General features: G+C 34.2%; 5 protein-coding genes and 1 long non-coding RNA gene across 10 annotated transcripts; all 6 read right to left on the reverse strand.

Annotated features, from left to right (window-relative positions):
- Nucleotides 1-585: 585 nt before the first annotated feature.
- On the reverse strand, nucleotides 586-4,249 carry LOC132284597 (uncharacterized). The gene is made up of 10 exons (XM_059786709.1): nucleotides 3,969-4,249; nucleotides 3,709-3,846; nucleotides 3,089-3,253; nucleotides 2,283-2,423; nucleotides 2,091-2,203; nucleotides 1,857-1,992; nucleotides 1,592-1,727; nucleotides 1,414-1,493; nucleotides 1,186-1,320; nucleotides 586-1,054 (listed from the first exon to the last, which is right to left on the reverse strand). The coding sequence occupies exons 1-10, from the start codon at nucleotides 4,218-4,220 to the stop codon at nucleotides 818-820; spliced, it is 1,533 nt and encodes a 510-aa protein (XP_059642692.1). The 5' UTR covers nucleotides 4,221-4,249; the 3' UTR covers nucleotides 586-817.
- Nucleotides 4,250-6,774: 2,525 nt separating this feature from the next.
- On the reverse strand, nucleotides 6,775-12,017 carry LOC132284495 (uncharacterized). Of its 3 annotated transcripts, none has more exons than XR_009472295.1 (5): nucleotides 11,740-12,017; nucleotides 11,082-11,249; nucleotides 8,919-9,264; nucleotides 8,349-8,462; nucleotides 6,775-7,041 (listed from the first exon to the last, which is right to left on the reverse strand). It is a non-coding gene; the product is annotated as an uncharacterized LOC132284495 (long non-coding RNA). The 3 variants fall into 3 exon arrangements; XR_009472293.1 differs by having other exon boundaries at nucleotides 11,082-11,252; XR_009472294.1 differs by lacking the exon at nucleotides 11,082-11,249 and having other exon boundaries at nucleotides 11,740-12,015.
- Nucleotides 12,018-15,301: 3,284 nt separating this feature from the next.
- Nucleotides 15,302-17,530, reverse strand: LOC132284730 (uncharacterized). The gene is made up of 8 exons (XM_059786859.1): nucleotides 17,495-17,530; nucleotides 16,858-16,998; nucleotides 16,665-16,777; nucleotides 16,431-16,566; nucleotides 16,166-16,301; nucleotides 15,988-16,067; nucleotides 15,760-15,894; nucleotides 15,302-15,627 (listed from the first exon to the last, which is right to left on the reverse strand). The coding sequence occupies exons 1-8, from the start codon at nucleotides 17,519-17,521 to the stop codon at nucleotides 15,424-15,426; spliced, it is 972 nt and encodes a 323-aa protein (XP_059642842.1). The 5' UTR covers nucleotides 17,522-17,530; the 3' UTR covers nucleotides 15,302-15,423.
- Nucleotides 17,531-19,726: 2,196 nt separating this feature from the next.
- Nucleotides 19,727-31,396, reverse strand: LOC132286800 (uncharacterized). 2 transcript variants are annotated; one of them, XM_059789187.1, is made up of 11 exons: nucleotides 31,088-31,396; nucleotides 30,499-30,573; nucleotides 22,607-22,744; nucleotides 22,062-22,247; nucleotides 21,191-21,328; nucleotides 20,996-21,108; nucleotides 20,771-20,903; nucleotides 20,543-20,672; nucleotides 20,352-20,431; nucleotides 20,129-20,263; nucleotides 19,727-20,040 (listed from the first exon to the last, which is right to left on the reverse strand). In XM_059789187.1, the coding sequence occupies exons 2-11, from the start codon at nucleotides 30,568-30,570 to the stop codon at nucleotides 19,855-19,857; spliced, it is 1,311 nt and encodes a 436-aa protein (XP_059645170.1). In that variant the 5' UTR covers nucleotides 30,571-30,573; nucleotides 31,088-31,396; the 3' UTR covers nucleotides 19,727-19,854. The 2 variants fall into 2 exon arrangements, with proteins under 2 accessions (XP_059645170.1, XP_059645169.1); XM_059789186.1 differs by lacking the exons at nucleotides 30,499-30,573; nucleotides 31,088-31,396 and adding an exon at nucleotides 22,884-23,458.
- Nucleotides 31,397-37,161: 5,765 nt separating this feature from the next.
- LOC132282584 (DELLA protein GAI-like) lies at nucleotides 37,162-39,822 on the reverse strand. The gene has a single exon (XM_059784311.1). The coding sequence runs from the start codon at nucleotides 39,315-39,317 to the stop codon at nucleotides 37,527-37,529; it is 1,791 nt and encodes a 596-aa protein (XP_059640294.1). The 5' UTR covers nucleotides 39,318-39,822; the 3' UTR covers nucleotides 37,162-37,526.
- A 24,256-nt stretch (nucleotides 39,823-64,078) lies between these two features.
- Nucleotides 64,079-67,314, reverse strand: LOC132286053 (uncharacterized protein At4g22758-like). Of its 2 annotated transcripts, XM_059788307.1 has the most exons (3): nucleotides 66,389-67,314; nucleotides 65,370-65,569; nucleotides 64,079-64,495 (listed from the first exon to the last, which is right to left on the reverse strand). In XM_059788307.1, the coding sequence occupies exons 1-2, from the start codon at nucleotides 66,654-66,656 to the stop codon at nucleotides 65,406-65,408; spliced, it is 432 nt and encodes a 143-aa protein (XP_059644290.1). In that variant the 5' UTR covers nucleotides 66,657-67,314; the 3' UTR covers nucleotides 64,079-64,495; nucleotides 65,370-65,405. The 2 variants fall into 2 exon arrangements, with proteins under 2 accessions (XP_059644290.1, XP_059644289.1); XM_059788306.1 differs by lacking the exon at nucleotides 64,079-64,495 and having other exon boundaries at nucleotides 64,555-65,569; nucleotides 66,389-67,310.
- Nucleotides 67,315-72,089: the final 4,775 nt, after the last annotated feature.

The following is a 72,089-nucleotide window of genomic DNA, read 5'->3' on the forward strand; positions in this document are numbered from 1 at the left end:
ACTTATAAAGACTAAATTAACAATTAAATAGTCATAAGAAGGGTCGAACACATATCCAAGATTTGAACTCAAAATTAAAACCAAAATTGAAGGAAAAAACTTTTAAAACAATTTAATGATTTTTTACTAATGAACTAAAAATAAAATAACTAAATAAGACTAAATAAATTCTTATAAAATAATAAGAAAAATCTCAAGGAAACCACAACTTATTATAAATAAATTTGTATATTTCTCTTTATGTAAATTTTCTTATTGTAAGCAAATCATTCTGCCAGTCCAATTATAACTTGGAAAGATGAAGAAAAATAATAGCGTAAAATTGTTATATCTTTGGTAAATAGAAATAGGCATTCTCCAAATTACCATTAATTGGCAAACGGAAGAATCCTCTTTATAATTTTTTTTATCAAAATAAGAACAAGAATAAAAGAGTAAAATAATGCTCTAAACAGAAAATTTCATAAAAGATTTAAACTAAATTTAATTATATTTCAGCCGCGGTGGTTTCATCGCTTCCTTAAATAGAAGAGTAAAATAATATAAGGTTTACTTATTTATTATACATAATCCCTCGTATATAAACCTCTCTTGTATGTCTCAATATCTCATACATTAATACTATAGAGTTCTATGGTCGGCCTTTATTTCTAACACATTCGATAAAATTCATCTTATAAAGAAGGCATAAAACTCACCTTAAAAAAAAAAAAAAGGGCATAAATGGCACCAGAAAAAATATAGAATTACAAGATCATCCATTTCCACCTCGGTTTACAAAAATATATAATATATATATATATATATAAAATATAACTCAAGTCATTGTAAAAAGCAATTGGATGTTCCGGTACATGATAGCAGCACCGCCAGCACCGGCGGCCAACAGAACAAATCCCAATGCCTCTGTATATCTTCTTGAAATACGTTCAAACCACTCTGTATATCTTCCTGAAATACGTTCAAACCATGACAATCTTTTTGAAATTAACTTGCAGTACGCCTCTGCATATGTGAGATACTCATTCTCTCTGATGGCCAATGCTTCACTATTCTATAGCGAAAGAAACACGAGAAGTTTAGTATTGATTTCATTTACAGCGGTGAAGAGTATAACTTAAATGCAATAGATATATAGCTTTTTGACAAATAAATATGAAAATGGTGTCAATTAGAAATGTTCACCGTCTGCCTGAAACTCTTTAAGCTGGTCTTTAAAGATTGAAGATTACAATGTTTAACAGAGTGCTCCTCCCATCCATTGTATAACTTATCCAGAATATAAACACTTGCTTCAATATTATCTAAATAAAGGTCCTCCTGTTTCAAAATGAAAGTTTTATGAAAAAAAATTAAACAAAAAATACCTTATATTGTGAGCAATTAATCAAAATTAATTATACACCCACGTACCCATTGCTTGTAACAGTCTTGGTTCTGAGTCAAACACCATATGAATATATTGGTTGCCTCGTCAGTTAAGCCATGTATACCTGCAAATAATCAAGCCACATATAAAGTTTGGTTCCCAAATTAAGGAAGAACACAACACAGCCACTAAAATATTGTAGTCTATCCTAATTAAGTTTACATTTATGTTCTCCAACAGCTTTGATGGCAAATTGCAATATTTCCCCAGTTATCTGCTTCATTTCTTTGCTACCAGGGGAGCAAGCAAGAGCAATCTTTTTTAAGGTGCGATACACGGCCTCAAACCTTTGAGTAGCCTGCACAAAATACATTGAAAATGCAGGCCTCAAAACCAAACTTCGGGATATAATCAGAGACCTCCGAGTCTCATGTGTTGAGCAGAGACTATTGCATAATGCATATGCTACCAAGCTAAGAATACACACCTTAACCTTATCCTTCAAATACACCGGGAAGGCGATTCTCATTAGAAGCTCAAGAGCCCATGGTGGCACTACGCGCTCCCCATTCCAGACTACTCCATTTAATAGAACGGAACGAGCTTTTGGGACAGATAGAATTCTGCAAATTAGGAACATATGAATTTAAAGGATGGGATTCATGTAGTTGAAAGGAGGTATATATATATTGTTGCTAAATTAATTGTAATGGTTTCCAACCTCTCCATAAGCTTTAAAATCAAGCATCTGTTCTGCCGATTACTATAGCTCAGCATTGGCAAGAGTAAGTGTACCCACATGAAAAGCCCCACAATCAAATTTCCTTCGAAGGCCTATACAAATTTAATTTTAGTTCAATAAATTATTTAGTAGGAAAACAATTATCTTGTAGTAACATTGTCCAATTTTTACCTGGGCAACCAACCATATTGTTATTTTTTGTTTATCTTGATGTACTTGATATTTTGGGTCCTTCGCCATTACAGGCAAGAGGCTGATCAACACATCAGGTTTCTGTCGTACCACCGTTGCTAAAACCACAAATATGGCAGCCTGCAGCTTGCAAGTGTATATTATTTAGTAAATAACTAGTTGCTAAGATGAGCAATAGAGACAATTTATGGCTATGAATAACGTTAGCAGAAATTGAAAGAAAACCACAGAGATCAAGGACGAAAAAAAGAATTAAAAAAGAAAAGAAAAAAAGATTAAGCTCGTTTGAGAAAGCTAGAAGGGCAAATATGAAAGAGTTTTCAAGAAAGAGTAGAGAAAAAGGAGGACATATATAATCAATCTTTCCTGCATTTAGTTTCATATATGTACCACAAAAAAAAACAAAACTACTTAATGCATGAATGGAATAATGCTACTGAGCCAAAAAAAAAAGTTATTTTTAAATTAAGGAAAATAATCAAATTAGGAAAAATCTTCGCAGATTTCTCAATCCATAATGGATTACAATTACAACCAATTCCTCCATTACTTTCAACAGCAATCAGCTCCATATACATGGTATTAGTGCACTTCTTACATGCAATACACTTTTTGACATGGAACAAGTATATATATCAATATCACAACGTGTGTGTAAAACACTAAAACCACTTTACTTTGGATTACTTGAGAGTGTAACATAATAGAGTAAACAGCATTTTGATTCTAAAAATAAATATGTTGATCATAACTGAAGATAATTTTATGAAAAAAGAAAATTTTACCCGAGACTTTTGAGGTTGCTGAACCACCTTTCTCGATTTATCCATGTCGGAGAAAATTTTATCCAATGACCGCAACACAAAGGGACCAAGTGCTTCACAAGATATCTGGTTAAGCCAGTCAACTGATGTCTTATAAACATCATTCGATATGTGAGAAATAGGGATCTGTTAAGAGAAAAATAATTGTCCAAATTTAGTAATCATATATGTACGAATTATACACAAAATACTCACACATGCATATATATGCATTCACAATTCTGTTCGAGAGTTGTCTTAAATTCTGCCAATTAAAGATGAAGAATTGGATTAGTTCAAGTATTGCGGACTGGTCCAACGTGCTTGATATCTGCCCGAATCAATTTTCTTTTTTGTTTGCTACTTTCTAAAGGGCCTAGAATTTTGGAGAATCAATGTGTTGGGTAATTTTATTATACGATGCTTCCTGCATTTAAAAGATGAAACAATTGTAGGTCTCCCTGTCATGTGTTGTCTCTCTCTAAAATTATTTTCTTGATTAATTTCAATTGCTTTAAAGGGTATCTTTCATTTATTACTTTTATCATATAAAATCAAATAAAAGAATAATAAAAAAGTTAAAAACAATGAGAGAAACTCACATCAACTATCTTCCCAAAAGAGGACTCCCCGAATATCTTCAACCATGGGAACTGAGTAGCACTAACTGAAGCAAACACGCGGTCAAAATAATCTGCAAATAGCTTGACCTGAATATGCTGCTTCGATTCATACGAAGCCTAAAAAATCCACAAATAATTTTTGTTAACACAACGAACACATAATTCAATCCAGTTCTAAACACAGTCCATTAAACCATATTGACATATAAAATAAAAATTAAAATAAAATAGAAACTCACGGATGTCTTAGCAAGGAAAGCTGCAAGATCGGAGGCATTGATCTTCGCCGCAGCTTCGGCCACAGTAACCTCTGGATTCTCTGGTTGGTTTGGTTTCAGCTCTGGTTGGTTTGGCTTGATGTGATCGTGGTCGTCACCGGAGCTCTGTGGAGGAGCCTCCGTGGTATTGCGGTTCAAGTACGTTACTATTACTATTTTCCCGCGATTGTAAGTTTCCACAGTCATGTCAACGTCTTTCAAATTGTCAGCCATTGTCAACGGCCTCTTTCCCTTCTTCTCTCAATCACCCTTTGTCTATTGATACGACAGAATTATTGAATTAATCACAGTTTCTTCTCTTATAGATACAATATATATATATATATATAGTGAAAGAGAGAGGCGAGGTTTACTTGCATTCAAAATCCTTTTAGGAAACCGTCTCCTTATTGGAAAGAGACACAGTTGCGGTGGGCCTTATAGTGTGAAAAAAAAAAGAAAAAAGAAGATAATTACATTTTTTTTTTTGCGGTAAAACACAAATAAATTCTATAATACAGAGTATATATATATTTAAAACTATTAAGTGTATTTTTGTCAAAAAAAAAAAAAAAAAATTTCTGCATTTAAGTTCTAAGCTACTGAATCTTCCATTTACACCTAGCTAAATTCAATGACGGCTCAATTTAATTTGAGGCAAAAAGTCACCTTCACCATTTTTATAATCTTCTAATTTTTTTTAGATGGTTTATTTGTGTTTTTATTGGATTTTCACCTCAATTTTGTTTACTATGTACTGATTATTAATTGTAACAATTTATCAATAGTTCTTTTTTAGATTGAAATAGTTAATCTATTCTTTTTTTCACTTTCTAATAGACATTCAATCATATAAATAAAAATGGTCACAATTTAGAAACAAAATATATAATTTTATGATAACAAAATTTAAAAAGACTATAAGATAATTTAAGATAAATAACAATAGATGTAGAAAAATTTGTGAGAGGAGGGAGAACGTTGTACGAGAGAGCAGAAAAAATACTTGAGAAATAATCGAGTTTAGACTCAAACTTTCGTTTTTACCATAAAAAAATTGGATATAAAATAAAAAAAAATTTAAAAGATAGGAGTAACATTTTATTGACTTCTTTATAGGCAACATTTAATTTTTATATATTAAAACTGTCGTGAATTCTACACAAGATTTTTTAAAATTGAATTAATTATCATTTAAACTCATAATGAAATATTTGTTTATTAATTAAAATTTAAAGGAATATATTAAATAAATTTTTGTAGAAAACTTTAAAAGGACTCTCATACAAGATAAAAGTTTATGATGTTTAATGCAATTTGTTTGATTTGAAATATAACTGTTAAAATTAACCTAGATACAAGATTTGAAGATGGCTTTCTGTTGCAGCTAAATGACTTTTTTTTTTTTAATAAGTAAAATGACTTCATTTAAAAGAAAAAAAATTAAGAAAAGAGGGGAAAAAAACTAGAAGAGGGCAAAATCCCCACAATTGGCCCAATGGATAAGAGGTTGTATGGGTGGTTCACAACTTAACTACTCCACGTGTACATAATAGGCATTCTACATGGACATTCTAAATTAATAAACATCATTTGAAACTAGTTTGTCGCATTAAGTAAAAGACCCCAATCGATAAACAAACGCTAGCGCTGTGTCACTATTATGAGATATTCAAAAAGCCTCGAATGGTTATGACCATCGAGCAAATCAAATCCTAGCAAAGCGTTGGGTCATTTAAAAGTCTCGAATGATTATCACCAACGAGCAAATCAAACCCTAGCAAAGCATTGGGTCATTTAAAAGTCTCAAATGATTATCACCAACGAGCAATTAAACCCTAACAATAAGCTAGGTCATTCAAAAACCTCAAAGGGTCATCACCAGTGAGCAAATCAAACTCTAGCAACACGCTAGGTTATTCAAAAGCCTCAAATGGTCATCACCAACGAGCAAATTTAACCTTAGTAGCGCGCTAGGTCATTTAAAAGCTTCGAATGGCTATCGCCATCGAGCAATCAAACCCTAGTAGCGTGCTAGGTCATTCAAAACCTTGAATGATTATCACCAACAAGCAATCAAGCCCTCGCGCTACGACATTCAAAAGAAGCTATGAACAACGCCTTTAACCCCTTTAGCCTTCAGCAAAAGCAATTGAACAACTATACCTTTCTACACTACAAGGAACTTCAAGACTTCTGGGCAAATGAAAACACCATGCCATACAGCCAAAGACAAATCATGGGCAAACATCTCGAGATACTGATAAGGGTGCTCTCGATCATAGGGTGCTCTCGATCATAGGGATCTATAAACACTACAAGAAAAATAATTTTATAAAATAATTTTTTACCATGGTAAAAAACGCTTTCTATCACGATTTTGAACCGTAGTGGTAACGGCCATGGTAATAAATATACTACTTTCTACCACGATGTAAAACCATGGTATAAAAAAAACTTTCTACCACAGTGTACAACCGTGGTAGATAAAAAATCTTCTACCATGGTCCAAAACCATGGTAGGAAAAAAAAATTTCACCATAGTGTTGGACCGTGGTAGTAAAATAACTTTTTACGACCATACTGGACTGTGGTGTATTAAAAACTTTCTACCATGGTTCTTATATGTTATTTATTTAATATTTTTTTTAAATAGTGTAGCCCCTATCTAATTAAGGAGGCCTCTTTTTTTTTTTTTTTTTTTTCTACTACTACAATATAGCCTTGCAAGTACCCAACACAACATAAACAAACCCTAAATAAATAAAAAATAACATCATAACCAAAATAAAATACAACCAGCTAATACCATCATATATATATAACCAATTCCAAATCATGATTTTATACAAAAATTAACCATATACAAATTTCAAAAATGTACATGATCCACACCTTATATCTTTACTTAACCAAAATAAAACAAAAGTTCTTCATATCTTCTTACTCTGTTTTAGTCTCTCTCTTCCATGCAACTTCTTCATGAGTCATACGAAAAATATAGCGGCAACAAAAAAAGTAATGGCAACCGTAATACCGCAATCCTAGCTATGACCTACAAAGATGTAATAGTTGAAGTAAGAGAATGTAAAACAAGTTGTAAAGTTGCCAAAATTAAACCAAGTTAGGAGCCTAAGTTGAATATATATGGTAGTTCTAAAAACTGATTAAGGTAACTTGATATTTGGATGCGAGGAAAGTGTAAGGTTAATTGTTGCAAACTTTCAAATTAAGAAATTCATCCTAAAAAAAAAATTTTTAATGCCATTTACACAACACGTAGCCTATGTAGACAAATGAATGCAGTGAGAGCATTGCCTTCATCCCACCATGTGACTTCGAATTAACTATTACATTGTCGAAGAATTTGGTATGTTCATATAAAATCAACCGGAATCTAGTACAGAACTTACCCTCTAATTGACCCAAATAAACACAACTTCAGACCTCCATAAAACTAACAAGACTTTCCTTGGCCACTGTTTACCGAACCAAAAAAATAAAAATGAAACTCTCCTTTTCAGGACTCTATTTTCAGTTAAAAAGATCAGTGGTCAAGGTTTCATATATATCAAATAAAAAAATAAGTAATATAAAAAAACTAGGGTCCTCGCTGTTGGGCAAGGTTGTATAATGTATATTATGTGATTGTTAAATTGATGGTATCCATTACCGTAATAGTTACATTAAATAGGAAGACTCAGGCTGGTATGACCGAGCTATTTCCGAGATAAAGGCATAACAAAATTAAATATAAAGAAATCAGTTTCCAACAACTTTTCATAAGATCATAATATAAAGAAAAAAGAGGAGGATTAATTTGCAACACTTTTTTGTCTTCATAACTGAAATCAGAACAGCAGCTAAACACCTGATGCTACACTAGAAAGACAAATTACATGGCTTCCGACTTCCATCATTTTGCACCAGAAATTAAGAGGTATATAACCTCTTTTTTTTTTTTTTTTAAAAAAAAAAAAAAAAAAAAAAAAAAACTAGCAACATTTTGCTAAATTAAATTTATATCTGATAAATATGCATATGATTAGGGGTTTTATGATAATTAAACTGACATACACATAATTCGTAACAAAATAACCCTCCCCCTCCACCTGAAAGAAATACAAATACTAAGTGAAAAATTAAATGGGTAGTGACTTTTTCACTTTTTCGGGTGAAAAAATTGAACTGCCCTTGGCCATCATTAAGCCATTTTATGCTGCCATTGTTTTAGTTTCTGAATTAAGAAACTAAATTCAACGAAATAGAAATATTGAATACATGACAAGTATTAAGCTAAGGCAAATTAAAAGTGCGCAAGATTAAATAACTAAAATGAGAAATTGAGCTAAGCTGAACTACCTGCCACTCTTGAAATCCTTGCAAGCTCTCAGAATTCAACTTCTTGATAGCTAGGTGTGGCCCTCTCATCTAGAATGGAGCAAAATTGTGGGCTCCAAAAGATACACATCCATCCTGAGACCATACATCAATGACGTAGTAGCTAGCTTCAAATAATATCCAAGAAAAAATATAACACAAGCCACTGGCTTTAATTTAAAGAAGACAACAACTACAAATAACCAGAACAACCATTCATTCTATCAGCATTAGGTCCATAGCTTCACAATGTAGCCTTTCAAAGACCACAAACCAGAAATCTTGGTTGGATATCAATAATAAAACATATGTGAATATATTTCTCTGTATATTTTATTTTTCCCATTTGTATCCAACCGCAAGTGCATGTTATTAAGCCATTCAAGAAACAAAAACAAAGTACAAGAAGCAAAACTTGTGTCAATGTGTCAACCACGTGAATTTTCAATAAGAAAATATCCAACACTATGAAAAATTTGCTTAAACACATACAAGCACAGGGGACAGAAAATAGGTTTAACCACAAAGTTCTGAAGAAATTTTAGGGCGTACCAGGAGAACCTCCTTTGCCTGAGAAAGGATGCCCTCATTTTTGTCCGGAGAGAGGCATCTCATGATTGAAATCAAATCCAACGCCTCCTCCTTCACCGCCCATCGTCGGGCGGAATCCTTTGCCTCCACCGCTGCCTCTGGGAAGGTAACGAGGAGGCTGTCAAAAGGACGGTGATTATGTCCGGCTCTGGAAATCCACCACGGAAATTGTTAGGGCTACGAGGTGGTGGTTGATGGGGCCATCGGAGGAGCGAGGGGGGGCCTCTGGAGCGCCTGTAGCGGTGTGAATCTTGGTTGTTGCCATATCGTTCTCCCGTGTCTTTCCATCTTCGAAAATCACCAAACCCTAACCCAAAAAACAGAGCACAGACATATTGAGATGAGTTTGAAATCTCACAGGAGAGAGAAAAGGGTAAAGGTCGCTGGAAGCTAGGAACGACGTGTCAATATATCAGCGGGAATTATAAGAGAAAAAAAAAAAATTCACTTTCTACCACGATTCTAAACCGTGGTAGAATATCATTTTTACCACGGTTCTATAGAATTGTGGTAAAAGATACTTTCTATCACGGTCCTTTAAAAATCGTGGTAAAAAATTCTTTCTACCACGGTTCATGTGAAACTACGGTAAAAAGTACGTGGTTAAAAATCATTTTTCTTGCAGTGAAAAAGATTTGGTTTGGTGGATGAGAAACTTGAGAATGTTTGGTAAACGGGCCTGGTTAGTGAGACGGTGGACACAGCTATGAAAAAGAAACTTCGCATCACATTCAATGCTCTGACACAGCTATGATCAACTTGGCTATTCCCAGGTGTAAAGTATGTCACAAATACACTTAATGCAATAAATAGAGTTAACAAGCAGGTTTCAAGACTTAATCAGAGGAAGTAACTTCTTAGAGTCCTAGAGTCATCATGACTACTTCAATAGCCATGACTAATGACGATTGCTTTTGGTTAAAATATCTAATGTGTATTAAGGCTATAAATAGGAGCCTCTACACATGTATTAAAGGGCAAGAAAAACATATCAGATAAAGATAAATTAAGTTGATCCTGATACCGCATCCCCTATCTCCACCAACGTACTCACTAACCAGTCTACTTTCTCCTCTCTCTCCACCCTTTTCTGGATCCTTCACATTTGTGTTTAAAGATATCACCATTTGTTTACTATTAACTTGTTTTAAAAAAAGACCCTCCTACAGAGGTTAACTCGAACAAAATATAATCTCATATTTTTAAGCGATAAATGTACTTTGTGAGTGCAAAATATGTTAACATGATTTGAATATGACATAAGATAAAATAAGTTGAATAATTGTATTCGGTTTGTAATTGTCTCGACTTGAATTGCCATCCAATGTAACTTATATTATTTTGCATTATGATAGTTATTAGTAAAAAAATATATTTTTTGGGTAATTAAATCACAGACACAACCAAGAGAATTCTTTCCACCAATATCAAAATAATAATAGTTATTAGAGCATTCAGTAAATAACTTTCAACCTTTACTTTTTATTAATATTTTAAAGCAAAATAGGCTAGCAATTTTTTTGATAAGAAAACATTGGTTACACAATACAACCAAAAACTTTGGCTACTACCTATCAAGCATCTTGGAATTCCCCTTATCTCTACGGGCCTCAATGTAGCTGACTGCAACATCTTGATTGATAAGATCACAGCAAGAGTCAACCATTGGGCATCCAAAAGCATTTCTTATGCAGGCAAATTGGTGCTCATCAAATCAGTCCTTATTTCAACACAAATGTTTTGGTCTAACATTTTCATTTTACCTAAGAAGGTGATTGATGACATCAACTCACTACTAAGAAGGTTTGTATGGTCTGGTCCTGACCTTAAGAAGACTGGAGCTAGAATCGCTTGGGGATCAATTTGTAAGCCTAAGGAGGAGAGTGGGCTTGGGATTCCAAACTTGGAATTGGTGAACAAGGCTGCTATGTATGGGAGCTAAAGACTGGCAGTAACCAGAGAATTTGGGTACTATGGTGCATAGCATATCTCTTCAATGATAATAATTTATGGTCCATGAATATTCCATAACAGTGCTCTTGGAGTTGGAGGAAAATCCTGCTGATGAGACCACTAGCAAGGAAGTTGATAATGCGTCAAGTGAAGAATGGTGAGAGTACATACCTTCTTCTGGACTGATTGTTGGCTCAATGGAGGACCCCTATTGATTTTTTCAATGAAAATACCATTCAAGCATTAGGATCATCACTAAACACCAAAGTAAGTTCCTACATCCGCTCCACAAATTGGGCATTTCCACATCAGCTAGTCACTATCATCCCTGAGCTTGCCCTGCTGCAACCACATGTGCCATATTTACTAGATAAAATAATCTGGAATGATAGTCCTACCGGGGAATACTCACTCAAACACATTCTGTGAACACTCTCCCCAGCCTAACCAGGTATTCACTGGGACTCAATTGCAATTCTAAGATAGAAGATGATACGGGCCAGTGGCCTAGCGGTATCATCCCAAAGGTTAGGGGTTCAAGTCTAAGAAGAGATAGTGTGCTTGAGTACTGACTAGGAACAAAAAAAAAAAAAAAAAAAAAAAAAACTCCCATCTATTCTTTGAATGCGATTTCATCCCACCAATTTGGCGTTTCATTCAAGATAGATGCAGATGTTACACAAAAGTGATAATTGGCCACAATTCATCAATTGGGCGAGTCAACATTGGGTCAATAAAAACCCTAGAATTTTGCTCTCTGAATTGGCCCTTGCAGTCATGGTATATACCATTTGTCAAGAAAGGAATAGCAGACTCTACAGGAACATACCTTCGACGCAAACAAAAGTGCTTAAACTGGTCGTAAACTCCCTCGCCGAAATACTCAAATCCTCCGAAAAAGAGACCATCTCAGCTCTTGCGAATGAATTGAGCTTGGTTTCTACTCGTCAACGGCCGCCTTCGAGACCCCCTGACTGAGGATATGGGGTGACCATCACACTGATTGATTGCCCCTGGATTCACCGGATTGCTTGTAGACGTCCTTTACTAACTGCAAGAGAGCAGTTATCAACGACTATCTCTTTGCTACTTATCATCATTGTTGGTTGAATTTGAGTTTCAATTTTGGGTTGTTACTTTGGGATCATGGATATTGCCTATTTGGGTTGGTCTGTGTTTTGGGCTGCCTGTGTGTTGGCTTGCTTGGGCCTACTGGCCTTGTAAATTTCTTTTACATTTATACAATTTGGTTAAACATTCAACAAAAAAAAAAAAAAAAACTTATATATACAAATTGAATGTTTTTTCCGAAAAATAAAAAGTAAAAAATTGCTACGTCCTTAATTGCAATTAATTTCAATAAAAATAAAAAAGAAAAGAAAATTAGTTCGATAAATTTCAATTTGATTGAGGAAGATCCAAATTGTAATCGGGAATGTGTTTGTTTGTCAGATAAATTGAGCTTTGAGCTTGGCCCTGGTTTAAATGCATTATTTATGTCTATATTGTAGTAGTATTAGTTTAAGATGTCTCTTTTGTTTCAAACGTCGGGCTTGGGCTCGAAGACTGTTTGATTGCATTCAGCCCATTCCTCCCAATCAACTTGAATTTTTCGGGAAAACAATAATAATAAAAATAGGGTTAATTTATATACTAGTGGGGACACGTGAGGATTTACCAATATTTGTGTGTGCCACATCAGACTCATTTTTTGTGAAATAATTCTTTGTCATCTATTTTTTTTTGTCTCCCCACTTTTCCTTTCTCTCTCTGTCTCTTTGTTTCTTTCTCCTCTCTCCATCTGGATCAGTTCATCTGTTTCATCAATTCTTCTCATATTTCCTCTTTCTTTCAAAATCTGGTTGTAAATCACAAAAGTTTTCATTACAAGAGACATTTATTCTCTTATTACATAATGAAAGTATACTTGAAAAGAAAACTAATTTGTTTATTTTTTTAAAAAAAAAACTAACCAAGAGAAGAAAAACAAATAAATCTTATTAAAGTTTTTCTTTGATTTGCATAGGGACAAAATCCAACGGAAAGAAACAACAGCCAATATTTTTTCCCTTTTTATTTTTTTTTTGTGCATTGTTTTGGAAGAAATTTTAATGCTTTTAAATTTTTACCTTCAATTTTGAGAAATCAAAACGTAATAGAAAGAGAATCGAGAGAGGAAGAACCCAGAAGGGAAGCCAGAAAAGAGGTGAGAGAAATGAAGAATAATAGAAGAGAGAGAAAGGAAGAGGCAGCAGTATCTCACGCTACATATTTGAAAATGACTTGATGTGAATAAGCACATTAAATTCGGCCTAAGGTGTTTGATTCGGTTCTCGTATTATTTTTCATATATAAATTTTAGGGTTAATTACAGTGACGTCTTTGAAGTTTACTCCATTGATAATCAGATAAAAGTTAACCTCTTTTTGAACAATGACATCCCTCATCAAATTTTGTATCCAAACAAACCCTTAAAATATGTAAAATATCTACTTTACCCTTGAATATCTTATCAAATTTTAATATAAAATATATAAAACATTAATATATTAATACTATTTTTTACTTTTTATTTTTTTCTCACCTCTCCCGTCTTTCCCAAGAACGATCCAGATCCATGTCTTCTTCCACATCATGCGACTAAGGCAAAGCTCCAATGAAGATTCTAACAACAAAGATCCAACAAAAGGCTCGGCAACAACCAAATTGACATGACTACGACAATGGTTGCCGGTGACAATAGTAAAGCACAACTCCGATGACAAAGTATTAGATTCCGGCGACGATGTAGCAGTGAAAACACTCCGATGACGATGACGGTTGATGAGGGCAAAAGCTTGGGAAGATTCGGGTAACGATTATCGTAGATTCCGGCGAGATTGTTGGCGACGGGTGTTGTTGTTGATTGGTTCAAATCGTGCGGCTATGGTTTGGGGTCTTGCAACTTAGGTATGGTAAGAGTGAATTTGCTGGGTGCGAGACCATACTCTCTGTTACCTTTTCCCTAACCTTTGGATTGTGAGAAATCCTCTGCAAATCTCATTGGTGACTCTTCTCTAACCCTAATTTCACTGCAACGTTATGCTGATATTTTGGGAAATGTCTGACAACAACAAGGGAATCAGTTTAATTGGCGTGTGTAAATATTGTATTTGTACTTTATATGTAGACTGATTTTTAGCTTATTATTTTAATTTTTTTCTCAACTTTTGTTTCTGAATTTTGCAATTAAATTCTGGCTTGCTTCATTGTTTGAAGCTTGACGTTTCATGTAGTCAATATTGCATATACATATATATATATATATACATACCCACACGTATATATATATATGGAAAGAGAGTCCTTAGAGAGACACCTCCATTAATGCTAATCTCCATTGATGCTGAACTCACACACACACATATATATATATGTATATATAATTACTTTGGGGGTGATGTGCTGGGAATTTGAGAAGACAGTGAGAGAGGGGATTAAAATTGGTTAGAAGGACATTTAAGTCATTTCATAATTCAAAGCTTGTTGTTGACAAGTCAAAGGGCATATATGTCATTTCATAATATATGATGGGGCAGGTGATGTTTGGTGTCTTTGTTAACTTTATCAAAATTGAGGAGTGTCATTGTTAAAAAAGAGATTAATTTTCATCTGACTATCAATATTGTAAATCTCAAAGGTGTGACTGTAATTAAACCTAAATTCTAAAGTAGCATGAGTTACGTACAGAAGCTTCTCATTGCCTTGTACTTGCATGTTTGAAAATTAATCTAACTTCTATTTTTGAAATTACAATCACAGATTCACATGGATTGGTTCGAATGGTATCATATTTTGCACCGTATTTGAAATTCTTAAAAAATAAAAAATAAAAACTTTCAAACATGTTTACGAACAGCTACATAAACTATATATAGACTATAGAGAGATAAAATACAAATCAGTTTCATTTAACGAACTAAATGGGATTGAATGTGGTGAATTGATTATAACTGTGCTATAGATACTTTTTGAAGATAATTTTATTTAAAAGAAATTAAAGTATGACAAAATAAATATGTACATGAATTTCTTGATTTTGCAATTAGAAAATTTCATAAAAAAATAAAATAAAAATTGAACTTAATTATTGATAGGGTAGCACGAATGGTTGAATGTATGTTCTTCTGTTAACTTTCTCAATTACAGTAATTCAACTCCAAAAAATAAGCTTAAAACTCACTTGGGACTTAATTCATAATGGATATCGATCCCAGTATCCAAACTGAGATGAGGCTGAATTTAGTATAATCTATTCAGTTAAAATTGTAAAAACCAAGAGAAAAACTTTGAGCATTCAATAAAATTCATCTTATAAAGAAGGCATGAATGGCACCAGTAATATACTCGGACTGAAACCAAAATCCACCGTTGTGAGCACTGAATTACAAGATCATCCATTTCCACCTCGGTTTACAAAAATAAATAAATATATATATATATATATATATATATATATATATATATATATAACTCAAGTCATTGTAAAAAGCAATTGGATGTTCCGATACAAGGCAGCAACACCGCCAGCACCGGCGGCCAACAGAACATATCCCAATACCTCGTCATATCTTCTTAAAATAGGTTCATACCATGACAATCTTGTTGATATTAACTCGCAGTACCTCTCTGCATATCTGAAGAAGTTCTTATTTCTGATGGCCAATGCTTTACTATTCTATAGCGAAAGAAACACAAGAAGTTTAGTAATGATTTCATTTACAGCTGTGAAGAGACTATAATTAAATGCAATAGATATATAGCCTTTTGACAAATAAATATGAAAATGGTGTCAATTAGAAATGTTTACCTTCTGCCTGAAACTCTTTAAGCTGGTCTTTAAAGATTGAAGATTATAATGTTTAACAGAGTGCTCCTCCAATCCATTGTATAACTTATCCAGAATATAAACACTTGCTTCAATATTATCTAAATAAAGGTCCTCCTGTTTCAAAATGAAATTTTTATGAAAAAAAATTAAACAAAAAATACCTTATATTTTGAGCAATTAATCAAAATTAATTATACACCCACGTACCCATTGCTTGTAACAGTCTTGGTTCTGAGTCAAACACCATATGAATATATTGGTTGCCTCGTCAGTTAAGCCATGTATACCTGCAAATAATCAAGCCACATATAAAGTTTGGTTCCCAAATTAAGGAAGAACACAACACAGCCACTAAAATATTGTAGTCTATCCTAATTAAGTTTACATTTATGTTCTCCAACAGCTTTGATGGCAAATTGCAATATTTCCCCAGTTATCTGCTTCATTTCTTTGCTACCAGGGGAGCAAGCAAGAGCAATCTTTTTTAAGGTGCGATACACGGCCTCAAACCTTTGAGTAGCCTGCACAAAATACATTGAAAATGCAGGCCTCAAAACCAAACTTCGGGATATAATCAGAGACCTCCGAGTCTCATGTATTGAGCAGAGACTATTGCATAATGCATATGCTACCAAGCTAAGAATACACACCTTAACCTTATCCTTCAAATACACCGGGAAGGCGATTCTCATTAGAAGCTCAAGAGCCCATGGTGGCACTACGCGCTCCCCATTCCAGACTACTCCATTTAATAGAACGGAACGAGCTTTTGGGACAGATAGAATTCTGCAAATTAGGAACATATGAATTTAAAAGATGGGATTCATGTAGTTGAAAGTAGGTATATATATATAGTTGCTAAATTAAGTGTAATGGTTTCCAACCTCTCCATAAGCTTTAAAATCAAGCATCTGTTCTGCCGATTACTATAGCTCAGCATTGGCAAGAGTAGGCGTACCCACATGAAAAGCCCCACAATCAAATTTCCTTCGAAGGCCTATACAAATTTAATTTTAGTTCAATAAATTATTTAGTAGGAAAACAATTATCTTTGTAGTAATATTGTCCAATTTTTACCTGGGCAACCAACCATATTGTTATTTTTTGTTTATCTTGATGTACTTGATATTTTGGGTCCTTCGCCATTACAGGAAAGAGGCTGATCAACACCTCAGGTTTCTGTCGTACCACCGTTGCTAAAACCACAAATATGGCAACCTGCACCTTGCAAGTGTATATTATAGAGAAAAATTATGACTATGAATAATGTTAGCAGAAATTGAAAGAAAACCACAAAGATCAAGGATGAAAAACAGAATTAAATAATAAAAAAAAGGATTCAGAAATCGGATTTTAAGCTTATAAGCTCGTTGGAGAAAGCTAGAAGGGCAAATATGCAGGAGTTTTCAAGAAAAAAGTAGAGAAAAAGGAGGACATAATCAATCTTTCCTGCATTTCGTTACAATTACAACCAATTCCTCCATTACTTTCACCACTAATCAGCTCCATATACATGATATTAGGGCACTTCTTACATGCAATTCATTTTTTGACATACAACAAGTATATCAATATCACAATGTGTGTGTAAAACCACTCTACTTTGGATACTTGACTTGAGAGTGTAACATAACAGAGTAAACAGCATTATGATTCTAAAAATAAATATGTTGATCATAACTGAAGATAATTTTATGAAAAAAGAAAATTTTACCCGTGACTTTTTAGGTTTCTGAACCATCCCTCTCCATTTGTCACAGAAAATTTTATCCAATGACCGCAACACAAAGGGACCAAGTGCTTCACAAGATATCTGGCTAAGCCAATCAACTGATGCCATATGGACATCATTCGATATGTGAGAAATAGGGATCTGTTAAGAGAAAAGTAAGTGTCCAAATTTAGTAATCATATCATATATGTACGAGTAATACACAACACACACGCAAGGCAATACCACATGCATATATATGCATTCACAAAATACTCCACACAATTCTGTTCCAGAGTTGTCATAAATTCTGCCAAAGATGAAGAATTGGATTAGTCCGAGTATTGCGGACTGGTCCAACATGCTTGAAATGTGCGAGAATCAATTTTCTCTTTTGTTCGGGACTTTCTAAAGGGCCTAGACTTGTGGAGAATCAATGTGTTAGTTAATTTTATCATACAATGCTTCCTGTATTTAAAAGATGAAACAATTGTACGTCTCCCTGTCACACACACACATATATATTTAGATAATCGGGGTGTCCGGGTCTTTACCTCTACAGTAAAAGAAAGGATACCTCTCATATATATTGTCACTCTCTAAAATTATTTTCTTGATTAATTTAAATTGCTTAAAAGGGCATCTTTCATTTATTCCTTTTATCATATAAAATCAAATAAAAGAATAATAAAAACTTAAAAACTATGAGAGAAACTCACATCAACTATCTTCCCAATGGAGGACTCCCTGAATATCTTCAACCATGGGAACTGAGTAGAACTAACTGAAGCAAACACGCGGTCAAAATAATCTGCAAATAGCTTGACCTGAATATGCTGCTTCGATTCATACGAAGCCTAAAAAATCCACAAATAATTTTTGTTAACACAACGAACACATAATTCAATCCAATTCTAAACAGAGTCCATTAAACCATATTGACATGTAAAATAAAAATAAAAAATAAAATAGAAACTCACGGTTGTCTTAGCAAGGAAAGCAGCCAGATCAGAGGCATTGATCTTCGCCGCAGCTTCTGCCACAGTAACCTCGGGATTCTCTGGTTGATTTGGTTTCAGCTCTGGTTGTTTTGGCTTGAGGTGATCGTGGTCGTTACCGGAGCTCTGAGGAGGAGCCACCGTGGTATTGCGGTTCAAGTACGTTACTACTACAATTTTCCTGCGATTATAAGTTTCCAGAGTCATGTCAACGTCTTTCAAATTGTCAGCCATTGTCACCGGCCTCTTTCCCTCCTCCTCTCAATCACCCTTTGTCTATTGATACGACAGAATTATTGAATTAATCACAGTTTCTTCTCTAATAGGTAGTATATACATATATATATAAATATATATATAGTGAAAGAGAGAGGCGAGTTTCCTTACATTCAAAATCCTTTTAGGAAACTGTCTCCTTATTGGAATGAGAGGCGAGTTTCCTTACATTCAAAATTCTTTTAGGAAACTGTCTCCTTATTGGAAAGAGAAAGGAACTCAAATTAATTCTATAATATATATTTAAAACTATTAAGTGTATTTTTTTCAAAAATAAAAAATAAAAATTCTCCATTTCAAAGATAAATGGTCCGAAAGCCCGAAGTTTTAATTTTTTTTCAGTTGGTGGAGGCCCAGCATTCTTGCCAAATGACCCTACAGGCCCAATTCTCTTCCCAGCTTGTGCCTGATATGTTTAGAAAAACTGTATTCTTATTTAAGGATAGGACTACTGCATCTTAACATTTTTCTTACTTTTGAAAAAAATCTTTGTGCGACTCAGCTCGCAGCCATACTGGGCCACAAAGCCCAAGGTCAGGCCAGTGTAGGTGTCGGGTGTCGAACTATGTTGTGGGAATTTTTCTATAATTTTAGTGGGAATAATTTTAAAATTTTGATAAGTATTTAATATAAAAAAGAGAGGAAATAATAGGTATAAAAAACAAAAAATTGCAATTTGGATATGACGTAGGTCCAAACATTGTCCTTTTTATAATGGTCATTGTGACCCCTAAAACAAATCCTTAGCTCCATATTTGGTTCAAGGGTTTCTAGGCCAAACATAGCCTTTTAACGTTATAGTATATTTTAATAAAAGTATAATAATTATATAATGGTATAAACTACATTTCACATGATTTTTTTGCGATGATATTTTATCCAAATCTAATTCGACTTTTTAATGAGTGATTTATTATTTGTATCACATTCAACTAAAAAACCAAGAGAAAAGCTTGGAGCATTCAATAAAATTCTATGTTATACCAGCAATAAAACCAATTTTAGGCCACCAAAATCTACGATAACACGGATCAATTCCTTCCCAGCTCTGTTTACAAAAGATAAAGAAAAAGAAAACCGCTAAATAACTCAAATTCTTTGTAACATGAAGACAGCAGCACCAACTGCAACCGCAACATATACCAAGCTCTTACAGCATCCACAGCCCCACGACGACGACGACAATCTTCTTGAAATTAAGATGCGGTACTTTTCTGCATCCATAAAGGAAGCGCAAGCTTGATCATCCTCCATGATGGTCAATGCTTTCTTATTCTATAGGACAAGAAACATAACAAGTTAGCATATCTATTAAGAAACTATAATTAATATGAAAACGGTGTCGATTACAAATGTTAATTACCTTCTGTCTGAAACTGTTCAAGGTGTTCTTCACATATTGAAGGCTTGACTTTTTAACATTGTGCATCTTCCATTCATCATTCAGCTTTCTCAAAACAACACCACTTGCTTGAATATTATCCGAATAAAGGTTGTCCTGTTTCAAAATCAAGAAAAAATTAAACAAAAAGAGCAATTAAGTCAATAAACAGGAGGAGGAGAAAACAATAATCCAAATTACGCACCCATTGCTTGTAACAGTCTTGGTTTTGAGTCAAACACCATATGAATATATTGCTTGCCTCCTTCGATAACTCGGGTATACCTGCAAATTAATTAACAAAGGCAGATACAAAGTTATTAGCTTGCTTTGTTCCCAAAGTTACAGGGCCACTAAAATGTAGTAGTCCCTTCTAAGTTTGTTCTAGCTCCTTACCTTCTCCAGCAGCTTTGAGGGCGAATTGCAAGATTTGAGGCGTTATTTGCTTCATTGCTTTGCTATCAGGGGAGCCGGCAAGAGCAACCTCTTTCAAGGTGGGATACACAGCTTCAAATCTTTCAGTAGTCTGCGCAAAATACAGTAAAAATGCATTACTTAAAACAAAATTTTGAGATAATCAAAATTTTGTATATAATATTGCATATGCTACCTAAGAATACAAACCTCAACTCTAGCCGAATCTTCCGGGAAGGTGATTCTCATTAGAAGCTCAAGAGCCCATGGTGGCACTACGCGCTCTCCTTTCCAGACGACTACATTTAATAGAATGTAACGAGCCTTTGGGGCAGATAGAATTCTGCAAAATTAGGAACATATGATCAATTTTACAAGTTATAAACATGTACAAAAGGAGGAATTGTTGCTAAACTAATTGTGTTGGTTTCAAACCTCTCCACAAGCTTCAGAATCAAGTCTCTGGAGTGTGAATTGCTGCTGCTCAGCATTGGCAATAGTAGATGGACCCACATGAAGAGCCCCACAGTCAAATATCCCTGGCAGGCCTACACAAATTCAATTTTAGTTTAATAAATTATTTACTTGGAAAACAATTATCTTCATTAATGGAAGGTCTCTAATTTTTACCTGAGCTATTAACCATATTAATAGTGGAAGCTTATCTTGACCTTGATATTTTGGGTCCTCTTTCATTACAGGCAAGAGAATGTTCAACACCTCCGGTTTTTGTCGTAACACCATTGTTAAAACAACAAATATGGCAACCTGCTTTTCCATTGTAATAATATTAGTAAATCAGTTATTAAGATGAGCAACAGAGAAATATTTGTGACTACGGACAATGTTAGCAAAAAATGAAAGAAAACCACAATGAGAAAAGGAAAAATAATAATAATAATAAATAATTTAAAAAAAATAAAGCAAGCAGATTTTAAGCTTATAATCTCATTTGAAAAAGCTAGAAGGGCAAATATGCAAGAATTTCCTAGGGGGAGAAAAATAAAAATAAAGAGTACACAATCATCTTTCCTACAATTAGTTGCATATATGTACAAAAAACAAAACTTATGCTTGCATCGAATCGAACAATGCCACTCAGCTAAAAAAATGATATTTGTAAATTTAAAACAATTTTATATGGGGAAAAGAAAAATAATCAAGTTAGGAAAAACTAGGGGAAAAAAAAAATCAAGTTAGGAAAAGTCTTTGCAGATTTCTAACGGATTACAATTTAAACCTAATTCCTCAATTACTTTCAACAGTAATTAGCTGTCTTGTTACATGAAATTTAGGACACTTCTCCATACAAATTTACATGCAATACACTTTTTGACATGGAACACATATCAATTACAATATATGTGTGTGTGAAACCACTCGATTTAGGAGACTAGACACTTGAGACAGTGACTTAACAGAGTAAACAACATAATGATTTTTTTAAAACAAATATGTTGATCAGAACTGAAAATAAGCTCATGAAGAAAAAAAAATTTACCCGAGACTTTGGAGGTTGCTGAACCACCTCTTTTGATTTCTTGCCAGTTTTTTGACTCCTATCTATATCAGAAAGAATTATATTCAATGACCGCAGCACAAAGGAACCAAGTGCTTCATAAGATCTCTGGTTAAGCCACTCAATTGATGTCCTATAAACGGCTTTTGATACGTGAGAAATAGGAATCTGTTGAGAGCAAAATAGATGTTGAAATTTAGATATTCTGTAATACACAACACATACACAATGGAATACAACATGCATGCATTCACAAAATACTCCACAGTCCACACAATTCTACATATGCACGGGTTAAATATATTTACAATTGTTCCTGCATTTATTTACACTTTTTACCTCAAAATCATTCAAAATTTCTTAATAAAACTAATAATTAAAGGTCTTCCTGTCATATATTATCTCTCAAACTATTGTATTGATCAATTTTAATTGCTTAAAAGGATATATTCAGTTTACCTTTTCATCTATCATGTAAAATCAAATAAAGAAATAATAATAACTTAACAAATATGAGAGAAACTCACATCAACCATATCCCCCAAAGAGGACTCCCTAAATAGCTTCATCCATGGGAACTGAGTAGCACTAGTTGAAGCAAACTCGCGGCCAAAATAGTCTGCAAATAGCTTTAGCTGTATACGCTGCTGTGATTCATACGAAGCCTAAAAAAACCCACAAAGAAATTCAATTAATTTTTTAAAGGCATCAACCAAATTGTTCAATTCAATCCCATGCATCAAGACAACACAGTTTCATTAAACCATATTGATAAGAAAAAAAAATAAAAAATAAAAAACTCACGGTTGTCTTAGCAAGAAAATCAGCAAGATCAGATGCATTGATCTTTGCTGCAGCGTCAGCGACAGTAACCTGGGAGTTCTCTGGCTCCATCTTGTCGGACTCATCACTGTCACTGTCACTGTCACTGTCGTCATCAACTTCACCGTTGTTGATCGAATCTAAGATGTGGAAGTTCAAGCGATTACGGGGTTTTTGGGGACCGTGGGAGCTCTGCGGAGAGTTTGCCTTCTCCTCCGTTTTCCAATGACCCACAGTCTCCATTGTTGTTTGCTCTGTCTCTCCTTCTCTCCAAACAATGACAGGCATTGTTAGCTCTCGCTCTCTCTCTCTCTCCAAACAATCCCTCTTTTGAAAAGAATTAATCACAGTTTGTTATGTAACAGATAGTGTGTGTGTATACATATATATATATAACAGAAAGGTTGCTGGTAGTTAAAATCCTTTTTAGGGAACTGTCTCCGAATTGGAAAGAGAATAGAAAGAGCACACCTATCACAACTCGGAATCCTCTCCAAAACCCAAAAATCCAATCCGAGACAGAGTTGGTGGGCCCTAGCGTGCGACACTGTGGAAATATAAAGAATTAAAAAATATTATATATATATATATATATTTTTGTATTAAAATACAAATAAGTTCTATAATTTTTTTTTAAAAAACTAATCAGTCAATTTTTTAATTTTTTTTTAAATATGAATGAATCTTTATTTATTTCAAAGTTTTACTATAATTTTGCCAGAAGTACCACACCGTATCCTTTTTTACCATTACTGTGTAACCCTTTAAAGAGCCCAAGAGAACCAAGTTGAAAAAGTTTCACCGTTGGTGCAGGCCCAGCCTGCTTGCCAAATGACCTGATAGGCCCAATTGTCTTCCCAGCCTGGGCATGATATATAACTCGTTCGGGCCTTCCTAGTATAAAATTAAGGCCCATCAGCGTTTAGGCTGGCCTGAATTTGAGTCTTAGCCTTCTTTTCCCTTTCAGAACGAAAAGTAGAGATAATTAATTCTTCCCATCAGTATTGTGAAAGTTCTATAAGATTTTTTTTTTTTTTATAAAAAAAACTACATAATTCCTAATTAAATTTAATATTTAGAGAGATTGTATCTTATTACGCCTATTATATTATATATGCTAAAGAGAACAGGAATATCAGTGTAGGAGATATGTTAGTGATAGTCAGTGTAATTCCAGTTCTCATATTTTGTGAACCATCTATTTATTTATTTTTTTATTCATAAATATATTGCATGAAAAGAATTCTCAATGCAATTTTGAAAAATTATTCAGGGACTGCATATAATTAGAGCTTTGAATTGAAATTGGTAGAATTTTAAAAAAATTTGGTTCAGTTTTTTTTTTTACCAATTCCATGCAACCAATTTTTTTTTTTTTTTTTAATTCCCACCAATTCCAAGACTCCAAATTTATGTAGCCGAACACATCCGAATTTCATTGTTTTATGGATTATTTGAATAATAATATTTTATTATTTTATGGGTTAATGAAAAATGAGAGCTCGTCAATATATCCAAGAGAGCTCTCTCTTAATAACTTTACTCTATTATTATTCAAATAACCGATAAAACAATAAAATATATATAATAATAATATAATGAATGGTGAAAAAATTCACCTTAAATGCTCCTTTTGGGCTGGGGTTGTTTCAAATGGACGAGCAACAAACAATTGCACTCAAATAGAGCCCACCAACCTTTCTTGAGAAGTGAGGCAACACATCCACATACCACAGCCTTCACGGTGACATACCAGCCAATAGGAAGACCTCAAATTTTTTTTTTAATTTCTTTATATTATATCTTTCCTAAAATCTTTATTTCCTTCTTATTCTCAATCCAGCCAATATAAAGACCCCAAAATTTGTATTTCCTTATATTATAACTTTCAAATTTTTTATTTGTTTATATTATAACCTTCCTAAAAATGTTATTTCCTTCTTATTACTAAACTCGCCCAATAAAAAGGCCTCATTTTTTTTTTTTTTATCTTATATTATAACGTCCTTAAAAAATTTATTTGTCTCGATTATTAGACCCTAACTAATACAGATTTAATAAAGGTCAAAAGATTTCTATCTTTATCTTACTACTTCTCCTTCTTCTTCTTCTTCTTCTTCTTTTTTTGTTTTTGTTTTTGTTTTTTTTTTTTTTCAGAATTTGTAAAACTTTTCATATTCTTATTTTAACTTTTATCTTTTTTTGTTTTTTTTTTTTTTTCTTTCTTATTTCTGAAATATTTTTCCTCTATTAAGTATAAGTTGTATAACTTTAAGATCAATTATGTGACAAGAAAGATTAATTGAATTGACTATATATATTATATATTAAAAGGTTACTTTTATATTTTTCGTTTAAGCCCTCAAATTATATTTTTCGTTTAAGCCCTCAAATTATATTAAGCCGCCCTTGAATGAGATAATCAATTAATCAAGAGCTCCCAACATCTTATTAGCTAGAATATCATAAAGCAGTGACCAACAATAAAATAAGAAAACATAACATCAAATTAACTTGTTAAAGATTCATTTTCATCACACGTTTGCAAATTTACAATCCTACCTTCTCTCTTATACACATCGTTTAGGTTTCGTTTGGAATGAGGGATTTAGAGTGAATGGGGGGAATATGAGAGAAAAGAAAGGATTTGGAGAGATTTGAAGGGATAGAAATCCCTCCAAATCCCTCATTTGGAATCCTTCCAAAATTGACAAGATTTGGAGGGATTTGGAGAGAATGGAGCAAATTACAAAAGCAACCGTGAGAGAAGGGGCAAGCTTGGTTGAGAGAAGGGTAAAATGGTAAATTATTAATTCCTTTCTTTTCTTTTCTTTCCATCCAAATAAGAATATTACCCGTTCCTTTTTTTTTTTTTCCTCTTCTATCCATCCAAATATGAATATTATTATATCTATTATTTCATTTCATTTCTCTTATAATTATTTTCTTTCTTTTCTTTTGTGTGTATCCAAACGAAACCTTAGTTTCAAACACACCAATCTCAGTTGCGAGACCGGACAGAGTTAGGGCTCTGTTCCAGAATCTCTGCTATTTTGAACATCACCGTCTCACGTAGAACGAATAGAGCACCTTCATACAAACTTCCCACGAGAAGCAATACCCTAGACTCACTCATGCTATCATCATCTGCCATTGTTCTTGCCGGTAGATAAGCAATTGCACTTGTGTACGCTGCAGTAGATCCAGATTCCGGTTGAGCCGTCACCAATAGTATACGTACACCGCTAGTTTTGGCGACCGGACATATGGTGAGCGAAAACGTTGAGTAGGTCATGAGGGTCCAGATGAGGAGGAGTAACGTCAAACACACAGTGAGTATCAAGACCTGAGCCTCGTGGCCAAGCCTTTGAGAATGAGACCTTCACGCCCCACTCTGTACACGAATATTTGACCATCAGATCAACGGAGGTGATTTCCTCCACCATCACATCAAGTGGCTGTGTTGTGGAACTGGATTCGGTGAAAACAGAATTTATTTCTTGACATATCTAGGTTGCTAAAGCAAAATGGGAATATTGGCGGATAAATTACATAGATGCCTGTTGAAGTTAGGTTATTTCTTATTTAAATAAATATTTTAGTTTTAATTTTTACTCACATTTCAAAGAATGATGTATTTTACTTACGTTCCAAATGCCCCGTTTTTTATAATGTCATAGCACTTTTAAGTGTAAAATGATTATATTACCTCGTTTGACTTTGTATTTATTTTATTTCATATATATAATGACTTAACTACCCAATAGGCCCATTTGAAATGACCAACATGTCCTAGAATTTAATTCCCAAATCACAAACTGAATTTAACCGCTCCAACTTTCCATCTCTTTGTCTGCAAACCAGACCACCCTAATAGAAACATGTCACAGCTATGCCCAAACCACGGCGGTTGTGGAGGAGACGAGAACTACGACTAAAAGGGAGGTTGCGGAGATCAGACTGAGTCAATACCGGCGTCCTCTCTTATGTCCGTTACTTTTTCATCTATTCGCCACCACCATTTTCGACAACATCCACACACTCCTCACCATCAAATTGAATATGGAATCCACCAATTCCATATTCAATTTCTAGCATTATTTGATTTTGGACTTTAGACCCAATCAGGTGAAAGATATATAGAGAGAGAAAGCTGAAGAAGGTGAGTTTGCAGAGACAACCCATAAGTTTCGGCGACTACAGTAGTGACCCAAAAATTCATTTATTTTGACAGTGCAGCTACCCAAAAGTTTCAGCAATTGCAAACACCCGTCGATTCCGGCAACAAGACCTGAGCATCAACGACCCAACAGTAATGACCAAACCGGACAGTGAAGAATTACCCAGTTGTAGCTCCATCAACGTGAAAACCAGCGGAGATGGTGAAGCGGACTAAGTCGCGTGATGACCGACGGCTGATTTGCCAACGGTAAGGATCTGTATTTCGAGGTTGGCTGTGATGTACGATAGTGAGCCGACGATTCAAGTGGCGGTAGCGGTGGCGCTGCATGCCGACGATGAAGTGGCTGTGATGACAAATCAGGTGTAGAGGGATGCGAACTGGGTGTGAACAAATTGAAGAACAATGACTGTAAAGGTCACCTGTCCATGCATCTTCTTCACCATTAAACAGTTCATTGTTCGCCAGAAACCGTTTCAATTCAACTCACTGCCGTCCTTGCGCCACTGCAATCCCCGGAGTCCATGGTTGGTGACGATTTGGGTTATACATATATAGAGAGAGAGGGGGGGTGCTTTTGTCATTTACGATTACAAATATTTTATATTAAAAAATTAAGAATAAAAAGGTGAATTCACATGTGTTAAAAGTCAAAAGATACATCGGAATGTAAATAAAAATTAAAACTAAAATATTAAAAAATGACCTAAAAAGTGTCGTTATAATTTATCCAATATTGGCTGCTGATATCCATAATCGTACACTCTCAGTAGTACTTTTCTCAATTAAAGTATTAGTGACACGACACACAACAACTGTAAGTCATCTGTGTTTGTCATTGAGGTAACGTCACGTTAATTATGTTCCTGAGATATACTCGTTATGTTTTTCCCTTTGATTCTTTTTTTAATAAAATAATATTATTCAAAAATAAAATACGGCACTTTAAAATATTCTTAAAATGAGTAGTAATTAATTAATTTCTTTAAATTTCACTCACCCTCCGAGACTTGGGTCAACGCCACTCAGCGAAAAGTTAACGCATTAGTTTACATTGATATCCTTTGAAATTTCAAACATTTACATAAATACCTCCTTATTCGAAAAAATAACTATTTTAACCTTTGACTTGGTCAACAAATACATGAAAGGGTAAATTATTAATATAACCCTATAAACTAAATTTTATAGGACCAAAATATCTTTTATTTTACACTATCTTTCTAACCTCTGTCTCTTTTACTTACACACACTGTCTCTATTAGATTCGAATCCCTATAAAAAATAAAGCTTTGTACGGCTGGTCCATAGGCGTGTTGGTAACCTATGTCTCTTTACATGCACCACCCGATACCCACAACATATACTCTCTGTGTCTCTATCTCTATTCCTCCCCTATCCTCTCTGTCCTAATAACACCCACCACCATCGCCGCCCCTTTCATGAGAAACTCACCATACCACTGCCGTCGCCACCAACAATCAGAAGCAACCACCATCACTACCGTCGATCAGAAGCGACGAGATCAGAGGCAAAAGCCACCACCGCTTGCGAATCAAAGAAACCCACCACCGCCGTTACCACCAACAATCAGAACCACCACCACCACTTGCGAATTAAAGGCATAATCGATGATTACAGTGGCAACAAAGATTTGCTCGGTGATACTAACAATTTCGACAATTGTTATGGCGAACACAGATCTTCTCTTCGCCGCCGGTAATTTCACGTGGGTAGGGTTAGGATAGGGCTTTGTGGTCAACAACTTGCTCAGGCAGTGTATGGGTGTGTGAGTATGGCGGTGGTTGTGGTGGGGTGTGTGGATTTGACCAAGATACGGTGTGTGTGGCGGCGGGTACTGTTGTGGTTGTGGCGATATGCAGTAGTTGTAACGTACGGTGGGTGTGTTGTGTTTAATGTTGTGTTATTTATGTGGCGGCATGCGCCGGTTGTAGTGTGCGTGGGTTGCCGTATGGGTGTAGCAGTGGTGGGTTAGAGGTACATTTGTCAATTAACAAATTCAAGGGTAATATATGACTTTTGAAACTTCGGAAGGTGTGAGTGCAAATTAGTGCATTGACTCTACGTTGAGTAACATTGACTCAAACATCAGGTGTGGGAGTGCAGTTTACCCTAAATATTATAAACAAATCTGTTACATACATTTGTATTAGAAAAGCACACATGTGATGATATGATATATTCTTATTTGAAATATTTATACAAATAATTTTATATATTTTTAATAAAAATCAAAATTTTATGATGGGATAGCAATTCTATTTTAATTTGAATTCTTAACCCCTTTAATTGGACTTAATTGTAAAAAAAAGGGGTACTTAATTTAAAGACTTACTTTAATAGTATGATAAAACTTTACAAAATAACTAATAATATATATATTGTTTTTGTCTAAAACTGTATTGTTGGATAATAAAATATATAGATACAAATATGTGTCTTTCGGAAAATTGGGGAGTTGTGTTTAATACATATTTTATTAGTTATAATTTTGCGTCGCGTGGAAGAGGATCAGTATGAAAGAGATCAGTAACGAATAATTAAAATGATATATAAATTGTGATTATACACTTTAAATAACTTTTGCAATCATGTGCCGGTATTAAACACAATACACTACTAAAGTTACAGTTAAATAACTCTTCCCTTGTAGTGTTGTTATACGGAGTAGTTTTTTTTGCTTGTCTTCGATTGTTATCTAACTATAGTGTCAATTACTAATAGAAGTCATTATATGAAATATAAATGACTTAAAAAAAGGAGAAGAGAAAAGTAACTAGAAGCGGCCAAAACCCATGTGGGTGATCCAGTGAATAAGGACACCCTAAATTCAGATATTCTAGTTTCGAGGAAAATAACTTGAAAAGGCCAAGTTGCTCTTTCTTGCAAATGAAAGAATGAACAATAACTTTTTTTTTTTTTAGACAAGAAATTAACTTACATACCAGGAGACTTGAACACTCAACCTTCTAATATATATGTAATTTGTAATTTTTGCATAATTGTAATTTTAGTGTAAATATATATATACTTGTTTGTAATTGTGATTGGTTCCCTATTATTAGGTTGTACCTACGTTCACTTGCAAACAAACCCCTGGGATAAATTAGACATGAGAAATTAAACATAACATTCCTACAAGTTTTTTGCATTATACCGGTAAAATTCAAGTGCAATGCACCTAATGAAAAATCATTGAAAACTGTAAAAATAAAATAATAAGCATGAACCAACACGGTCTGGAAGCAAGTAACAGTAGAGAAAAGCAATGAAGAAAAAAAATGGTATGCCATACATTTTACTAAAACAAGAAAGAAAACATGAATGGATCTGCAGAATGACATCTGTAAATGTAAGCGAGAAGATGAGCCTCAGAAAGGAGTAGGATGCACTTACCAAAGGAGTGGAATGCCCATGATAACAAATCCAGATTATCTCCAACAAGAGAATTGATAAAAGAGAGACCATCACCTGTGATTCAACTAATCTCAATCAAAATTGACACATAATTTAATCAGGTTTTATATTTATTATTTAACAAAGGATCAAGATAAAATCAACAATTGAAATTGTTCCGATCCAATAACAGTACCCCGGCCAAAGTTTTCCCATTTGATGGATGGAAAAGATCCTACAACCTCGAGCATAAAAATCTCATTTCAACTGGAATATGATACATGTATGAGCAACAGCAGTTTTGATTGTAATTATTGATCAATTTCCAATTAAGTCCGTCGGATATTAAAGTAACAGCTTGATTTATGCACGGCATACCACGTACAATGAAGGGAAAAAAAGCTATGATTTAAGCAAGACAAACAAGAAGTGCGACTTGATTAGCAGCATGGATAGTAACCTTCCCAAATGCAGTACAATAAAACTGGAATTTTCAAGTAATATGACTGTATTATGATGATCTATGCAGTGTGTGTGAACTTCTAATAATAAGTTGATGCACTAATAATTATTAGCCCGAGGAACTTACAAACTGATGCTGACATCAATCACCAGCTTCTACACCCTCAAAGGGTACCCAGCAAGACATTTCCTTCAATATCTCCTGGACTCTTGTTGTTCACAATTTCATGCTGATTCGAATATTGAATATTACACAATTTTAACACGAACCCGTGCAGGCTCTGATTATGAAGCATAAAAAGTCACCATATTGATGGCCTGACTACAGTGTCTCTCTGTTCATAAATGGAAAAAGAATGAAGGACACCTTATCAATATAAAGCAGCCACCTGATAAAGAAGTACTACAACAGAACCAGGAAAATAATCGACACAATTTCAAGTGCAAAAAGAAAATTTATGACAAAGCATACGTAGCAACCAGCAGAATTTAGTCGTGCAACAACCTTCTTACGATATGCATGTGCAAGGCAACATGACTTCCCAACAAACTGAACCCTTCACGCCTCAGGGAGGGATTACTGTTGCAGCAAGAAAAGTAGCTTAAATAAATGCTTTGGTCACATAGATTGACATCTTGTGGGCTCGCATTAGCACATTCAAGTTATACAAGAAAGTGTCAAATGTGGTATCAAACTTGATTTAATGAGGAATGTCGCAAAAATGCTTAGAAGTTTATAAAGAACCTACAAACATGTTATCATAATCCCACGGATGTTATACAGCTTCGATGTCCATTACTCCATTTTTTTACACAAATCCCAAAGACCAAAAGATCACAATTCATGAAATGTCGGGAAAAAAAAAAAAAAAAAAACCTAATTAATCAAATGAAATAGGAATTTCATAAAAATAATACAATTACTCACAAATTCAACGAAGGCCTGCTTTGCGATTGCGCCCACATTACGCTTTGTGTTTGACAGATAGGGTTGCGATAGTTAGGTTTCGCAATATATAACTGGAAGGATGGGAATTCAATGAAGAAATATTACTTAAAATAATTTAAGTGCTAAGTAGGATTTTTTTTATTTTATTTAAAAATAATAATAATAAATGCCTGATAGAAGGGCAGGCAGCACAGTTTGGCAGTGCATTTGTTAGAGTATGCTTATAGGATCAATTGCAATGCTCCTACATCAGACACACAACATAATCTAACCAGAAAAGCTAACAAGATTGCCAATGTGTGTATGACAATGGTGTGTTCAAAGACATCTAGATGTTTGCACAAATTACCTTCTTGCGACGGTGTTGCGTCATAGCAATCATCTGTGCACAAATCAGTGCAAATGTAATATTCCACAGGTATATATATATATATATATATATATATTGCTGATTCTCTTGCCTGCTCCAATTGCCTCTTCAATACTCTTCTCATTTAATGGCACATCAACACAACCAGTGAACAAGTTCTTTTCATTCCATAGCTACTCACCCTGCCGAATTAGGTTAAAGATTCTTCATCCGAAAAAAAAAATACAAAAACAGAAACTACACGAATTCACCAAAAAAAAAAAATAATAATAAATAAATATGAAAAAAAAAAAAAGAAAAAAGAAGAAGATATTCAATCTATAAATCGGTGAAATCAAGAGTAAATATTCACTTCACAATTTGCAACTCAACATAATGATTACTATTTGATCAATCACAAACAATTGGAATGCATTTGTGTAATTTAAATGTTCTCTAATCAAATTCAAATCAGAATATGAGGTCGTCATACTTGATTTCTTTAGGTATTGGATGGGATGAAACTAAGCCGTGGAATCAGAAATTAACAGCTAACCAGCAATCAAAAATTAAAAACCATAAACAGAGAATGAATCAAAAGCTTGAAAAAATGGGTTTACAAAAACATCATGAAATGAATAAAATAGAAATAACAACATGAAGAGAGAGTAAGAACGGATAAATGAGGAACATGATTAGAAAAAATGATGCCACTTACGCAAGTTCAATGTCGATTTATTTGCATAGAGAGAGAGGGAAGCGTTGCCTTCACCGGAGATGGGTTCAAAAAGGGAAGAAATAAAGGGCTGTTTACATTATTTAAATTTTTTAAATATTATTTAATTAAATATTAATAATATATAATATATATAGATTATACACTTTTAATAATAATATAATTATAAATAAGTCTTTTTTTTTTTTTTTTATGAATTAAAATTCTGTTATGGTTGATTCTGCAAGTTTTGATTGTGTATGGGATATTTGGTGAATTTTAAAAACAACTCTGAGAAATTTTAAAAAATCTTATGAATAGGGATTTTTAAGTTTAATTGCAATTAGTTTTATGTGTTTTCTTATTGATTAAATAAATTGATACCTGTTATAAAATTAGAGATATAGTACCGGTAATTAGCATACTATAATTATTTTAATTAGAAAAATATATATAAAAAAATTGACTGAATATGGAATAAGATTAACACTCGCTCTTAAGTTCAAAATAGAGTTTTGAATTTTGTTAAAATTTTGAATTGAAAATAAGAATTGATCATCCTAAAATTTTAAATTTTGTTTCTATTTTCATCTTTAGTTTTATTTTATTTTTGTCTTTTACATAAATTTTGATGTAACTTTAATTGAATTTTTTGTACAAATTATTTTACATTTTTCAATGGATGATATATATATATATATATATATATATATATGTCCCAAATTCTAAGCCCAGCTTGGGCACGATATATAAGTCATTCGGGCCTATCAAGTATTAAATTTGGGCCTATCTTCGTCCAGGCTGGCCTGAATTTGAGCCTATACAACCACATATTTCATGATTAAATGTCGATTAACAGCGTAACATCGGGTAGGTATTTCGGGATCTGACCTATAATCCTAAGCTATTAGGTGGGGCTAACACCCAGCCCATATGTACCCAATCACTCTCCTATCCGAATTCGATGTGGGACAAGTTCCCCTTTGTTACACCTAAACTCTCGCCTTAACAATTTTCTTATTTACATGGAAAATACTTCCAAAAAAAAATGGAACAAAGAAAAGTAAAGTCTTAAAACATGTGATTAGCAGTTTACTATTTGATTATTCAAATTTTTGTGGGTATCGGACTCAACTCGCAGTTATACTGGGCCACAATGCCCAAGGTCAGGCCAGACCAGGTGTAGGGAAAGTACAATGCCAGTATGCTATCAATATGCATGCATACAGTTTCAGCCCAGCCTAAGATTCAGTCACTATTCTGGCCCAAATAAGCAGTTGAATCCTTGATTTTTTTTACCACTCACATACAAACACTTGTCCCAGACTTAAATCCTCACCTTTTGAGGAAGTACAATTAGGCTAAAGTTGGGCATTACCAATGGCCTAGTTGGTAGAGCGCTCAACTTCTCGAGCGGGTGTGCCCGTATTTCATCCCCTTACCAAAAGAAAAAAGAAAAAAAGAAAAAACTTGGACAAAGCAATAACTGAAGTGATTGCATTGCTCATTCCACATGGTATGTTTGTGGGGTTGCAATCAAAAGATTTTACAGCCATCATATTAGAAACCCTACTATATCTTGTTCAATAGAATTCCATAGGAATTTAACAGCATGTGTACTTGAGTAACAAAATATGGTGGGTTGTCAATTGCTCCAACCAAAAGTTGAGCACCTTAAATAACTTTATGTCACTTACCCAGAAAAAAAGTAACAACAATGATTATTTCATGCCCTGTAAAAGAGTGAGAAAACCCATCCCATGAGGGTAAATTTTCCTTTTGGGCTTACACCAACCTTTCATGGATTGGGACCCCTGTGTCCAAAATCACGTGTAAAGACATGTGGGTGTTGTTTGGGATAAGCAACAAACAATTCCCACTCAAATTGAGCCCACCACCCATTCCCTCTCTTCTCTTTTGCCAAACCCTAACTTGCCCTAAGTACACTAAGCAAAGGATACATGTCCTTCAAGTTTGGGGACCCCTGATTTATACCAGTAATTGGAATTAGCCAAATGGGAACAATGCTTTCCAAGTTATGGTTGATTTTTGGGAGAGAGAGTAAGAATTGGGGAACATGGTGCACATGGAAGGGAATGGGCTCATCAATTCATTGTCCCATGGTCCAGCAACACCCATGTAACGCTCACGGTTTATAGAAATTTATTTTTTTATTATTATTTTTTTTTTCATTGATAAGAAATACGCTCACACATTTATTTTTACAAAAAAACGCAGTCACACTTTCACTTTTGCTCCAATGGGAATTCGAATCCTAGACCTTCTTTTTTGGAAGGTGAAGAAGTATCATTAGGCTACAAGACCTTTAATCTCAAGACAGGAAACACACTCACACAATCATACACTCACTTTTGTCCTTACATGAATTCAAATCCTCATCTTATATTTTGAAAGGTGATAAAGTACCATCAGGTTACAAGGTCTTTGGTCTAACGCATGTATGAATCTACTGAGGAAGGAGGGGGAAGGGAGGGGCAATTGCCCCCTCTAATTTTTAATTTTTTTTATAGCATTAAGTAGTGGTAATTTTTCTTATTTTCAATTATATACCTTTGAAATTTTACCATTGCCCCCCTAAAATTATAAAACAAATTCACTTTTATCCCCTCTTAGGCTCTTACTCAATATCCTGGTTCTGTCCTTGGCCTCACAGTTTATGGATTTGTTAATGGTTGGTTAATTTATGTTGTATGAATTATGATAATTTTGGCAGAAATTCAGACATTTTTCCTTTCAAATAATTAAGTTTAAAAGGGAAGCTTGTTCAGTTGTTTATGTTTTTTCTTCTAAGAAATTAACTACTTGGAAAATGATCTTTGGTCCCCAGTGTATGAAATTAAAATACATACGATTAAATGTAAAGTTGATTGTTTGTTCAATTTCAGCCAAAAAAATATTAACTTTGTTGGACAAATGTGTAACTGGGATGGAAAATGATGCTTCATCTACAATTTGCACATTCATTGAATTTGAATCGTCTACTCAAAGTTCACATCTCGTTTTAATATTAGAGGTTTATTATCTTCAATGGTGTTGTCAAGAAAACTAGTTCACCATACTCTCATTCTTTCTAAATGGAATGACTAAATTCAGAAGTTTAGACATCATTTTTTAGATAGCCAAAATGTTATCTAACTTGGTTCCATTCAAAGATGAAAAAGTTCTGCATTTAAGGCCCTTTCTAAGTAAAGAAAAAAAAAGAAAAAAAGAAGCGTTAATCATACTTTATTTTAAGAGTAATGCAATCATTTTATGTTTTAATTCTTCGAAAATATAAATCACTCAAATATATTATGATCTCTCTTTTTCAAAGGATAACTGTGAGTTTGAAAGCATATTATGAATAATGAGCGTTAGAATTTGCTTTTAACTTTGGAAAAGAAAATAAATAAATAAATAAAAATTTACTAAAGTTTATTATCATAATTCCAAAAGGACTTAAGTTCATTATTATATGTGCACATGAATGTTCTCTATGTAAGTTCAAAGATGAATAAAGGTGTATATTTTAGGTTATAAGACCATCTCCAGTTTTATGAGTGCCTCCATACGTGTAGCCCAACCTACCCTTTAAAATGATTTTGGATAAATTGTAATTCTATCAATTTAATTACTTTTTGTACAAACAAAGAGTACCGTATGTGTTTGGGATTAGGTTTTTCTATGCCTATTCGGCATAATGTGGGGGGTTATATAGAGTAAGTTAAGTAGATGCTTTCTTCCTCCAACACAGTGAAAGAGATATAAGTGTCAACATCAAATCATTCCCTCCAATGCTTATCCATTTCATCCACCTCCTTTCACATTTCTTCACACGTAGACCTAATTATTAGAATATAGATCTTCAACAATTTGAGCCATCCATATTAGGTAAATACTCCTTACTCCACAATCCAATTTCACGGAACCACCACGTTATAATCGCTCATACTTGTAAAGCCATCATAACCGACCTCTACTACCATGCTCTTCAACCACATTAAATCGACCTCTGCTAACATGCTCTTCAACCACATTAAGGCGGCTCACATTAGTAAATGATCACATTTGTACAACGTCATCTTCAAATCATGACCAATATACTCCATTTATTTCACATGGTCTTCTGTATATATTATTACTTTTAAGGTTTTACAAGCCATTTGTAAAAATTTGCAAAGGTTAGGGTTTTTACCAATGGATCAAAAACCATGCTCACTATTTTATTAAAAGAGTCACATATGAATACATTACATTGGCATTGACCACGCTCATAACAAAAGTAAAAGATAATAAAAAAATTAAACAGAAGAAGGTACATGAACATGAGAAACTAAAGATAAGGGGCAAAAAAACACATACTAATAATCAAAAGCGCTGACAAGAGGAGGTAAAATGTAAAAAGACAGAATTTGACTGGTTGTGGTCTGTCTCTTTCACCTGTCCCTCAAAACACCCCAACTCAGCAACGCATTCCATGAGTTGGCAGTCCAAGGTTGCTGAGTTGGTTTGATCCTTTGACCAAAATTTAGGTAAACCGAGTTGACTCATTGCTACTCGCCGGTGCCGAGTTTCCAGGCTGAGGTGGCAATGAGTGGACGGGTGTGCCAACCCAGCATCAGACACCCGTTGTTTTCTTCGACCCGGTACCCATCCCCACCTGCAAACAAAGCCAACAACATACTAGCTTGCTTGAACGCGTTGGACCCGAGATGAGCCGGGTCGAAACCGGACGAACTCATCCGGGCACGCCACTGAGTCAGCGTTTCGTGTCGCTCCACTCGGTCCGTTCCTTCACATGCCACCACGTTACAAATCTGCCGCCCCAGATAAAGCTCCGACATCGCCAAGTCGTCGTGAGTGTTGGGCTGAGTCAACCCGGACCCTTCCAGCGAGTCGAACATGGTGGAGTAGTAATGCAAAGCCTCGTTGAACCGGTTCACAAAAACCGGTTCGTTGTGATTCGCTTCTTGCTCAACTATGGTGACGATCTTGGGCTTCACCGCCTTGATCGATGAAAGAACCTTATCGATCGCACCCGGCCTAGCCAGGAGGCGGTGGAGCTCGAACACCGAGTTCACGGCCACCGCCTCCACCTCACTCGGCCGGATATCCAGCATCGCCGCGTCAAGATCCGCCAAACTGTTCGTCACGAATCCCCGGAATTCGAACTCTACACCGATAGTTTCGGCCAATTGGGCGAGCTTCCAACCCACCTGCCGCAGAGCGTCGGTGTTGTCCGGCTGCGGCGGGCCAATTCCGGTGAGACGAAACGCCGGAGGACCACCGGGACGTAATGCGAGCGCTTGCATCAGCGCCGGCCACTGCATCCCCTGTTTCAAGCTGAAATCGATGACGTGAACCCTATTGGCACCTGCAAATGCTTCGAGAATCGCTTGATTGGCTGTGAAGTGAGCGAATTTGAGGTATGGACAAGTCTCGTAAAAGTGCATCTGAAGCATATCTGAGTAAGAGTTGTCGACTGAAGTCTGAGGGTAGATTTTGTAGATTCTCCGAGCTAGGGCTTGAGCGAAGTAGTTGGCAACCTTTCTCATCGCACCGGCTTGCGACACCGCCAACAACCCTATGTGCTTCACCAACGCGTCGGCGAGCTTGAGATTGTCTTCTTGGACCGCCTCGGCGCAGGCCATCAAGCTGTGGACGAGTCGTATTCCGGTCTCTTGCGAATCGACGAGCACCACCGGCCGCGGTGGCTCCGCCGCGACAGCTCCAATTTCGGGAACCGGTTGTACAGGCGCCAGAGCACACTCGGATCCAATCGACGATTTCAACCGTTTGATTCCACTCTCTCTCTCTAATCCCGGCGCTTCCCGATTCTTCAATATGGCACCTCCAGGGATTGCTCTGAGGTCATACTCGGAATTATCCTCGAAAATCCTACTCTGGTTCTCCAACTGCCCAGAATTGCTATAGTAATCGAAACCATTGATATTCGTTGAGGACTCACCTGGTATCAACATAGCGTCATCGACGGTGGAGTTCTGGCTCTGAATAGCATCGAAGTTGCAGAGCGGTGAAGTGTTGAACTCAGACAACATGCTCTGAACCCAACCAGATAGATCAGAAGGATTGTAGTGAACCGTATCGCACGAAAGATGTGAGATTCCATCTTCTTGAGACATGACCATCTCAAGCTGCTCGAGCTTCTGGGCAACATCGGCCATGTCGGACGACCGGACCTTGTAACCCAAGACGGCGAGGAGCTCATCCATTCCGCCGGCGGAGTCTTCCTCCCACAGCTTTTGCTTTCCGGCCGCCGCCATTGAAGAAGAAGGATAAGTCTGTCCTTTATCATGATGATGACCTTCACGCTCTCGCTTCATTGTAGTAGGGATGGTTTTCGGCAGAAATTCGAATCAATCTCTCGTGACCATGTGTTGTTCCACAACTTGTGACGATCTCAATCTATTTAAGTGTAAAGATCTGGAACGGAGTTGGTTGTTGATTTGCTTGGTTTTTTGGGAACACTTTCTCTCTCACTTTTCTTTTTTGTTTTCTCAGAGAAAATAATGGGAAGAGCTCGTGATGAGGCGCGAGCTCCAAGAGAGGAACAGCAGAAGGTGGAACCGGAGGAGATAAGGAAGAACGGACACCATAATAATGTTCTTATTTCATTAATTATTTTGGTTTTTTATTTTATTTTTTACATATACATATATATATATACACACACACACATATATATTTGTATAATATTATTTACTAGTAGTTTGTATAGAGTTGTAAGGGGTTTGGCCCGGCAACTACTTAAAAGCAACAGAGCCGTAGCAGCACCGCAATGCTAAAAAGATGCCCCACTCCTTTCCACTCCTCTGATACCATACAACTCTGCGTATTCAACAGACCATGCATCTGGGAATCATCAAATGGGTCGTACTACCCTCAATCCATTTGCATTTTGAAGGTAAACAATGGAATGGTGGGGTCCATATGGGGAATGGACATTTCTTTTAGGAATTCTCTACGCGCTCTCTTGATGTGGGATTGTAGATGAAAATTTACAGTTTCTTCCTTTATTTATTTTTATTTTCTTTTAACCTTGATCTTATAGTCTAATACTCCCTTCATCTTATTTTAATTGTACTTTTTTCAAATTTTAATTTTTTAAGATAATAAATTTTTATTTTATTAATAGTGAATGAATTATTAACTCTACTCATAATAGGTTTACAAAATGTGATAATTTGGTTTTTATAAGTTTAATATAAGAAGGTTAAATTGATAAAAATAAAATAGATTGACACTTATTGTGAGAGGAATATAGTAAAATTTTTATGCTTTAGTGAAATCATAAATGTCATTTTTCTGTATATTGTTCACTTGTTTCACTCATTCATAACATTCACTTAGACATGATTAATAAAACATTTATTAAAATTGATTATTATCGAGTTCAACTTGTGCTTGATTGAAAATAAGCTCTCATTCCTTTAATTCTGTTGGGCTAAGGTGTGCTTTTTAGGGTGTAGGTGCCTAAAATTTTGGATCAAACACTGGGGTTCAATCTAAGAATTTCAATGTTGGAACACTCAATCATGAACAATACAAAATTGATAAATACTCAAAAATATTCAAAAGAAAAAAACAAACATAATATTGCTGAGAACAACTTGTCTTTTATTTGGGTCTTTTGCCCATAGTTATATTATGTAGCGAGATTTTCATGTAACCTTTTTAAGGACCTTCCTTTTTGAAAACTCAATCAATTACCTGATTCTTTGCAATTTGTTATTCGTGCATTACTTATAACTGTGTGTGTTACTTATAGTTCTGTTAGTAAAGACTTCGTATAGGGTTGCGAGTTACTTTTGGGCTTCCTTGGCGTATGGGGCTTTCCTTGGGCCTTCAGGCTGGTCTCTTGGTTCGGGCCCTTATCTTCTGGCATTGTTATTTGGGTTTGCTTCTTTACATAGTTGCGTACGCGTAGAGCTTTATGATTGGTGGGAAAATTTCCCTCTACACTTTGCCCCCAATTCCTTTTAGTTTGATGTAACGATCATAATTGGAGTGAATTAATCGTAACTGGTGCTTTGAATTGTATGGATTCATTGTATTGAACTAATGGTCATGTCACTTGAAAGGACGGGACATTATTCTTTAATAACGACAATTCATATCAATCTTTTTGGCGTTTATAAAGGACCCAAAACCAAGGTCTTTAAAGGTTGCTAGTATAACTTCTATTATCATTGAGTTGCCTCTTTGTGTTGAGGTGGTGCCTTATGTTGAGCCCTTATTTTGTTAAGGTGGTTGGTGTTGAGTCTTCATGATCTTCTCGGGTTGATAGTGATCGACTTTGACAATTAGCTTAAATGATCAGCCTTAATGAATAATGATGGTGAATAACCTTGATGACCATTTTTAGTGATCAACATGGTGATTTTATTTGGTGATCAGCTTCGGATGATCACCCTTCGTGATTAGCTTTAGATAATCAACCTTTGTGATTAGCTTCAATGATCAGCTTTAAATGATTTTCAGTGATCACCTTTGGAAGATCAACCTTCGAGATCAGCTTTAGTGATCGGCTTCGGATGACCAGTTTTAATGATCGACTTCAAATGATCAGTCTTCAGGATCAGCTTTAGTGATCGGGTTTGGATTATCAGCTTTTGGGATCAGCTTTAGTGATCGGCTTGGGATTATCAGCCTTCGAGATTAGCTTTAGTGATCGACTTCGGATTATCAGCCTTCGAGATTAGCTTCAGTAATCGACTTCGGATGATCAGCCTTCGGGATCACCTTTGGATGATCAGCCTTCAAGATCAACTTTAGTGATCGGTTTCAGATGATCAGCCTTCGGGATCGGCTTCAGATGATCAGTTTTCAAGACCAACATTCAAGATCAGCTTTAGTAATTGGCTTCGAATTATTAGCCTTTGAGATTAGCTTTGGTGATCGGGTTTGGATTATTAGCCTTCGGGATCAACTTTAGTGATCGACTACGGATGATTTGCCTTTAGGATTAACTTTAGTGATCGGGTTCGGATGATCAGCCTTAGGGGTAGCCCATGGTCGTTCGCTCAATTGGGAATGGACGTAGTAAGTCCTCTGCCCACAGCTGTATCCCAGAAGAAGTTCGTCTTGTTAGCAATCGATTACTTCACCAATTGGGTGGAAGCAAAGGCGTATGTAAGTGAAACAAATGTACAGGTAAGAAAGTTCATCTGGAATAACCTACTATGTAGATTCAGAATTCCATGTTCAATCATCATGGACAATGACACAAATTTGAACAATTAACATACTAGACGGTTCTTCGATAAATACAGGACCATGCATAACAGGAGCACCACCCTCTTTGGTGAAGTTGCGCCAAAGTGTAAGTGGATAAAATTTCGGACCAAACACTGAGGTTCAATCTAAGAATTTCAATGCTCGAACACTCAATCATGAACAATGAAAAATTGTTAAATACTAAAAAATATTCAGAAGAAAGAATAAACATAATATTGCTAAGAACAACTTGTCTTTTATTGGGGTCTTTTGCCCATATTTATTTTATACAGAGAGATTTTCACGGAACCCTTTTAGGACCTTCCTTTTTGAAAACTCAATCAATTCACTGATTCTTTGCAATTTGTTGTTTGTGCGTTACTGTGATACCCCTCGGATCCGAGACACGGGTTGATCAGGCCCAGGCCCAAACCCGAGGAAATATCAAACAATTAATACTTTAATGAATACAAAATACAAAATGAAATAAGAATAAATATTAAAAAAACTAAAAGAGACTAAATATAAATCCTTTAAAAAAATTGAATACTGAAAATCTGACAATCCAAAACTCCATAAGTTTAACAACTCAGGAATCCATCTCTAGTGGACCCCAAATAAAAAATAAAAAATAAAAAACAAACTGAATCAAAACAATTGAAAGAACATCCTGATATAAGTTATGGAAAGAAATCCTACGTCGTCGATAGAGTGAGTGGAAACCTCTGCTCAGCACCTAACACGTCTAAGTCTGGAACTGTCGTGTACCTGAAAAATAGAAGTGGGTCAGACCCACGCGCAAGTTCTATACCTACTACAATCCAAACAGAGGCCCAATACGCATGTACACCCTAAACAATTCAACAATAGCTAATAGTCTGTAAATATATATATAGTCACACTAAAGGACTTTCACTGGACTACAGGCTGGTCTCAACCTGAATAGAGGTAACATGCTAAAACGCACACGAAGTGGGCATGTGTACCTAAGCCTAAACAGGGTACACCTCCGACCATCGTATCCAGCTATGCATCTCAATGCATATACGCTTCCTAACCATCGATCATGAGACTCAAGCTCATATCGTGGTACCATAACAATATATTTAAAATCCATCCTGTATCCTAGTAGTGCCGCTCAACTAGTTGTTGCCATGACACTACAATTTAATAGGACTTAACTTTTGGTTAATCCATTCCTAAATCCGGAGTAGGTAGGTTTTGGTATTTTGAATCCAATACACCCCTAGTATGCCACCGTCCCATACCGATGCATACTCCAACCATCCAGCAGTTGATAATACAGACGACTAAAGTAATTATCAACTAAATTTCATACATCCAACAATTGATACCAACAGTAGTAATGTAAGCATCGATAAGTAGAGTAAAAGCATATACATAAACATGTTCAGTACATACAGCTCCATAAAATCCGGTATACTATTAAGTTTAATTTTAATAGCGTTCAACAGCCAGCAGTTGATATTACAGACATTAAAGTAAATATCAACTAAGTTCATACATCCAACAATTGATACTAACTGTAATCATGAAAACATCAAAACAGAATTACAGTATGCATATAGACATACTTAATCTATAGTGTTCCCCAAAATCCGGTAATGCTAAGTTGATTTAACTCTTAATATTATTCAACACCAACTTATTCAGAACAGTTATAATTCAGATACATGATCATGATATACAGTTAAATATGTTACAATTATATCACTCGTCTCAAAAGATTACTAATTCAGAGAGAGTTAAACATTACTAGCTTTCTAATTTTTTAAACACAGTGAAACTGTCTGATTAATTCCTTACAGTCCAAACTATTCTAAGCACATAGAATTAATTAACACCACGTCTGGAGCCTTAACCATATACATCAATTAGACCTTTCACATTAAATCCTGAACTCAACTGGAAACTCCAGAATCAACCACTGTATGCAAAAACTGACTGGAAACGAAGAAAAAATAAAAAACTCATCAAGGAGACGTCTCTAAAAAATGGAGCCGCCTCCTTTAGGCCTTGGAGCCTGCTCCCACACTTGGGAGCTGCCTCTAAATCAAAGGGAGCCGGCTCTCTCCAAGGGAGAGCCGGCTCTCTCCCTCTCTGTCTCGTCTCTTCATCTTCCCTCTTCTTCAGAACCCTTCTGCAACTTCTCTGCCCTATGCTATAGTTCCCAGAAGTTGTAACTCAATCCCAGTAACTTCCCAGTCCATGTTTAAGTCTTTAATACATTCCATGCATAGGTTTAAACAGAGAATTAAACAAGTAAATAACCCTTTTTAACAGGTTTTGCAAGCAAGCACACATACTGTGATAATCCAAGTTTTAGCATAAACAGATAACGTTTTTATTGATTAAATCAATCTTAGAATTATTTAGCAATGCAAAGAACATGAAGCCTAAGGGAGAGAGTACGGATAGAACTTACCTTACACCGACGTCCGTCTCACTTCTCTGGCGAATCCTCTGTTTGCTCTATGTTCTTTCCCAGCCGTCTCCAAAACTTCTCTCAGCCTTACTATGTCGTAGTATTCTTCTAAAACCCTAAGCAGACATCCTAGGTGAGTATTTACGGACCACCCTTAAACCTAAGTCCAACTAAACCCTAAACTGAAACTCGGCCCATAGAGAAAGCTAGGTTAAATTCAATGACGGCTGTGAACTATAAATTTAACGTATGCATCCAATCCTACAGTCACGTAAAAACTAATTAAATTTAATTAAATAAGTTCATACCATATAAGCAACAACTAATTAAAACAAAACAATTAAATAACAATTAAGTAATTAATACAATTAAAGCAAAAAGTAAAACAATTAAATAAATTAACTACAACTAAATTAATTAAGTAAACATATATACACTTAAACAATAAAAATGAAATTTAAACAATAAAGAAAATATCAGGACTATCCTTTTATGAAATTAGGGGTATTACAGTTACTTATAACTGTATGAGTTACTTATAGTCATGTTGGTAAAGACTTCATATTGGGCTTTCTGGGCTGCGATGTTACTTTTGGGTTTCCTTGGTTTATGGGGCTTTCCTTGGGCCTTCGGTCTGGTCTCTTGGTTCGGACCCTTATCTTCTAGTTTTGTGATTGGTGGAAACATTTCCCTCCACATAAGGGTACGTTTGTAATTTCTCCGTGCATAAAGCGTGCAAGGATCGTTACATCCATATTTGTTACCAAAAGAAAAGTCAAAAAATATTCCTGATTGTCATGTATTCGTTACGGATATGAGTGGGTGCACTTGTGTTTAATATGATTTTAGCAATCGATGAGATAATGAATGATCCTCTATTAAGTTGGAATCACTTCAACCTTAATAAAATAACTTTGTTTAGCCTGAAGTGTGTTAGATGGGAGTTATAGACATAAACCACAAGCAAATAATAAAATACTTTTTAAGAAATATGTAACATTCTCTTCATTAACTTTGAACAATATAATAAGGATCAATTACAAGTTCTTGGACGGTAACACTGTTGAATATTGACCTAGTTACATTCTTAAAGGAATACTAATTATACCATTGATTGTTTGTTACATGTTTAAAATATAAAACGAATAGTTATAAGCCATCATGTGAAATCAAGTAAAGATAAAGTGTGTAAATTTAGGATTATGAGTTACACTATAGACGTGTTGCAATGCCTTCCTGAAATAAAATATTTTCTTTTTTGTCTATTTTGTATGCTGTATTTGTGTTTAAGCTCTTAGATAGTAAAAAATCAACAAAATCGTTCCCATTTCTGTTGTATACTGAATTAATATAAGTATTTTATAACAAGTTTACATTTTATAGTCTTCTAGAAGAGAGGGGTCTAATATGTAACGTCTCCCGTGATTATTATTATTTTTATTTTATTTTGGGAAATGTCATCATATACATGTCATGTCCAGTTTTAGCTGTTAGTTTGATGATTTTTGTTAATTTCCAAATTATAATTATTGTCGATTTACTTTTAATATGTTATCATATGGAATGTTATTATTATTATTATTTTCTTTTTTAGAATGTCTAAAAAGGAGAGTCGGGAGATCATACATGTGTATAATTGAATAATTATCAAAAATAAAGATGATGAAAATTTTGATATGGCATACATCAAAGATCTGGACTCTTGGCATTTTTATTGTTCCATTTGATAAGAAAACAAGAATGAAAGATTTCACAAGGAACCGCAAAATGGTTCACCTATAGTAGGTTTACATATTGTGATAATTTAGTTTTTGGTTAATTTCACTGATACCCCTTCAGGTTTGGCCAAATATCACATAGAAACAACTTTTGAAAATTACTATAACTCATATTGCAAACGTTTGTTCCATCTTTCACTCACACCCCAACCTTCACCTGCGTAGCTTTGACACCGTGTAAAATGACTTAAATACCCTCTGACTTTATTAAAATAGATATTTAACTTAAATAATTATATTAAAAGACTAAATTATCCCTAAATGCATTGCTAATTTACAATTTGCTTTGATAAAGGTTGTGTGGTTGCTTATCATTTTGATATTTATCTGATGGCTACTATTGGTTTTTTTAAAATAAGATCAACTGCATAATCAAAGGGCTTCAATTGTCTTCCCTGTACATGTTTTAGAGTGTTTTTTTAGTTTATACTATTTTTTTTTTTTTTTTTTTTTTTTTTTTTTTTTTACCTTTCAAAGCTTAATATGGGTCTTTTATAAGCTTGAGCAACAAAAACATATCACTAAGCTCAAAGCATACACAGAGAGCTGTGAGGTCGGTGCATAATATATATATATATATATATATATATATATATATATATATATATATTAATAATCAGTTAGTTTTAGTCAATCAATATTCAAACAGAACAGACCTATGCACCCTCTCTGGGTCCTTCACCGTTGGGATTCCACTGGTTTTTTTTGCATGTACCACTCACTTGGTATCAAAGCTAATACATTTTATTATTATTATTTTAATTTTTTATCAAAAGAGCTAAATGGACAAGGTGAAAAAAAAAAAAATTCATAGAATCGATATCCATCGTTGTTTTAAGGTGAGAGGAAGAATGAAGAAAGATGAAATATACCCTTGTTACAAGTGATTGTGTAAAGGACACCCAGATTTTGTAAAGTGCCAATATCAAATCCAAATTTTTTATTAAAAAAAAAAAAATCACTGGATTAAAGAATACCCAGATGAGAAATGTTAAACAAAAGGAATTAAGATATAAGAGGTAAAGTAAAAAATTTCAAATCTTCTCCGGCAACCACTGGCGAATCCATCTATTCCAATGGTAGATTAGTTACTGTGTATATTTACTGGGTCTTACTCAATTTTGTCTGGAATTGTATGGAATTTTTCTAGGGTTTTGTAGGATAAGGAGGGGGTGATGGTAGTGTGGTTGTCGTCGCTGGTCTTCGTTATCTTTAGAGTATTTGTTGGTCGTTACCAAAGTAGTTTGCTCATCGTTGCCATCGTCGTCGCTAGAAGGTCATAGATCGTCAAATGAAACACACACACACACACACATATATATTAGAGAGAGAAATTAATGACAATTTTGTCTTTTTAAGTTTATTGATATTTTGGCTTAAAATAAATTTTAAAATTAAGGGTAAAATTTGTTTTTTTGTACTTTTTAACGGTGTTAGTAACGGAAAAGCAAAATTGGGCCTAAGTAATAGTAATTTTTGAAAGTTATTTCTATGTGATATTTGGCTAAAGCTGAAGGGGTGTCACTAAAATTAACTCTTTAGTTTTTATAATTTTAATGCAAGAAGGTTAAATTGATAAAAATAAAAAAGATGGACACTTATTATGAGAAGAATACAGTAAGATTTTTATGCTTTAAGAAAATCAGAAATGTCATTTTTGTGTATACTGTTCATTTACTTGACTCATCCATAACAATCACTTGGGCATGAGTAATAAAACATTTATTAAATTTGATTATTACTGAGTTTAACTTGTGTCTGATTGAAAATACACTCACGTTCATTTAATTCTGTTTGGCAAAAGTGTGTTTTTTAGGGGTACGCTTGTAATTTTTCTGTGCTAAAAACGTGTAAGGATCGTTACATTCGTATTTGTTGCCAAAAGAGAAGTAAACAAATATTCTTGACTGTCATGTATCCGTTACGGCCAGATATGAGTGGGTGCACTTGTGTTTAATATGATTTTGGCGATCGAGGGGATAATGAATGACCCTCTATTAAGTTGAAATCACTTCAACCTTAACGAAAGGGTTTTGTTTCGCCTGAATTGTGTTAGATGAAAGTTATGGACGTGAACTACAAGCAAACAACAAAACACTTTTTAAGAAATATGTAACATTCTCTATTTTAACTTTGAACAGTGCAATGAGAATCAATTACGAGTTCTTGGACAGTAACAATGTTGAATGACCAAGTTGCATTCTAAAAGGCACACTAATTGTATCATTGATTGTCTGTTACACATTTAAAATGTAAAATGAATAGTTGTAAGCTACCTTGTGAAAACAAGTAAAGATAAAGTGTGTAAACCTAGAATTATGAGCTACACTTTAGACATGTGTTGTAATGCTTTCCTGAAATAAGGTATTTTCTTTTTTGTCTGTTTTCTTCATGCACATTTATTTCATTAAATGTACTAGCGTATATTTTTTTTTGTGTTGTTTAAGCTCTTAGATAGCTAAAAAAATCAACCAAATCGTTCCCATTTTGTTGTATACTGCATTAATATCAGTATTTTATAGCACGTTTGCATTTTTTAGTCTTTTAGGAGAGAGGGTTCCAATATGTAAACATCTCCCATGATTTTTATCATTTTTATTTTATTTTGGAAAACATCATCATATACATGTCCTGTCCAAATTTGTTACTAGTTTGATGATTTTTGTTAGTTTTCAAATTATAATTATTTTATGTATACTTTTAATATGTCATCATATAGAATGTTGTTATTATTATTATTTTTTTCTTTTTTAGAATGTCAAAAAATGAAAGTTAGGAGATCATACATGGGTATAATTACATAATTACTAAAAAGAAAGATGATGAAAAATTCAATATGGCATACATCAAGGATCTGGATTTTAGGCATTTTCGTTGTTTCATTTGACAAGAAGACAAAACTGAAAAGATTTCACAATAACCGCAAAATGGTTCACCCATAGTAGGATTACATAATGTGATAATTTAGTTTTTATAAGTTCAATGCAAGAAGGTTAAATTGATAAAAATAAAAAAGATGGACACTTATTGTGAAAGGTATAGATTAAGATTATTATGCTTTAGGGAAATCAAAAATGACATTTTTGTGTATATTGTTTATTTACTTCACTCATTCATAACATTCACTTAGGCATGATTAATAAAGCATTTATTAAAATTGATTATTACCGAGTTCAACTTCTAATTGAGAATAAGCTCTCATTCATTTAATTTTGTTAGGCTAAAGTGTGCTTTTTAAGGGTACACTTGTAATTTCTCCGTGCGTAAAGCGTGTAAGGATCGTTACATTCGTATTTGTTGCCAAAAGAGAAGTTAAAATTTTTTCCTAATTGTCATGTATCCGTTACGGCTACGAGTGGGTGCACTTATGTTTGATATAATTTTGACAATCGAAGAGACAATAAATGTCCCTCTATTAAGTTGGAATCATTTCAACCTTAACGAAAGGACTTTGTTTAGCCTGAAGTATGTTAGATGGGAGTCATGGACGTGAAACATAAGCAAACAACAAAATACTTTTTAAGAAATATATAACATTCTCTTCATTAACTTTGAACAATACAATGAGAATTAATTACAAGTTCTTGGACGATAACAATATTAAATGACCTAGTTACATTGTAAAAGGCACACTAATTGTACCATTGATTGTCTCTTGCACGTTTAAAATGTAAAGTGAATAGTTGTAAGCCACCATGTGAAAATAAGTAAAGATAAAGTGTGTAAACCTAGGATTATGAACTATACTATAGAAAACATGTAGATGTATTGATGTGAAATGCTAACTTACATAAGATTTTAAAGCTAAGTATAAATGACGCATGGTCAAATAGGCGTATGAAAAGCAGTTGTGTTAAAGTAGGAACTTGATATATTCATGAGAAAGTTATACTTATAGTGTTTGAGAACCTTGGGTTTTCGGTTGGACGTGTGCTATGTGGATGGCCAAGATGGCTTCATGGTAAAGGCTACCATTACACGTGAGGAGTAATCCTTATACTAACATAGATGGAACCTTCTAGGTTTAGGTACAGCTGAAGTTATGGGTTGATAATGCTTATCTTCGCTGCAGGCATTAAAGTGTTTGCTTGATCCAGGTCACTTCACTTAGTACAACTGTTTGTTGATTCGACAGAAATATGGTACTCCGTTCGTTACTAGTCATTTGTTACATTCATTCCTTACTTATTGTTTACGCTATGGCTGACCAAATGAACTACGGTCGAAACTACTTATTAAAAGAACTTATTTTATTACAGCCATTGGGTTGGACGTGGTCGTGAAAGACATTTGATGTGGCTAGGGGTGAGACTCAATCATTCTCTTCCACATTTATGCTAACTTGGATCTCATTCTTCATAATGTAACGCTTAGATAGACCAAATAGCCAATTTGGATACATACAAATTCTATATTGCAAACTTGTTTGAGCTCCAAGGTCTTGTGTTGGAATAGCTCATGGTTTGATCAAACTAGCTTTGTAAAAAATGTTGTAAATCTTCACCAAAATGCATTGCCTATGTGGCTTATAGATGGTGTGAATTCTGAATGTGGTTATTTTCTTTAAATTAATATAATTTTATTTGCCTATGTAGTAAAACAAATAAAAAACTCAATTTGAGACATTGAACATGCAATTTGAAGACTTTTTTTATTGAAACAAATTGAAAAATAAGATTGAATGTGTCACCTGTACCCACTTGTCTATATGTAAATTTTTGTGTTTGATGTTACACTTTCGATCCAATAATTAAGATTGTATGAAATTTTATAGTTAGAGTACCATTATAGAATTTTGAAAAAAGGAAAAAATGGACATTCTCATGATTTAGGGATTGTAAAATACCCTACCCCGTTGGGTACCCGCCGCGTTTAGAATGTTTATAAGGGTGATTAAATAGTTTTGGGACGGGAATGGGGGTTATGATTGAAAACCCGCATGGTTATGGGGCGGGTATGAGAAAGGTCACCCTACCCCATTTATAGTTATAAATTACAATTTTATCCTTATACTTTATTTTATATTAAATAATATTAGGTATATATTAAGCAAATACTAATTTATTCTATTCCAATCATTAAATATTATTTTGCATTATTTTTATTTGAGAACTTCTATATATTATTTTGATGTTCGAATAATAATTTCAGTCTTAAGTTTCAATTGAGAAGTTGAATCTTGTTTTTATCCGTATAAAAAAAAATTTATTATCATGGTTGAAAATTTGTTTATTATTAATTTTTGTTAGATTTGTAATACAATTATGAAAATACTCTACAAAACTCGCCCCTCCCCGCCTTATCCACCTGTTTATAAACGATTTTGGGGCCAGAATAGAGGTAGCTATTCTAAATAGGGATGAAAATGGCCTCGCCCCAAACCGCCCCATTGCCATCTATACTCATTATTGACTTGTTTTTATGATAAAAACAAAATACAATTGTTGATTAAAGCACATAGCTTATAAAATTAAATATAAATATCGTTTTGTGTTGTACTTCATATCCCAATATCTATGCATTTTACTCCAGATTTTATTTTATTTTATTTTTTTCCAGAACATTTTACTCTAGATTTATTAATCCCATACTAATACCTATGGTTATAATTTTTAACGTGCAACTAATAATTTATCAAGAGTGTCACGCCCTTCTCAGTAGAGTGATGATGGGTAACATTATATACCTGTATTGAAGATAGAGAGAGAAACATTAGAGCAAATTTCTCAAAACCCCCAATACTTTCAAAAAATGATCATAAAACCCCAACCAATTTTTAAAACCCCTAACAATATAATAACATTATTATTTTACCCCAGTTCTGTCAATTGACAGTTAAGGGTATGTGAAATGACTAAATTACCCTTATTATATTTCCTTTTATTTAAAAAACTAAAAAATTATATTTTTGAAATTATAATATAATCCTCTATAGTGTAACAATGGGTACAATATTAAATCAAACGACGTCGCTGCACAAATTTCACTCATCTTTCTTTCTAGCACGGCAGCCATGGATGACCTTCCATTACAGAAGATACAAATATTGGGCCCCACGTTAACCTCTTTGATCCAACATTTCTCTTCCTCTCCAGGTGACGTGGATGGCGTCCTCTTTGGCTACGTCACCCACATCACTACCTCCATTTCCTCCGACGACCCCGCCTTCGTCGCCACAAAACCTCCTTCTTCTGTTCCACATCCACCTCCACCTTCTATGACTCCATAGGTCACCTCAATGTCCTCTCTCTCTGCCACCTTGTCTCCCCAGACCGAACCCCTCTCATTGGCTGGTTTTCTGACCGCCGTAAAACCCCTCTCCGCCCCTCCTTGAGCGAGTCCTCCATCACCTCTTCTCTCTCTTCCAAAATCCAATTTTCTTTCTAAATCGAGAACTCCCCCAAATCCTACACTCTCTCCCCATGCATCTTCCTCCTCCTCACAACGCCATTTCAAGATCAACTGATCCACACACATGAATATCGTACATACCAGTTCCGGTTATCCACCAACTCGTTTGAAAATTCCCCTAAAAAGCATATAATTTTGCTTCTCTTCAATATGCACAAAACCAGGTCAATCACAAAAGTAGAGACAATCCCCTCTGAATTGACTCGCCAACAAATTGTTCCTTTGTTCTCGATTCAAATTCCAAACCGCAGAAGCTACATGGACCTATGAGATCTGCAAGTTTTTTTCCAAAAAGCCATCAATTATTGGAGGGAGAGTGTTTTCTCTCTTTACACACGTGGGTTTAACTGGTGGTCACAATTGGGTCTAAGTTGGCTTTTTCTGTGATGGGCTTGACCTTCTTTCTCTCTCCTGCAACCAGACTCTGGGAAGCCCAGGTGGATACTTGGGTCTTGTCAATTCGTTCCAATTGACCAATAACAAGTTTGTGGCTGTCGAATTTGACACCAAACTCGATTTACATTTCGATGACCCGAGTAAATTATCATAATCACTTCCACTGCTTTCTATAATGGATGAAAGAATAGTGGCTTTTAGGGCTTCCTGAAACTCACACATGAAAGAGAGAAGAACTAAAATGATAACACTGTGGGTGTGTTTTTACTATTACAAGCTTGGGGGTATTTTCAGTATAACACATTAAAATACACATCACTTGTTTGGCATAAGTGACAGTAGGGATATTTTCGTTACAAAAGTCAATTTGTCAAAGCATTTGTTAACCACGCGGTGGGTTAACGGGGCCAATTTACAAAATTGGGGTAAAATAATAACGTTGTTATATTGTTAGGAGTTTTAAAAATTATTTAGAATTTTATGATATTTTTTGAAAGTATTTAGAGTTTTGAGAAATTTGTCCGTAACATTATAATATATATATATATATATATATATATATATATATATATATTTAGGTACATGACCCACATGACCCGAGTTGTTTCAAACGCTTCGTCATAGCACGTGAAGCTACACTCCTTTAGAGAAAACTTGGATTATATCAAGGTGTCAGTACGCGACCGGGATTGCACATCAAAATGGTTTGATCGGGACCCACGATCAACAGATCAATGGCTTCAGATGTCAACATCGGTTTTGAGGACCAAAAGGGCCCACTCAATAATTTACGGTAAAGATAGAGCGTGGCGTATAACGGACTAACGGAGTTATAAAAAGGAAAACGGCCCCTACCTTTTTTCTATGTACACGCGCGAGAAGTCATGCGCGTCTTACACGTGTGACATAGCCCACGTGAAGGGAAGTTGAAGAGGATGATAGTCTGTGTTGTGTCCCCGTTATATACTCTTACTTCACGTATATTGCATACTTGTGAATACATGTTGGATAATTTTTTAAAGGTATTTATAATTTTATAATAAATATTTTTTATTTTATAATTTTCATATATTTCACTTTCAGCATTTCACAAATACTTAAAGAATATATATTTGACAAGCCGACATTAAAATGTAAGCTTCTTAAGAATAATATTACACTATAATTGTTAACGGAAGTTTAAAATTTATTCTAAGAGAAAAAAGTATTGAAATATTTATGTACCACAATTATATATATATATATATATATATATATGACATAAATCAGAATCATTTATATTGATTTTTACACATATCTACGTTTATTTCATATATATATATATATTATTGGATCTGTAATATTATAACTTTATTAATATTTGTTGTATTGTATGGTGTCTATATTTCGTATTCATGTCCATACTCAACGGGAAGGGGGACAGATAAAAATGAGTATAAGAAAAAAGAAAAACAAAAAAGAAAAGGGATGAATATGATTAAATTTAAAGTAATTACAGTGTCTTTGCTTTATTATTTGTTTAAGAAGGATATATATTACACAATACTAAGGACACAAACACAAAATAAAAATAAAAATATAGAAGTATTTAAACAATTTGAATATTAATATATATATATATATATATATATATATATATATATGTAAAAATCAAAGATTGAGTATTGTAATATTAGTAGCTGTATATGTAGCATTTAAAAATAATGGAATCTAATCATTTATGTCACACATATTTTGCCATTTTCAATGATTTGGTGGATTATTTGTTACATCAAGATGTTAGTATTTATAGAAAATTCATAATTGAGAACAGCTCTCTGCAATTTATAATTACAAAATTAAGCAACAGCAATTGCAATGTATAAAATTTTAAGCTCTTTTGCTTGATCTGAAAAAAAAAAAAAAAAACAAAAAACAAAAAAGAAAAAAAGAAAAAAAGAAAAAAGAAAAGGGTAAATAAAGTTAGGGTGGGGTGTCCCCTTCCAGATATGACGTCCCCACGATGGCATCGTTTCCAACATAAATAAGGCAGGCACTGACACCTTTGCCTCCGCATCGGTCCCTCACCATGTGATTATGCCACGTTTCCAGATTCCTTTGTCACCGTGGTCCCTACCTTCCATTATCTTATACTTTCTCCTTCTTCCTTAATACTGCTACTAGTATATATTTTTATTTATATTAACAAATGGTTTCTGATCTGGTGCTTCCACGTGTTTTTTTTTTTTTTCAGAAAGTAGATTTATCAAGGTTGTACATACTATGTGTATGTATAATTGTGTGTGTGAATATATATATATATATATATATATCGCTGGAGGGAGTGCCTCCTTGGTTTAGCCGCCGTTGAATGTCAGCACGTGGTTGGCAGCTACCGTTGCTTGCCTTTGAAGAATGTGTTTCTCTCAGCTCAACTCAAAAGGATAGCATGCTTAATTGTACGGACCAACCATCTCCTATCAATTTACTACAAATAGTTTTCATGTTTATAGGAGCTAGTTATATCTTACTATTAATCATTAAGTTACTGCTCTCACGGTATTATCACCATTAGTAACTCTGTCTATTTTAACATTCTCTTAACAAATTAGAATTCTTTTTCAGGTTTTCTAATTCGCTTAAAAGTTTTCTTTAGATCAGAATCTTATTTAAAAGTTTTTTTTGGTTCTCATAAGGAACGACGACTTAACATACACCGTGTCTAATGATAAAAGCAGTAACAAAAATAAAAAAAAATAGTTTTTGATGTCTAAACTTTAAACACTTTCAATTTCGTTTTAGCTACATACTAACTTGGATTTTTTTTTTTTTTTAAATTCCATTTCAATACACTTAGGCCCAATCTTACCAAATAAAAGTAATCCGAATAAAAAATTAGTCAATAAAGGTTCCTAAATTGTTGATTAATCCCCTTGGACAAGTACCATATTGTCCGATTACTTAATCCAACACTTTTTTAATGGTAAATCATATTCAATCACCAATCTCAATGCAACAGCACATATAATAAGCCAATAAAAAACTATGTGTTCAAAAATGTGTGTGAAAATTGTACATCATTTGATAATTGCTCCTTAAGTATTTGAGCCGGCAGTGAATACTGATGTAAACCAATTACAAACCACCAAGAAATTAAATCATATATTATAAAACGTTTATATCTAGGATTCAATTATTTAATACAACTTGTTCTTATCTATGATTTACCTACAAATTGCCATGCCTGATGAGATCATATTGAATACAATGGGAGAACTGTCCCAAAACAAGCAAAATCAACAATAATTACAAGTTTACGACGTAATAATATAATAATAATAATAAACAATGATACTATTCTTAACTCGCTGTTTACTTTAAATTTGTACAAAAGTAAAATTATGTACATCTGATAATTCTCATACCGATTGGCCGGCCTAACGACCCTAACCATTGAGTCCGTTTACAAGTGTTGGGAGAGTTTGAATTCAAACTATTCATGGACGTATAAAAGTTGATTCAACCATTTTTGTGAAAGGAAGTGGTTCCACGCCACCACTTAGATATGGCAGTACCACCACTATTGGGCATTGTCATTGCTCGTCCACGTGTCTATACACTCTAATGTGTACCACCGCAATCACAAATATGCTATCGATAAAGAAATTGCTTTCATGGAAATAGTAATTTAAGATCACACAGAAACTTAAAAAGTATGATAATGAAAGTAGCAACCAATTTTTTCAAGAGTACATGAAGATCGATGGATGTTACGTTGAATAGCACATATCATCCCAAACGTATCAAAACACACCACACTTTTAGAGAGAGAGAGAGAGAGACGGGGGGGAGTCTAGAGAGAGAGTGGTGGAGGTGGTGGTGGTGGTGGTGGTGGTGAAGGGGAGACGACAAATGGGTGTCAAATCCGAGTGGCACGATTCCTGAATACCATTTGGGCATTGGTTGGTTGGTACTTGGTACTGTTTTGCTGGTGGGGAGTTGAAAAACAGAAGACCCCTTATGTGGGACCCACCTATAAATATCTAGGACCGTCCATCCGCTAGACTTGACCCGAATCATGAGACACCATGTGATCGCGTATGGTGATGCCTCCTCCTACCATAACTATAATTGTCCTTCACGGGATGGTAAGTCTGACATGTAAGAATCAAAGATTTAAAAAAAAAAAAAAAAAAAATTCCTCCTTTTTATCTTTTCTTTTTCCAGATGAAAACTTCACGCCCATATGAAATACTTCATGTGGCACATTTATTAGAACCTACTAACCTAGGTATAAGAGTCCCAACAAATGTTTCATACTTTAATAAATAAATAAAATACTTAGTCAAACCTTAGAATTTTTACTGTTAAACCTTTAAGCTTGAATATTTCAAAGTGAACATTAAAAATGTGCATTCTCATTGTTTTAATAGTAAAATTCATGTTTACTTTTGTTCTTAAAAACCAACAATCCTGTATATATATATTTTTTCCCGCTAATTTACAGTCCTGCATTTGACAGCATAGAATTCAATATTTGAAATTGAAACTTGGAAAAAATAATTCAAAATTTAATCCCAACAGCTATAGTGATAAAAAAACAACTGATTCCCTTGATTTAGTTCTAATTTGGTGGTTACTTCGTAATTTTCTCAAAGTCTAGCATTTATATTAGTATTAGTTTGTACTTCTTTTACCTGTGTTACAGTACTAGATAAATTTTCAGCATTAGAATCTTTACTGTAGTAAAAATTATCAGCTGACAGATAGCATGCATGCTATTATATATCTTTGCAAGCTTAAATGACACAAGAGAAACATTCAAACTATATTTATATTCTTACATTGCAATCACTTCCCAAAAAAAAAATACATAATTATCATTCAAAAACAGTCACACTCCACGCAGATGCACAATAATTTTTTACAATAGTATTACCAATTTACCAACGTCAATGTATCTGAACGAATGAAGTTACAAAAATTTTGGACTTGTTTTGTTTGTAACGAGAAACTTAGAAAATATAATAATTTTTAGACAATTATAAAAGAATGTTATTTGAAAGTAAATTTTTTTATAACTAAATCACATAGTATTTGCACAATTTGCATAAAACATACCTTAATTTTTGAATTATTTGTACAATTTGAGTTCATCCAATCAACGTCTTATAATTAGAATTAAATTTAAAAAAATATCTTTCAATTTTAGTTTTAAAATGCCAATCCGGTACTCCCAAACACCACAAAAAAAGTGTGTTATGAGATTAAGGTGGGCGCACAATTTCTTCAGTTTCCACTTGCCGACTTATGCTTGTTAATTGGAAGTCCCATCACATACCACAGTTAAAGAGTGCACGTGTTTTGCATATGAATAAGAAGAAGAAGAGTAAAGAAAGAGAAACAGAGGTCCCTAGTAATGGTGGATGCCAATGGAGGCGAGGAGATTTCAACAGAGATATCATTTCAAAGGCGATTGGAAAGATGCCAAGTCAACATAATATTAGTGGTTTGATAAGCTCTTTTTACATTGAGAAAAAAAAATAAATAAATAACTTTTCATCTAATCTAAAATTTCTACATAACTAATAAAATTGATTGGTCCAAGCGTCAATATCAATCAAATAAAGCTTAGAAACAGTTTTATAGTGTCCGGGTGTTGAAACTGACTGCTTGATCCTTGAATTTGACAACCCTCCACTAGCAACTCATTCCTTTCCTTTATGAACAGACAAAGGGACCCCCATATCATGAGAGCTTCTTGACACTCCCACATCACATTAAACAAGGCTTTTTTTTCTTCTTCTTTTCAATAACTACTGCTAAAGTCTACTTTTTAATGATTACATGTATATATGAGTGTATATATCTATATATCTTTGCTAATGATTGTAGATAAGCATATCATCAATCCGCTCTTACAATTTCTAGTCATCCTGTTGATATACTACGAGAGACAGAGAGAGAGAGACTGGAAATGGAAGAAATAAAGTGGTGGTTTTTTCACATTGGAGTTGCCTAATTGTGTCTTCCTGGTGTAGTGGGAGCTACTAGAAGGTTGCTTATGACTCAGCATGTTGACTATACTATTGACTGATCCACCTTGAAACCCATGCTTTTAAATACTTCACACTCAAACTGTTGACATTCTTTGCCCTCCTGTTGCCTATCTAAATTCCTTCTCCATCTTAGACTATGTACCAGTCTAGCCTAGATTTGCCTATCTTGCTTCAATTAAACTGAGTTTTTTATTTCAAGCCCAAAGTTGAGCTTGTGGACTACCTAGGGCTAGTCAGTGCTCAGCCTGAACCATAAAAAAAAAAGAAAAAAAGAAAGAAGAAGTACTGCTACACTTCACAATCAATTTTTTTTGGCTATTTTAATCATCAGTGTCTAACAAGGATTCTTAATTAATAATAAGTAAAGATATGTCTCTCTGTTTCGGAGTGTTCAAATAAAAAATTGACACATGATTTGGGGCTTTTATCATTTTCCTAACATATAATATTAACATATATATTGTTTTTTTTTTTTTTTTTCCCTGTAATTAAACATATAATTTCCCGTATTGCTCTGGGCTATACAAATCAAGTCCAACCTATAACTTGCCATCTGACATCTGTAAGATATAATGGGCTATGGGTAGATGGAGGATTCATGAGAATGGAGCAGGGTCTATATTGGATTAGATGCTAGAGTTCTACCTAGGTTTGGGCTGAGCACAACCAGACCCAATCACAGCCCATTGTAACCTTGACCCTTTAATAATAATGATCTCACTCTCATTTTCTGGAAGACTGTAACTGTCTTCTGCTTACATTCTTTGTTGGCCTCTCCTAACTGCATGCCACACCACAAAAGATGATATTTGTGCATTAGCACAAGTGCACAACTATGGCCGAACAAGTTATGATGTATAGGTTAGATTGCAGAATTTACAGTTTTGGCTAAGTATTTTACGTTCGTCATTTCACTCTGGGAAAAGATGAGCGGTTATCCATCCACAATAGGTCTTCTCCCCCATGGATTTGCCCAGAGTTCAAGTTCGAAATTAGTTGTTACCTTTAAGGATTCTAATTATTTCAGAGTATACATCCACAGGAAAACCAGTAACAGAAAGATTATCCCCATTTCTATGTTCGACTAGGACGTCTACCTAGAGCAACTTCGGTTGGCTGAGCTATTTCAAATACTTGAGGGAATTCAAGCTTTGCATATCCCCCAATTGCCATGAGAAAAGGCTTTGGATTAGCAGTCAAAAATGGTTATGAGAAAAGAAAGGGAAAGGAGAAAAAAGAAATCCTTAAATTTTTAGGAAATCTAGGGAAGATTAGCAGATTAAGAAAAAAAAATACCAAGTCCGCCTTTATGTTGACAATTGTTAGAATGTTATATATATATATATATACACACACACACATATTGGGCCATTATGTAATTACAGAAAGTTGATAGGGACCCTTGTGTAGTTAAATAAGTCTTGAACTCTTTAGGTTTAAGTATGATGAATATATACAAGACTGAATCTTTTCTCTCTCTCATATATATGACTTTGAACATGGTATCAGAGCAGAAGAGGTTTATATGGAGTAACCACCTGGGTTTGTTGCTCAAGGGGAGTATCTTCACACTGTTTGTCGCCTTAAAAAGGCCCTGTATGGATTGAAACAATCTCCACGGTAAGTATTATGTTCACCCTTGGAAACCACTAATGCAGAACGCTCACCACTCTGTCCAGTATTCAAATTTGAGGTATCACTTGCGAGTGTAGCACGCTGAAGTCTAGAAAACACTTCAGCAAGAGATGGAAGTGTTGGACTGCTCATAATCTGTGCACGAAAAGGCTCATATGCTGATGATAAACCAATAAGAAAACGGACAACATTAAAGTCCGCACGCTCTTGTTGCATACTGCGAACATCAGCTGTAATGGGCTGATACATATTTAGCTCTTCACAGACTCCCATAACTTTGGAATAATACTCTTCTATACTTTGAGTACTTTGTTCAAGATTGAAGTACTGCTTACAGAGCTCATAAACACAAGTGATATTACCTGTCCCAGAATACAATTGATGTAATCTGTCCCATATCTCCTTGACAGTATCCAAATAAAGTAGAGTTGAACTAATTTGGGGTTCAATACTGTTTATTATCATAGAGATGATCTGAGCATTTTCCTTTTCCCATGCATCAAAGGAGGCATCAGTTGTCTTGGGTTTCTCTTTAGTCAAATGAGAACCAAGACCTCTGCCTTTGAGGAATTTGAGGAAAATGGCAACAGATTTAGCCCACAATATTTAATTCTTCCCATTGAGTTTAACTAAAGTCATGGGAGAATTAAGACTGTTCATGGGTGAAAGTAAATCTGAACTGGATGCTATGTTGAATCCAGCAAAACAGAGAAGAAAAACGGGGAAAAAAAAATTATGTATTCTGGTCGAACCTGGGAACCGGGTCGGATCTGGTCAACGGACCTGGTCAAACGGGTTAGACTGACCTGGGCTATCCAGGTTTAGCAAACTAGGGTTGGAGTAGTTATAACCGTGTAGCCAAACAGAGGTCTTCTTCTTCACACCTGCACAGACGCCGGTGAATAACGCAGCGACGACGACGGCGATCCAATCACAAGTAACGGCCGAATCAATAAGCAGCGATCATTGCAACTTCCGACCAACAGAGATGAACCTCACCTCTGCGAATCAAGATTGCAGAGGTCGGCGAGCTCGCTGGCAACCAAAGAGAAGCTGCCGGCGATGACGAACACGGCAGAGACGACGACGAATAACTCCCAGATCTGACGATGATGAACAAGGCGCTGCTGATGACAACAAACAAGGAACCGACGGTAAAGATCACCAACACCACAACTGCGATTCAAATCTTATAGAAGGCCCTGTATGGATTGAAACAATCTCCACGGGCTTGATTTGGAAAATTCTCTGAGGTGGCATTAAAATTTAGTCTTAAGAGATGTCAGACCGACCATTCGGTGTTTCACCAGCGCACTAAAGTTGGCTTCATATTTCTTGTGGTGTATGTAGATGATATTGTGATCACAGGTGATGATTCTGAAGGCATTGCTAAGTTGAAGTTTTTTCTGCAATATCAATTCCACACTAAAGACTTGGGTAAACTTAGGTATTTCTTGGGCATTGAAGTTGCTAGATCCAAGAAGGGTATAAATTTATCCCAACGCAAATATGTGTTGGACTTATTAGAAGAAACAGGTATGTTGGGTGGTCATCCGGTTGATACTCCTATGGATTCAAATACAAAACTTGTATCTGATGAGGGTGATCTATTTAATGACCCGGGGAGGTTTCATCGCCTTGTTGGGAAATTAATTTATCGCACTATCACTCGACCTGATATTTCATATGCAGTCAGTGTTGTAAGTCAATTCATGGGAGTTCCTAGAATGCCACATTGGATTGCTGTTCTTCGGATTATACGATATCTCAAGAAAGCTCCAGGTTTAGGATTACTATATAAATCAAATGGTCATCTCAGGGTGGAAGGTTTTACAGATGCTGACTGGGCTGGTTCTCCTTCAGATAGGAGATCTACTACAGGCTATTGCACATTTGTAGGAGGAAATATTGTTACATGGCGAAGTAAAAAGCAGACGGTGGTAGCTCGATCTAGTGCTGAAGCTGAATATAGGGCAATGGCCCATAACACTAGTGAGTTGACATGGATACAACATTTTCTAAAAGAACTTGGGTTGATAGTTGAGGCTCCTACTCCATTGTTCTGTGATAATCAAGCAGCAGTTCACATTGCATCAAATCCTGTGTTTCATGAGAGGACCAAACATATTGAAGTTGATTGTCACTTCATTCGAGGAAAAATATTAAGTGGGAGCATCTCTACTCCATTTGTGAAGTCTGAAGATCAATTAGCTGATATGTTTACCAAAGCATTGGATCATAACCGGTTAAGAACTATCTGTTCCAAGCTGGGATTATTTGAGATATATTCTCCAGCTTGAGGGGAAGTGTTAGAATGTTATATATACATATATATATGTGTGTATTGGGCCATTATGTAATTACAGAAAGTTGATAGGGGCCCTTGTGTAGTTAAATAAGTCTTGTACTCTTTATACAAGCCTTGTACACTTCAGTAGGTTTAAGTATGATGACTATATACAAGACTGAATCTTTTCTCTCTCTCATATATATGACTTTGAACAACAATCATTGCTTGCTCTTCCTCCAAATGTTCATGCTTGCTAAATAATGCTCCAGACTCGGCCTACGTCTAATACTAGCCTTCCCTCTATCCCAGAAACACTTCTCAATGCTGCTACATGGTCTCATTGTTGCTTGATGTCATTAATATTTTCTAGAGTAACAGCCAGAAAGTTGACACCTTACTGACATTCCCCCACCACTACACACAGAAGCCCGCCAAAATCCTATGGAAAGTCAGCCAACCAGTTTTGAGGACAGTGAATTTCGTCGGGAACCATGATAGGTATGCCCTAGAAGACTTGGGTAAGAATATCTTTTGATCATGGGATTGTACCAAGAGAGCTAGTAGTTTTAAAGTAAAAATCTAAACAAGAATAACATTAACAATTAATGGTTAATTATGAGTTTTTTTTTTCTCCCTTTTGAAACTCACACACCCAGTTACTTATGAGTTTTGACAGTTACAATTGTTTAATTTCTTTTCTTTGGGGCTAGACAATTATAGTATAAACAGAAAACACACTCCAAACCTCAAAGGCAAAGGTGCAAGTAAAAGCCAGATATAGCGGATCAAATTATGCTAAAAAGCACAATTTACAGTAAAAGTAAAAGCATGTGGTTCTGTTAGCTTTATAAAAAATGTACAGAAAACCATATGTTGCCCATGTCAGTTTCTTCATTGTGACTGAAGCCAATTAAAATGGATCAAATTATGCTAAAAGGCAATCTGGTTTGATCTCCTTCACTTCCGCCTTCTGTATTATTTCAAAATCTACTTTGTTCTCACCTCTTCAAACAATATTCAAATTTTCTTTGCACTGATCTCTAGGTTTATTACACTCTAAGGACTCAAGTTCTGGTTTATGCTAAATTGCTAATTGATGGCTAAATAAAAAATAAAAATTATATAACCATCCTCAAGGGTTCTTCTATGAAAAAATAATTGAAAATTTGAACTCTTGTTTAGTATATCACAAAAAAAATGTCTTATCTATGAATACTAGAGAAAGGTGGGACACATTTATGCATTCCCATTGTATTATACCAGAATCACATTCCAGCAACGATCTTCTCATCTGAAGAAAAGTAAGTCAAAGAAATTCCAAACACGTGTGAGCCAACCATACAATATTAAAATGAAAAAAAAAAAAAAAAAAAAAATCATCAAACGCCCGGTTTCTCCAACCGCTACTATTGGGTTACTAAAACAGTCAGAAATGACAAAAATAAAAAGATGCTCTAGATAACTACATGGGAATACAAAAGAAGTTTCATACAGAATTCTTATACAAAAATGAAATGGGAATGCCATTTGAAACTAAATGAGTCTATGATAGTCCTTTTTGGGAGTCTGTACCGGAATTCTGTTTGTCTAGTATTACTCCTAACTTGTACAATTTTTAAACAATATGATCCTGCACTAGCAGGACCATCAAGCCTCTATCCCATCCATATGACTATTCAAGTAAGTGCGTAATATTATTCAATTCCCTTATTAAAGAATCTAACATGCCCTAATACACCTTTTCAAAGTTTAAACATGAGCCTTTGCTTTCAAAAGTCGCATCTCTATTCTTCAAACAAAAGCAAAAGCAGGCACCTCTTTAATCTCCCACCTTCCTCAAGTAATTATCGGATATCATATCCTCGAATATGCTCTGGATTGGTCCTCATAATTTCAATAATCACTTTTCCAAAAAAAGACCAAGAAGACTGAAAAGCAAGTCAAGAAACTAAAACTAACAACAATAGTATATGCCAATCAAGTTGAAGTGTTGAACACCACAATATATTATACACTACTAAGGCAATTATTTATTTACGTAAAATGTTTGTTCATTGTTTCATGTTTCACACAACGTAAGCATGAAAATTTAAATACAACCACAATAACATTAATTTGGGAGCACACATGATCATAGTTATTCGCGGGCCAGAAGAAAAGCTAACCTCTTAGAATGACATCTTCCAAAGAACAAAGATGACTCAGTGAGATAATATCTTGAAACTAAACCATGCCCTCCAACTACCGCCACCCTTTCGAGCAATCATATCCGACCTTGCTTCTGTCATCTGTGGATGGCTCTGCTTCTTGCACATCACAAAGTTCCTTGCCCCAGACGACCCTATCAGTTCAGCCGGCTTCAGAGCTGCAACAAATCCCCAATTTTATTATTATTATTATTTTTAAATCCATCAAAATTGCAAACTTACAAATGGGTATATGTCAATAAATAAAAAGGCTCGGAATTAAATCATAGGCTGTGATAATGTTGATATAACTCGAATTTCAGAGAAAGGGTAACTATAAAAACATTAAAAAGAAAAAAGAAAATAAAAAAATCTCATGGAAATATCATAACAAAATCAAAATGCACAAAGGGGTAGAATCTATTTCTGGGAAAAAAAACATCACATAATAAATAAATAAAATTAATCAAAATCGTGAATTTACAAATGGTTTGTGATGAATATTGATAAAATTAAAAAAGGGTAACCATAAAAAAATTATTAAAAAAAAAACTCAAAAAGAAATTCATAACAAATTCAAGATGCACAAATGGGTATGTTTCAATACCAATATACATATGGTCTGTGATGAATATTGATAAAATTAGAAAAAGGGTAACAATAAAAAAATAAAATAAAATAAAAAAATAGAAAAAGGGTAACCATAAAAAAAAAAAAAAAAAAAAAAAAATCTCACGGAAATTCATAACAAAATCAAAATGCACAAATGGGTATGTTTCAATACCAATTTACATATGGTCTGTGATGAATATTGATAAAATTAGAAAAAGGGAAACCATAAAAAAAATTATAAAAAAAAAAAACTCAAAAATCTCACGGAAATTCAAAACAAAATCAAAATGCACAAATGGTATGAATATTGATAAAATTAGAAAAAGGGTAACCATAAAAATAAAAAAACAATTTATCAAAATGCATAAATGGGTAAGTTTCAATACCATCGATTCCAGCATTGGCAGGATAAAGGAGGAAATTGTTGACGTCGGAGCCAAGCACCGGAAGGCGACCTTCGCGAGCATACAATTTCAAAGCTGTATCAATAACCCCTGAAACATTGTCTCCCTCATTCACCACGAACCTTATTGGTCCTGCGCTTCCCAGAACATTCACAGTAATCAAGAATCGATTCTTCTTCACATTCTGGTTCTCATTACTCTTCTTCTTTAGCTTCTGTGACAACATCTTCTCAGAAACACTTCCCTTCATTTCGATTTTATAATTCTTTTTTGGACTCTTCTATAATACCCAATTGAAAAAAAAAAGTTCAACAACAAAAGGGTGAATCAGAAGAAACAAAGAGGGATCGGAAATTTAGAGAGAGAGAGAGAGAAAGGGAGGCCTAGGGATCGAGGCCAAGGCAGCGGTAGTACCAGGCCTCTTTGCAAGAACCGAAGGAAGAAGAAAAGAATTGAAGAAGTATAGAGAGCAACGGAATGGAATGCGTAGAGAGAGAGAAGTGCTGCTGCGCGGGTTGCGTGTGCGCAGAAGAAGATGAAGAGAGAGAAAGCATGAAAGCACGGAGAGACCCAACCATCCAAAACGGCTCTGTGAAGAAGAAGATGATAATTGATCTTGATCTGGGTCTGGGTCTGGGTCTGGGCTTTCACTATTGTTCGACAGAAGAGAGAGAAGGGTGGACAGACAATGCGTTTGAATCTTGTCTAGTGCCTGCTGTATTCGTAAATAATATGTATGGCATCGATACTATATATATATATATAAAGAAAGTGGAGTCAGTGGACAATTGACAGATCTTGCTTTCTGGGCAGTTCGTTTCATACGTCCATTTCAGGCGGTGTTCGTTATTGCTGTTATAGAAAAATTTAGATTATTTTTGATAAATTGCAAAAAAAAATTCATTTGTATCATTCCTTTTTTTTATATCTGATGGGGACCACCATCTAATTTTAATGTGAAAAAAATTCTATGACAAATCCAAAGGCCATGTTTTGGCAAATGATTTTGTTGCATGTTTGGCTGTTGTACGGTTGGAGAGCAAACTACACGATCAAATATTGTAGTTTGGTTCCATTTTTTACACTTTGGTTCAGTTCTGATTTTAAAAAGGGTGTGGATATAATTTAGATTTCTACGTGACCAGACCAGACCGTTATATATATTATATATGATAGGCTAAAATGTTAAAAAAAAAAAAAAAAATTTATATATAGAATGTGCAAATACCTGCCCAATGTATAAAAAACTTCCTTAAATTTTTTAAATTAAGCAAATAAGGACATTTTTTCAATTTAGAGATTAAAAAACCTAAAATGTCCTTAAAGTAGAGTAAAAAAAAATATTTCAATTTTTTAAATTTTAATTTAGTTTTTATCAAGGGTATTTTGGAATCTTTATAAAAAAATTTTGATAAAAATTGACAATGAGGTGAAATTTGTTAGAACAAAATTTAAAATATTAGGAATTTATATGCACATATTAAATAGTATGATTTTTTTAAGGGTAGTTCGGAATTGTTTGCAAGTTTTTTTTATATGGCAGGGATTTTTTTGCAAGTTTAATTAATCGTGTGCCGTGATTTGTTAACCATATGGGTGCTATTTGCTAAAAAAGTAAATCGTAAGGATGTTTTATATACTTAGCCCCAAATATATATATATATATAATAATAATAAAATAATAAGATTAGCCTTCAACCATTCAATATATATAAGAGGAGAAATATAGGAGAAAATTTTCTTTTGATATTTGCTCACTTATTTCTAATATTATGAATGTAATAATTCGAGTAAGGATTGTTTTTGTTTTAGTAACTTAATATTAATTTTCAAATGACAAAAAATAATCCTACGTATTTTATATTAATGCATATGTTTTAACATTGCATTATAACCCTGTTTTTTTAAATAAAATTATTGCAAAACAACTCTCGTTATGCAATAATTTTAATGACGGACTTTTGAAGTTTAGGAGTCCTTTTATGGCCCTTTCAACTTTCTAGCTTCCCAAACACTACCTAAGACTCCTCCAGTGATTAATCCCCTGTTGCTCAATTAGTAGGAGAAAGCTGTATGAACAAAACAAGATAGAAACAAAGTTGGGATTTCAATACAGAATATTTAAATGCTCTTTAAAAGATGCACCAACATTAAGTATTTCCCTCGCAACAAAGCAAACCAAAGCAAGCATCTCACAAAAATGGTAGCATAAAATTACTTAGGCCCAAAGGAAGGGAGTCTTAAAACATTTCGATATATATCTATATATATATATATATATATATATATATATATGGTATATACCAAATTGCCAATACAATAAAAGCATAATCTGCTGCCCCATCCAAGTACTTTTCATTTTCCTTTCAAAGAAGAACAAAAATGATGAACACAATTAATTTTTACTTAATGAGGTTATTAAAAATGAATTTTGAAGATTAATTATAATAGAATAAATGACTTGTAATAAAAAAATAAATAAAACTTAAAAGAGAGAATTCATATGACCGAACCAAGAATGATTATAATAAAAAATTAATTTTTAACTTGTGCAGAGAAATGCTAACTAAATTGTAATAATTGCGTGTGCCTGTGCGTGTTTATCCATGCTTATTTATTTTATGCCTAATAATGCTTGTGAGTCTTGTTCGTGGGTAGAGTGCGTCATCTGAAAAAGAGTTGCAGTAAACATCCAGTCTTAATTGTGGCATGATAAAGATAGTGAAACAGGTGGCCAATCACATTCCCAAGACTTTGTATAATTATTGATGTTTTTTTATTTTTTAAATCAAAATAATTGTCATTGAATAAAAATAAAAAAATGTACTCCATGCCTTCTAAGACTTTGTATTTGTTTATTTTTGTGCTTTCATTAATAGTATGAATCCCACCCTCGATTTTGGATTCTCAATGGATGAGGGTCTATTCAATCCTAATACGTTAAAAAAATGTCCAATAATTTAACCCATTAATTATGAAAAAGAAGTCAAACAAAAAGTAAAAAAATTGGGTTGTTAAATATATTATAGCATTTTGATGAAAAAAACATTATAGTAATTTTGAAGTATTATATATTATAGCATTAGATAACATGTGTATATTATATTGGATCATATTAAGTTAATTAACCGTGTGATAATATAAATTAAATTACTTCAATGTGTGTTCATCTGTATGGAATTAAAGTTTTGAAATTGAAATTTGTGAAATTTTTTAAAAAATTAATTCAATTTTCTTAGTTATTTTTTTTTTTCAAATTTCACTAATTCCAATTCCAAACAACCGAACACACCCTCAACCTAAATTGAATTTCAACATCGAACCAAATGTGAGCCATTAAATATATCTGCTTGATCCTATTCTTTTAGGGTGTGTGTTGATCTCCAAGAATATTTCTAAAAAAGTTTTGATAAATCAAGATATTTTACATTTGCTAGTCTAAACTAATCTTTCTTCAATTCTAATATTAAGACACCAAATTCTTCCAACACGAGTTGATAACACTCGCATCTAGTTTTTGCTTCCAAATACGACACTAATATCAAACCATCATGCCACAATAGCTTTGATGTTCCAATTAACATTGTTAAATTAAAAGGTAATGGAAATCCAAACAGTTCAGAGAGACAAATATTAGGAGACGGACTAATGAGAGGTAATTATTTGATGGAACAGTAAAATGTCGTATTAAAAAGTACGAAACAAAAACGAAAAAGAAAACAAAACATTCTCAATGAAGCACATACCCAAAACATTCTCTCTTTGTTTAAGCTCTCCAGGTATATTTTTCTATGAAGCTCAGTGGAGTTCATTGTGATGACAACAAACCATTGAAGGTGTTGAATTTAATGTCAATTCAAGTGTGTATGAAGATGATATATTTGCTTTGTATTTTTGATTCATTTTATTGTGCACAATGTTATTCAATCATATATAGCAGGTTTACACTAGCCCTATCAAGGACGTGCTGGCCATTTCTCGTGCAGGTCACAGGTTGAGATCTATTGGAGAGAGATTTAAATTAAACAGGAAAAAGTTCATACGGCTCAATTGGTCGTGGATGTAAAAGAGATTATAAAATTTACTGTTGAATAGTGAAAATGTCAAAAAGGTTAATAAGTTCGTCTAATCTTTCCTTTCAAATAAAATAGAATTAGGAGTAAAAAAGTGGCTAATAACCAAAACCAAGCCACCAATAATTGATAGTTACATCACCATTCACCGCCCACGTCTCTTTAATTACGAAAAAAGCCTCGAAATTGACTGCCCAACTACAAATTCCTTGTATCAATATATATATATATAGACATTACACACACACACACACACACACACATATATTATTGACATTACACACACATATATGTAATTAAAGAAATTATTCAAAATTAGCTATCAGGTGTGTCCCAGAATGAAAAATGAATTGAAAACAAATTACTAGTGCTTTGCTGGGCCGTCTTGCTTCAAGGAACATGGAATGTTTGTTATTCAAAGATAGAAAAGTTCATATAGAACACACAAAGCAAACACAAGCAAAACAACATGCTGTGATCAAGTTTTAGGTAAAATGTTAAATCAATCTTTTGAATAAGATTCATTTGCAAATAATATGTACGACATACTTACCTTCCGAAAAAAAAAAAATATGTAGGACATGCTGCTTAAAAATGGACCTTTTAAGAACAATAGAAAGACCTTCAACTTTCTACCTCTCAACAGGCTACAAAAAAAGCCTTGATAGAGTATCTCCCTCTCTCTAATCTATATACTATATGTGTGTGTGTATACATATATATATATAGTATAAGTATATATATATGCATGTAACAAAAGAGAGAACATTGTCAAAACTGAATATGAACGGAAATTAGCCAAACAATCAGCAACCAAACAAACAGCAACTATTAACTTATAAAGCCACTGTCAAATACCTTGGACAAGTATGTTTACTTACCAGATGGAGACATTAAGCCGCTTTATGCGATGCAACATTAAATTTATAATGATGAAAATTTGAAGTTCTTTTCTTCCACGACAGATGCTCAATAATTTCCTTCAATTCAGTATCACCCTTGGCCACTGTTGAAAAAAACAATTTTCAAAGAGGCATCTATTTTTCACCAACATAACATATTCTGAAACTGCTTTGCCAGAACTCCTCTCTATCAATATTTTGTTTCTCTGGCACCCGGGAGAAGCAAAAATTATTACCTTGTCATTAATTAAACATCAACCGTTTTAGTAACACAGGATTCCATATATCATATTATTAGTCTGCACTAGAGCATCTGCCCAAATAGCATGGCAAAAGGATCAAGACGCACCATATGTTTGTTCCCTCCCATATTTTCCTAATCTTATTTCGGTATTGATCAACTTTCTTAACCAGAGAAGAATTTAAGACACCCTCATTCAACATGGGGTGAGGGGAAGGGGAAGGGGAAGGGGAAGGCATGATTAAGTATCTCTTTGGTTCAGTTCTCAAACTCAAAAAAAACAAAAAACTGTTTTCAGAACTACAACAGATAGTTTTATGAAAATAGATCTTTTTTTAACTGAGTTATCAAAAAACAGTTTTCGAAAAATTGCAACCAATCAAGTTCCTGAAAAATTTATTATTATTATTATTATTATTTTCAATTAGAAAACTGAACCAAACAAGCCCTAAATTTTCTCTAGGGAT

The sequence above is a fragment of the Cornus florida genome, unplaced genomic scaffold (assembly GCF_030987335.1).
Source record: "Cornus florida cultivar Cherokee Brave unplaced genomic scaffold, ASM3098733v1 CherokeeBrave_3.0.0_Hap2_Chr11, whole genome shotgun sequence".
NCBI classification, from domain to species: domain Eukaryota; kingdom Viridiplantae; phylum Streptophyta; class Magnoliopsida; order Cornales; family Cornaceae; genus Cornus; species Cornus florida.

What these genes read in the sequence shown, in the direction of transcription:
- LOC132284597 (XM_059786709.1), bottom strand. Translation starts at nt 4,220, where the DNA reads ATGGCTGACAATTTGAAAGACGTTGACATGACTGTGGAAACTTACAAT. An exon ending in CAATATGGTTGGTTGCCCAG is followed by an intron (nt 2,204 to 2,282) that starts GTAAAAATTGGA and finishes AAATTTGTATAG; the next exon opens with GCCTTCGAAGGAAATTTGAT. An exon ending in AGCTGTTGGAGAACATAAAT is followed by an intron (nt 1,494 to 1,591) that starts GTAAACTTAATT and finishes GATTATTTGCAG; the next exon opens with GTATACATGGCTTAACTGAC.
- LOC132284730 (XM_059786859.1), bottom strand. Translation starts at nt 17,521, where the DNA reads ATGGTTCAGAAACCTAAAAAGTCACGG. An exon ending in AGAAACCTAAAAAGTCACGG is followed by an intron (nt 16,999 to 17,494) that starts GTAAAATTTTCT and finishes TGCAAGGTGCAG; the next exon opens with GTTGCCATATTTGTGGTTTT. An exon ending in ATTTTAAAGCTTATGGAGAG is followed by an intron (nt 16,567 to 16,664) that starts GTTGGAAACCAT and finishes CCTAATTTGCAG; the next exon opens with AATTCTATCTGTCCCAAAAG.
- LOC132286800 (XM_059789186.1), bottom strand. Translation starts at nt 23,189, where the DNA reads ATGCCTGTCATTGTTTGGAGAGAAGGAGAGACAGAGCAAACAACAATG. An exon ending in TAATATGGTTAATAGCTCAG is followed by an intron (nt 21,109 to 21,190) that starts GTAAAAATTAGA and finishes GAATTTGTGTAG; the next exon opens with GCCTGCCAGGGATATTTGAC. An exon ending in ATTCTGAAGCTTGTGGAGAG is followed by an intron (nt 20,904 to 20,995) that starts GTTTGAAACCAA and finishes CTAATTTTGCAG; the next exon opens with AATTCTATCTGCCCCAAAGG.
- LOC132282584 (XM_059784311.1), bottom strand. Translation starts at nt 39,317, where the DNA reads ATGAAGCGAGAGCGTGAAGGTCATCATCATGATAAAGGACAGACTTAT.
- LOC132286053 (XM_059788307.1), bottom strand. Translation starts at nt 66,656, where the DNA reads ATGAAGGGAAGTGTTTCTGAGAAGATGTTGTCACAGAAGCTAAAGAAG. An exon ending in TGCCAATGCTGGAATCGATG is followed by an intron (nt 65,570 to 66,388) that starts GTATTGAAACTT and finishes GATTTGTTGCAG; the next exon opens with CTCTGAAGCCGGCTGAACTG.